General features: G+C 29.4%; 2 protein-coding genes, 1 long non-coding RNA gene and 3 pseudogenes across 3 annotated transcripts; 2 read left to right on the top strand and 4 right to left on the bottom strand.

The window, feature by feature from the left end:
• The first annotated feature begins 7,094 nt into the window (after positions 1–7,094).
• Positions 7,095–11,390, top strand: LOC114170108 (MLP-like protein 43). The gene is made up of 2 exons (XM_028055595.2): positions 7,095–7,318; positions 10,977–11,390. Exons 1-2 carry the CDS (start codon positions 7,132–7,134, stop codon positions 11,246–11,248), a joined length of 459 nt encoding a protein of 152 aa, XP_027911396.1. The 5' UTR covers positions 7,095–7,131; the 3' UTR covers positions 11,249–11,390.
• Positions 11,391–18,548: 7,158 nt separating this feature from the next.
• On the bottom strand, positions 18,549–20,300 carry LOC146880911 (uncharacterized; annotated as a pseudogene).
• Positions 20,301–21,977: 1,677 nt separating this feature from the next.
• Positions 21,978–24,253, bottom strand: LOC146880910 (uncharacterized). The gene is made up of 4 exons (XR_014986253.1): positions 24,188–24,253; positions 23,558–23,671; positions 23,226–23,276; positions 21,978–22,180 (listed from the first exon to the last, which is right to left on the bottom strand). It is a non-coding gene; the product is annotated as an uncharacterized LOC146880910 (long non-coding RNA).
• An 8,904-nt stretch (positions 24,254–33,157) lies between these two features.
• On the bottom strand, positions 33,158–41,395 carry LOC146880908 (uncharacterized; annotated as a pseudogene).
• LOC146880909 (uncharacterized) lies at positions 34,301–36,913 on the bottom strand (annotated as a pseudogene).
• Positions 41,396–50,008: 8,613 nt separating the features above from the next.
• Positions 50,009–53,769, top strand: LOC114169098 (MLP-like protein 43). Its single transcript, XM_028054121.2, has 2 exons — positions 50,009–50,240; positions 53,340–53,769. The coding sequence occupies exons 1-2, from the start codon at positions 50,054–50,056 to the stop codon at positions 53,609–53,611; spliced, it is 459 nt and encodes a 152-aa protein (XP_027909922.2). The 5' UTR covers positions 50,009–50,053; the 3' UTR covers positions 53,612–53,769.
• Positions 53,770–54,207: the final 438 nt, after the last annotated feature.

The following is a 54,207-nucleotide window of genomic DNA, read 5'->3' as shown; positions in this document are numbered from 1 at the left end:
AGAATATTTCTCAATAATATTTGAATAAGTTTGATGATTAATTAATTTGTTTGACAAGTTATATATGTTGATACTTTAATCTTTAACTATTATTTTTACAATAATATTTCGAAAATTAGGTGAACATTTTAATTCCACTATTATAAAAAATAAATTAAGTCAATTTACTCTCATTGTAATGTAATAAAATAAATTGCAAAAAAAAAAATTCGTAAGCGAGCCAACCCACCAATCCACTAACCTGTGGTGGTCGGATTAGGTTGCAAAATTTCTGGCTCACTAAAAAGTGAGTTGGGTTAAGCTGGCTCCTTTCTAACTTAACCCGTGGTGAGCCAACCCGTGTGAGTCGGGCTGTCTATCTTTGACACCGCTAATTATGACCTAAATCCAAAACTATGTTATTTTGAAAAAATAAAATTTCAAGCTATGCTATTATTGGAAAAATTCTAGGTTAAAATATCTTTTTCGTTCCAATTTTTGTTAAGTTTTGTCAAATTAATCATAATTTTGTTTTTGTACTCAAATATGTCTCAATTTTGGTCAATTTTGTTCAATTTGATCATTTTTTGCTTATACCTATTAAATTATTAACAATAATAAATAATGATTGTCATGTGTTACTTTGTGTTTTTTTTTTATTTTTTTAAAATATTTTTTAATATTTTTTATTTCTTTTTAATTTTTTTAAATGTCAACTTGTCTACCCAGCAGTGTGCTACGGAGGAGTCAATGGTAAGAGTCAATGTTTTATATTTAATTTACTCCCTATATTCGTTATTTATTTTTTCAATTTAGTCTCAATTTTGTTTAAAATTGAGAAATTTTGTTTAAAATTGAGCAATTTTGTCTCTCTAGAAATTTGGACCAAATTTAATTTTTATAAGCTTAAACTAATTGTAACCTTAAACTAAAAATATTTAATAACAAAATTGAATTTTAACAAAAACATCATTATAACTTTAATATAAAAATTAAATTTAATTCCAATTTTGAGAGGAACAAAATTGTTCAATTTTAAACAAAACTAAAACTAAATTGAAAAAAAAAATAACGAATATAGAGGCTAAATTGAATATAAAACATTGACACCTGACTCGCCGTTGGATTGAGACGTAGACATTTAAAAAAATTATAAAATTAAAAAAAAAAAAAAATATATATATATATATATATATATATATATATATATAAATCACTAAGTAACTAAGTGATATGTGGTAATCACTATCATTAATGATTCAAACGGTATTAGCAAAAAATGATAAACAAAATTGACGAAAATTAAAACCTATTAAAGCACAAAAACAAGATTATAACTGATTTGATAAAACTTCTAAAATTAGAAAAAAAGGTTTTTGTTGAAAATTTCTACTTTCTAGTCTTGATTATTTAAAGAAACTTTACCATAATTTTAAACAAACAAATTTTGTTCATATTTTTATCATTTAACGAAACCATTCTCAAAATATTTTTCTTTAATATGGTTGTAGAAATATTCTCTTATATGAAATTCCAAAAAAGGATAATTTATAAGGGAATAAAAGTCAGTTTCTTGACGGCATTACTAGTTGATGTTAACTAACTTTTTAAAATAATTTATGGCACATTTGAAATCGGAACTCATCGTGAGCACTATCATAATTAAAGAAAAGTATAAAAGTATGACAATTTGTTATTTTGTTTTCTAGTGGAAATGTAAATAAAGGAGATGGGATGACAAATATGTGATGTAAGTAATTGATTTTTTTTTTATTATAACTGATTATATATTTACATAATTATTTTTTTAATATAATCGAATAGATATACTAATTATGTATTTTTTATTATATTTTATTTTTGTTTTTTTATAAATAAATACTAAATCATATAAAACTAATAAAATATATCGTTTCTTTTTTATTTTTGTTTATAATACAATTACATTAGTACATTAGTCAATATATTATCAAAGTCAACACATGTTTGTAATTAAAAATGACTAATAAACAGGTTTGGTATGTATTTTTTGAATTTCTTTCAATTTTAATGAAATTTTTTTATATTGATTAAATATAAGTATAAATTTAGGTAATACGTAATTCTTTTAAATCGGGTATCAAAATGAGATAAGTAATACTTCATTTAAAAAAAAAAATCGTCTTCTGTCCCAATTCTCATCTCAATATTCTTCATACCGTCACTGTTTTAAATTATTAAAATATCTTTAGTTTATTAGGTAATTCAAAATCTTTGATATTATTATTTTTTATCCATAGTTTCATAATTTATCTCTAGGTCACATATTTTATGATATTCACACTTTTTTTATAAGTATTTTACTTTTATCTAAGTATTATTTAACAACTTATTTCAGATTTATATAATTATCAATTTTATTTAGGTAAGAAAATATATAATTTTTTTATATTAAATCTTTAACAATATCATTTTTTTTCGTTGTAATTTTTAATTCTTTGTAAAACATTATCTAATTAATTTGGAATAGTACAAAGTCAATACGAATATACCCATCATTTAATAAAGATGACAAAACTTCAATGCCACAAAAATTGCATGCCATTAAATATCTTTTAAGTGGCTTTTTTTTTAATTTAACTTATTTTTTCTAAAATTTAAATATTCTTTTAAACTAAAATAATTATTTACAATAAAATAATTATCCTAGAAAATAAAATTGCCAATATTAAAATTATAAAATTATTTAAATTTAATTTTCTAATTATAATAATAATATTCTTTTTATTATAAAAAAAGTAAACATATGTTTTTCTTAGAAATCAAAGTGTGAGTCTAAGTTCTACATGAGGTAGGAATGAGAAGGTCACTATATAAGAATGAAGATGCATAAACTCTTTTTTTTTTTTAAAAGATTGGGTTGAGAGTGATGTTAATACTTTATATGATTGGGTTCAGGTTTCATTAATATTGTAACCTCTTCTTATGTAAACTTATGTCCTGTAGATAAGGTAAGGTGTCTCCTTAAAAAAAGATCTATACAAACAAAAGCTTGTAAACCTACAACTTTTAATTGATAAAAACAAAAAAAAAAACTTACTTCCACGTAAGATAGTTTTCTCATTATCAAAAGAAAAAGAAAAAAAATTACCCCACTTTTCAATATAAAAAAATTTTGTTCAGATTTTATCATTTAACGAAACTGCTCTCAAAATAAATATTTTTCTTTATTTGGTATTTCTTTTAGAATATTTGTTTCCGCTTTCATTTACATGAAGTTCCAAAAGAGCATAGCCTAGGGGAAAAAGTTAATTTCTTAATGGCATTGATAACAACTCCTTGATGTTAAGTAACTTTTCAAAATAATTTATTGTATATTTGAAATTGTAACTCATCATATCAATATCATAATGTTTTGTAATTAAATAAAAGTATAACAATTTGTTCTTTTCTTTAATTAGTGCCTTCTGAATAAAGGAGTTGGAGTGGTTGATAAGAAATCTATCATCTATCATTTTATAGGGCCAAATAATTAACAATTTTTAATATAATTGATTACACATTTATATAATAAATTATTTAATAAATTAGACCTATAATAATTAATTATTTTGCATTATTTTTATTTATATTTTTGTCATAATTAAAATTATGACGGGACGGTGGACCAAAATATAAAGAGTTTAAAATTAGATATTTGAAATTGTCAACATAGTTAATGTTGAAAAATTATAAAAAATAGTAAAAATGGGTACAAGGTATGTGAAATTCAAATCTTGGATGCGCAAGATAATTACAAGATGCGGATAATATCATTAATTAAACATGTAAAATAAATATAGTTTCTTTTAAATATTTAACTTTCCTACAAATAAAAAAAGAAAATACTATCCAAATAAACAAAAATATTTTATTTTTATTTTCTTCCAATAAGGATGAACATCGTTATTATACATTTTCATTCAAAATAAAAAATCAGTGATCACTCACCTCTAAGACTTTTTTTTTGTTTAAAATATCAACTTTTTTATTTATTTAAAGCTTTATATATATATATATATATTTGAATTGTTGGGAAAAAAATGTATTAAATACTAAGATAATGTATGCAGTCACACGAGTATACTTTTAAAATATACTTTTAAAAAACGTATTTGAAAGTTTGAAAGAAGAAAGATATTAACTATTACGTAGACGGTCACATGAGTACTAATTCCTTTACAATGATTATTTTACTTATTTGAAAAAGAAATTCTTAATACTAATACGACTCAGACGATGATACGAGTAGTTATACTTAAAACACTAAAGAAGAAAAAATATTTTCCTTCTTTAAAAAATGACGTTTTTATATTTTTATTTTAATGATTATTATTTTATTATTTTTATTCTTTTCTTTAGGAAGACATTTTTATTATAAATATAAGATGTAAAAAATAATTAATGAAATGTGTGTTACAAAAATTAAACTTTAAATTACAAATTAAAATAATCAAAATATGAGTGCAGGCGTAGAATGTAGTGTGTAAAAAGGAGTAATAAAATGGCCCAACCTAAAACAGAAATTAAATGAAATGTGGGTGTGCAGAGTGCATCATTCAGAAACAAATCCAAGTAATAAAGCCCAAAACAAAAAGAAAATGATCAGGATAGTTAGGTTATTATATATTGGAGTGCAAAACAAATAAATAAACACCCTAAACAAATCAATAATAAAACAAGATTAAATATATTTTTGGATCCTAAACTTTCAATAAAAATCAAAATTAATTTTTCTTTGAAACTTTGACCCGATTTAGTCCTTTAACTAGTGTGTGGATTTAGTTCTTTTAATCAAATTTTGTTAAGTTTATTTGACATTTCAAATATATTTTATGATAACATTTGAGTTGTTTATACTGTTTGATATGTTTCCGCTCCAATGTTAGCTGAGAAACGTGTTTAAAATGTCAAATTGGTAATCTGGAATGCACTGCTAAATCTGAGAGTGTATACCAGGTTGATGAATATGAAAGTTTTAAGTTGAAAAATTCTAGAATGTCTAGTTTGGAATGTTGTATCGAACTCGAGAGTCTATTTCAGATTGATCAATCTTGTATGCATATGCAAATTATGGATTGGCTATTTCGGAATATATTCTCAAATTTGATACTACATTTCAGATTGTCCACTCTGGTACTCAATTTTTGATTACCTGATTAGCTAATCCAGAATACAGTGTTGAATTCGGATATGCATTATGGATTACCCAATCCAAAATCACAAGTGCATACCAGATCGACCAATCCAGGATGGTTTCCATGTCTGATACTACATACCGGATTGGCCCATTCAGAAAGCACAATTAGAGTATAGACTTCGATTATTTCACACCAATGCTTATACATTGTCAATAATTTCAAAAAATGTCACTGTTATTTTAAAGGTTCTGTTTTTCTTAAAATCATATTAGACAATTAAATATTCTTTTTGCATTAGTGATACATCTTGATTTGATTTTAGATTTTCAAAATTAAAAAAAAATATATCCAATTTAAATCTAAGTGAATTGAAGTTAAAATCCAAAAATATGAATTTAGATTTAGAGAAATTTATTTAAATGGACATAAAATAATATTATGGATTTGAATTATAAATCTTAATATTTTGTCCATCCTAACTTGAGAAGTGTATATATAACAAAAGTAACACTCTAAAATTTGGATAGCATGCTATTGTAGATTTACTTCACAAAGCATCACCGGCCAAAATACTACCTTTCACCAGACAAGGCAAAACATTGTCTTGAAGATAAGAAAAGAATATACGTTTTCACTATTATGAAAAGTCCGTTTTCTTTGTAATAAACAGTAATAAACTTAAATAACTTAACATCATGATGAGATATAGAAAAGCTGGCGACATCAAGAAATAGAATGCACTCTTAAATCAGATTTGTCTAATATATCCACCAAGAGGGGATTGAATGGGTTATTCAAACTTTTACTAATTTAAATGAATCTTGAAAGTTTCTTTCATCTTTATAACCCTCAAAAAACTAGTTTTGCAGTTTTATATTAATGGTATGATTAAAGCAATTAGGAAAGGTATAAAAGATGAGAGAAACAAAGAACACAACAATTTTTATACTGGTTCGATTCAAGATAAATCTACGTCCAGTTTTCTACTAAGCAACCCACTTAGGATGATTCCACTAAATCAGTACAATTACAAGAATTACAAGAGCATCTATATAATTCAAGACCCTAAAGACTAAGGAGCTTGATCTACAAATCAAAAACTCCCCCTAGAAGCAATGCATCCACACAATTGCATCTAGACCTTCATTTTATACAGTGAATCAACTGTAAACAGAAATACAATAAAAAAGGAGCAAGGAATGAATACACCTAATGATGTACAGATTTATCACTTGATCCTAGATCCAAGCTTGATCCACCAATGTTGAATCCACTATCAATCTTCTTGAATGTCCAATTGAATGATCTCCCAAGAAAGCACAAGAACTTTGTGACTCTTGATCCCAGAAAAGAAATCTCTCAATCCGTTATTCTGTAATTCAATTATTTTTTTCTTTGTTTTAAAACTGATTTCAAAACTATTTTTATACCAGAGTTCTGCTGCAGTAATTAATGGATTAGGTATTTATCTAATAGATTATTGTGAGTGTATTTTCATTGCATCAGTGCAGTGCCTTCATATAATCTATTAGTTAAGTATTTAATCCATTTACGAGTTCTGCTTTTGACATATTCAAAAATTTGATAACTGATTTAATTCAATTCAAACTTGTTTTACATGTAATTTTATATATACAACACCTAATGTAAAAGATTAAATTCAGGACTGAACCTAAATCAGTGATACACATGTTTGTATAACTTTGAACATCATCAAAATCATCAAAAATATCTTCGTTGGAGTTAAGCAAACTCCTCCTTTCAACCTATAGAGTAGACAATATAGCAGATGTTAACCCCACATTTAAAATTAATAATTAAGTTGAATTAATATTGGGACCCACAATTTAATTGATGAGTAGGTAAATTAAAGACCCCACATTTTAACTAGTGTTGAGGAATGGGTAAACTAAGTTCTATATAAGTGGAATATGGTCTCGCATTATTCTCACCATCTTTTTCATCTTCTTTCCATTTCTTTCTTAATCTCACCATGACACTTTCTGGCAAAATCATCACTGAAATTGGGGTTCATGCAACTGCTGAAAAGTGGTTCAACCTCTTCGCAACGCAACTCCATCATGTTCAAAACCTAACTGATACAATTCATGGAAGCAGGCTGCACCATGGTAAAGATTGGCATCACAATGACTCCATCAAGCACTGGACTTATGTCATAGGTACAAAAACTTCTAATAACTCTACACATCATTCTCTCCCTCACTTTTAATACACTTCTATATTATAACTAATTCCCTCAGATTTTTACTTACATCTGTAAATATATAATTTTTATCAGTAAATAAATATAAATAAATAAACAATTGGATTATTCTAATCCATATATAAAATCTATAAAAAAAATTCTATTAACACAAAACTTGTAAAATTCAAACAATGAAGGAACTTAGAAATGGACAAAAAAAATACTTTAAAAAAAATCATTAATTGAGCATGGAAATCCTCAAAACATCTTTTTTTTTTTTTTATCAACAAGAACAAATATATTAATAGGAGTAATATGATTATCCCAACCCAAATAAAAAAAACAAAGAAGGAAGAGAAAGAAAAAAACTTGAGTTTTGGGACATAAACTTGATCTACCACTCTTGATTAACTCTATTGGAATGATTTTTATCTCTTAAGCTTTAAAAGGTTAATTGTTGCTAGTGTAAGCCTTACACCCTAAATCCTACATTATAAGGTACGTAATATTTGTGCACGATGTATTATATATTATTTTAGAATATGAGTTTAAACTTATTTGAATACTAATGTATTCAACTTTTTGTTTGGGACAAATAGTTGGTTAAATACAACAAATATTAATATGGTTTTTTAGTATAATAAGAAAAAAAACATAACAATTTTAGTACATCTTTAATTTTGTTAGTTTTGTTAATAGTTAAGGTAGTTGAGTATGTGTTTGATGTTCAATAATTATCATGTGTGTTTATTTAAGAAATAGTTTATGTTATATAAAACTAACGTGAGAGGACCTACTAAGGATATTAAATATATATAAAAAAAACATGGGTTAAAAGACTAACTTCATGCTTAAATAATTTTTCCTTTCATAGATGTACTCGATCATTAACAAGTTAAAACGAAACTATCAAAACTAAAGTTTTTGTATTAAGTTTTTTTTTTCGTGATGACAAATAATTAAGGTATCAACATAGTTGAGATATAAAGTTTATAAAAATATCTAACATAACCATAACCGTATTTGAAAAAGTGTTTTTTTTATTGTAATAAAAACGAAATAGTCCATACCTGCCATATCAAATCGACTATTCACCTAATCTTTTAGAATTGTTAGAAAAAAAATCAATATAAATAATAATAATAATAATCATAATAATAAAAAAACCAGTAATAAAATAGAGATAAAAGTAGATAATGTCAAGCGATTCTTATCACAAACAATAACAATATAAGATAAAAATTGAAAATAAAGAAAGAATTGGAAGGAGTGTGGATTGAGGCACGTAGAATGTGTATATGTATTCCTAAGATACAATAACTTGTGAGATTGATTGAGTACAATAAAAGATATCTGAACCTTATTACGAGCACCAATGTGTTAAAAGAAATATAAGACAAAAGACTAAAATGAGTGTTTTATATAAGTTGTTGCTTTTGTTGTGTACTTCCTCGTGAAAATAGGTAGCATGTATACATAGAAGAGAGTAAAATATGATTAAATTGTAGTAAACATGATTGAATAAAATAGTAATTTGTAATAAAGTTATATGATTGAATAAACATGTATGCAACAATAGGATAATTTTTTTTTATTTTAAAATTATATTAATTGTTTCTAACAATCCCCACAAAATTAAAAAAAAATATATAGAATCTTTTAAAACAAAATATTGTATTTCATCATAAGGAACATTCCAAGTTTGATCCATACACCTATAAACTTCCATCTTCCACCCTAGAAAATGCAGAAACTTAACTAGGTTTTAGTAAGCAACACATACAATATTGATGTTCAGATTAGGTTCTAATCAATGGTAGCATGTTACACTCTTGTGCATGTATCTCATTTCATGAGCGTCACTTAAAGACTTGCACATATCTCACAATGACGGACCCACATCACGCTAACTAGGTAAATCTTCAAAGGATGGTTTGTGACTCATATTCCAATAATAATTATCATTTGGTTTATTAAAATGTATTTTAAAAAGTAAGCATAATAATGCACATTTGTTTCTCTAGTAGATCAAGAAACAACAATTTGTTTAGCCGGTTTCCATGATACTACAACTCCACCCAATGAAAAAACATAACTGGTAGTTGATTTTTGTGTCATTAAAATCAAAATCCAATTTGTATTATAGTATACCCTTCAACAATCTCAAGAAATTTCACATATTCAATATCATAACTAGAAGAATCACAAATAATATTATCATTATAAAGGCAAAACAATATTAGATGTATTAGAAACAGATTTAGTCAATATATCCTTTAAAGGAGACATCTCTAGATTCCATAATAGTATTGTAAGAAATTTCAATCATTAATTTTTCTTTTCTTAGTAAGAGGTATATTAACATTTGTAAGAGACCCTCACACTTTGGAATATTTTAAATGTTGTTCTCTTTTCTTCTATAACTTATAATGAGTTTTATCACAAATTTTATAAGGACCTCTTTCGAGAATATGACAATCAAAATATAAAGTTTCATCTCATAATTTTAGTCAAGACAGAACTTATAGCATAATATTTACCATATCAAATAAAATTATTGTTTTTTTCTTTTAGTTACCCATTTAATTCAAGTAAATTAGTTTTTTTTTTCATGTGTGTATAGAAAAACTTTCTTGTTTGTTTTGATTGAACACATATTTCACATGTGAGCTTTAAATCAATAGAAGATTTAGCAATACGATTAAGAGATACCATTCATCTAATAGAATTTAAATTTATGTGACCTAATCTAGCGTCCCACAATTTCATTTGTTGTTATCGACAGGAACATTTTTACACATAATTTATTTTAGACTTGGTAGTGACTTAATCATATCCATGAATACATAGTATTATCTCTGCCTTTTTCAATAAAAAGGAGTAATGAAAATAAATTTAATAGAACTTTCTTCTCTAAGAATGTTAAAAAAAATAAAATAAAAAACAACAAGACACAAATAAGGATAAAAAGAGATTGATCAAGCCAAGTAATTCTTATAACGAAAAAAATAAGAATATAAGATACAATTTATAAATAAAGAAAGGATTAGAAAGAGCGTAAATTGAGACACGCAGAATGCTACCCTTAAAGAGAAAACACCCTGGTTACACAGAACAAAATGTGTTCCTCTCTCAAAACACAACAAATCGTTAGATAAACCGAGTGTAGTGAAAGATCTCTGAACTTATGAAGATCAATATTGTAGAAGACAATATACAAGACTCAAAATAATTTTATATAAGTTATTGTTTTTGTTGTGTATTTGCCTCATGGAATGGATTGTATTTATAGGTGAAAGGAAGTAAAATAGAACTAAATTGTGATAAACCTGATAAAATAAAATAGTAATTTGTAATATGATTAAAAATTGTTAATCCATAAATATTATTTATCCATAAAATTTGTAGTCCTTAAAAACATTAGTAACCTTAGGACAATTTATTTATATTTTAAATTGTATTAAATGTTTGTAACAAGAATAAAGTGAAATTCTGAGTTTTTTAAAGACATGAACTAAAGCTAAAATATTTATAATTGAAAAAAAAAATGTTATGTATAAATGAATTATTTTTCATTGTACGATTCTTATACAATGATTCTTTACTGGTATTAATTGTTTGTGAAAGAACAGATGGTAAGGTTACAACATGTCATGAGAGTATTGAATCCGTTGACGAAGAGAAGAAAACAATCACCTACAAGGTATTCGGTGAAGACATCGAGCACAGGTTTAAGGGTTTCAAGGCCATATTTGAAGCCATTGATAAGGAGAATGGTGGTGCTATCGTAAAATGGACCATTGAATATGAAAGGCTTGGTGAAGAAGTTGATCCTCCTTATGGCTACCTCGAGTACCTGCACAAATCTACAAGAGACATCGATGGTCATCTTCTGAAGGCATAGCCGCAAGAAGGAAAGTAAGAGAATGAATAATGGAGTTACTTGCCCTTAAAATAATGGTTGTCTTGTAATGATGTTGGAGGAGAAGTGTTCTTATCATATAGGTCTTTTGTATGAAGAGAATAAATTTGGATATGCATGTTAATTAGTGTTTGTGGATTGTTCTCTCACCTTTTCTTCTAAATCCATTAAATCAATCTTATATCTTTAGATTATTAGGAACGAGATGTAAAAACAATTTGTATCGTTAGACAATCAACAGATAAAGCCCGCAACGGGTAGAAAATGAATATTATAAATGGATACCCACGGATAGGAATGGCAACAGGTCGGGTCGGGCATGGATAGTGCCTACCCGCAACTCGACCCGCAAAAAAAATCCGTCCGTTACCCGCCCGTTTACTCGCCGGGTATCCGTTTAAAAAATACCCATGGATATTTTTAAAACCCGCGGGTACCCGTGGATACCCGATACCCATAAATATTTTAAAAAATATGTATTTTATAAATTTTTTAATATAAAATTATAAAAATAAAATATAAATTAAAATAAAATAAATTATAATTATAATTATAATTAAATTTGATATAATAAAATATATTGTTAATTTTAATTTTAATTAAATTTAACTTAATAAAATATAAATTAAATTTTATTTTTATTTTTTTGCGGGTAACGGGTACCCGCGGGTACGAATAGTATGATACCCGTACCCGACCCGTTTATAAGCGGGTATTAAAATATTCGCTACCCGCTACCTGCGGGTAATAAATACCTGCGAGTAGTAACTATCCGTCGCAGATTTTATCCGCGGATATCCACGGGCGCGGGTATTTTTGCCATCCCTACCCACAGATAACGGGTACACGTATTTTTTATACCTGCATTCGCATGTTAACGGGACAGGTATGGGCATGATAATATTCATACTCATGAATACCCGTATCTGCTATACTACAATTTAAATTAAGAAAACATGATTAAAATATTAAAATATTGATTTTGAATGGATTATTTTTTATCATTTGATTCGAAGAAAAATTTCATCTCGTAAAACTGTCATTCAACACTACTTAAATGGATTATTTGGACTTTGTTTGAAATTTATGAATGTTATATACTATATTTTATTTGAATTTATGTTTAAAATATGTTGTTAAATATTTTAGTTTTTTTATAAATATCCGTAGATATTAGTGGATATTAAAAAAAAGATATGGATATCCACATAATGTATACTAGCACAGATATGGTGGAGGCGGATACGAAACAGATATTTATCCAACGACTCATACCATACCCACCTAGTTAACATCTCCGATCTTATCACTCCTAATTAGTTTATATATATATATATATATATATATAAATGAATGTTATGTTTCGTTAAATATATACCAACTTCTATGTACATATTAAATGAGTAACTTAGAAAAAAAAATTAGACCTAAATATTTATTTTTTGTCTCGTTTTTATAATTAGGTTTGCATTGTCAAATCTTCGCCAACACGTACAAACGCATTAACGAGGTGGTGATGAATTTAATATGTGCACCTACTTTCAATAGAAACAATAATATAATGGTTAAGTGGAATAAAAGAGCTGATCCATGTCAATACCTTACTACAATAAAACAATATATTTTAAATTAGTTTAAAATAGGTTAAAATACTTCGTTGGTCCTTGTTTTTGTCGCAAAATTTCAATTTGATCCTCGTATTTTTATTAGTCTTAATTAGGTCCTCATTTTTGTAAATTAGTATTAATTAGGTTCTTTCCGTTAGTAGAGAACTAACACCGTTAAGTAGGTGCCACGTGTCAGCTCCTCATTTTTTTGAATTTTTTGAATTTTTTTTAAATTTTTTATTTTTTAAAAAAATATTTATGTCACGTGTCACGTCTGTATTGTGCCACGTGTCAATCTAATATGGTGACACGTGTCAAATTATTATATGAATCTCAATTTGGTCCTCATATTTGTTAATTTGATTTGATTTGAGTCCCAAATTTTTCTAAAAATTTTCAATTTCAGGCACTCCAAATTTAGACCAAATTTTACTTTTATATAATGTTATGATTATTTTTATTAAAATTGATATTTTTATTAAACATTTTATTAGACCAAATTGAGATTCATACAATAATTTGACACGTGTCACCATATAAGCCTTTATGAAATTTAATGCAAATTGATATGATGTGAAATTGTACTAGCTCAAATGGTTGAGAAAACGTGGTTATGTGAAAGGACTTGGGTTTAAGTCCTAAATATGCTAATTATATGATATTTTAAATTGTGCATTATTTTAATGTTATGCTGAGAAAACACCTTGTTAATGACTATTGAATAGTCATTAAGCCTCCTTTATACAAATTTTCGTTTTAGAGAGTAAATAGGATTTTTACTCTAATAATTGGAGGAAAAAACAGTGGTAAGAGTGTGTAATACCAATGTGATGCCTTTGTATGATAAAAGTCTCTCTGTTACGCGTTTATGAAAAATCCCCAGAAATCGCCTGTCGGCACATTCAAAGTTGTCAGGCGACGCATGAATATTAACCCAATTCTGGGTTTTTTTTTTTGTGATGAACTGCTTGGCGACAAGGGTGGCTCCGCTAGGCGACACTAATACTATACAAAAACGCTATTTTTTCATACTTTTGGCACAGCAGGAACCGCCGGGCACAGCTTTGATACCGCTAGGTGCCAAGCTTTGATTTTCTGGACGCTAGGCGCCACATAGGGATGGCAACGGGGCGGGGCGGGGACGGGTTTCACTATCCCATACCCATCCCCGTAAAAAAAATTCATCCCCATCCTCATACCCAAACCCAACGGGTATCAAACTTTTGTCCCATCTCCATCCCCACCGGGTAACGGGTATAATCTCGTACCCATACCCGTACCCGTTTACTTACTACTTTAATATTAATTTTAACTAATTTTTATAAAATAATAAAAATTACGGTAAAGGAAACATAATATTATCAAATATTCAATATTAGGAGTATGGTTGTTTCTTTGATATCAAATACTTTGAAATAAATTATAATTGTTTACATTTTAGATTAGAATACCAAATAAAATTTAATGAGAACACAAACATTTATTAAATTTGCAAACATTAATGAAACCTAGTTGATAAACTTTAAAAATATTTTTTAAAAAAACTATAAAAGAAAAAAATATTTTTAAAAAAATATAAAAGGAAAAAAATATTTAAATTAAAATATATTTTAAATGTTTGTTTACTTCAATTTTTTAAATTATAATGAATCTATATTTTATACACTAATAAAAGTTATAATACATCACTTGATCAAAATGATGCAAAGAACAAATAATAAACATAATAATTAAATTTTAACATAGATCTTGTATCTTTTGAACCACAATATATGTTGGATGGTGGTAAAAAAATATTCATGGCAATTATATTAAATTTTTATATTATAGTAAATAAAAATTATTTATACAATTATATTGAAAAAATTAAAGTATGATTGTAATGAGTTAGAAAATAAAAAATAATTAGATAAAATTTATCAAAATAGTATTCTACATGATGAAAATAAAAAAAAATAAAAATATTAAGAAATTATCAAATGTGTATCTTATAAACAATTTGGAGACTATTGGAAGTAATCACACAAAAAGAAACAAATATATAATTAAGGGTATGATAAGATGAAAAATATCTTAGAGATCTAAGAAAACTTTTCAAATATCAACATATATACTCAATGGTTGATAAAGAAATGACGCAAAGAACAAATAATAAACATAATAAAATTTTATCATAGATCTTGTATCTTTTAAACTCCAATATATGTTGGATGGTGATAAAAAATATTCATGACAATTACATTAAATTTTTATATTGTAGTAAATAAAAATTATTTATACAATTATAGTGAAAAACTTAAAGTATGATTGTAATGAGTTAGAAAATAAAAAATAATTAGATAAAATTTATCGAAATAGTATTCTACATGATGAAAATAAATAAAAAAGAATATTAAAAAATTAACAAATGTGTGTCTTATAAACAATTTGGAGACTATTGGAAGGAATCACACAAAAGAAAACAAATATATAATTAAAGGTATGATAAGATGAAAAACATCTTAAAGATCTAAGAAAACTTTTCAAATATCAACATATATACTCAATGGTTGATAAAAAAAAATGACGCAAAGAACAAATAATAAACATAATAAAATTTTATCATAGATATTGTATCTTTTAAACTCCAATATATGTTGGATGGTGATAAAAAAATATTCATGACAATTACATTAAATTTTTATATTGTAGTAAATAAAAATTATTTATACAATTATAGTAAAAAAATTAAAGTATGATTGTAATGAGTTAGAAAATAAAAAATAATTAGATAAAAATTATCGAAATAGTATTCTACATGATGAAAATAAACAAAAATAAAAATATTAAAAAATTAACAAATGTGTGTCTTATAAACAATTTGGAGACTATTGGAAAGAATTGCACAAAGAAAAAACAAATGTATAATTAAGGGTATGATAAGACGAAAAATATCTTAGAGATCTAAGAAAACTTTTCAAATATCAACATATATACTCAATGGTTGAAAAATAACAAAAATTGTTTTAGCGAAATAAAAGAGTTATTGAAATGAAATAAAAATTAATAATAATAAGAAAAGATTTTTTTATATTACCAAGTAAATGAAATGTTTATGCTATTAAACACTTAAATTAAGAGTATTAAACATTCTCATGTGAAAGGAAAATATACAATAAATAAAAATATTAAAAAACAATAGAAATATTCAAATGTTAGACATATTTTTTTTTTAATTGACATACATCATTTTAACATAATTACATAAAGATTATGATAAGATAAAAAATATATTGGAGATGCGAATGAGTTTCATGACAAACCAAATATTTAGAAGAAATAAAAAATAAAAAGAATATATAGGGTTACTTAATTAATTGTGAATATTTTAATAATTTAAACGATGATCGAAATATGGCGGGGACGGGTATTATGGCGGGGATATATTCATCCCCATCCCCATCCCCATACCCAATTGAAAAAATCGGGAATTCCCCATACCCATACCCATACCCAGTCAATTCGGGGATTCCCCGTCAAAACGGGGACGGGTTCGGGCAATACCCACGGGGACGGGTTTATTTGTCATCTCTAGCGCCACATATTTTTCTAGTTTGCGCAGTTTTCGTAAAATTGCGTTTCCCGATTTGTTAACCGTCCGATTTAGGTGAAAATTTGATAGGAGATTCATGACATGTTGCTCTTCACTTTGAACAGTGAAGATTTGAATTATACGTCTGTAGCTAGATATATACATCACTCATGATTGGTTGTTTTAATAACCTAATAATATGATTATTAATGGATGATTAAGTGTTCTCAAGTGCTTGTATGGCCTTGATTGGTGAATGTATATATATAAATATATAGTTGTGTGATTGATGAGTATGTTTTTGGTAGTGCTTGCTAAGACATGTGGAATATATGAACTTATATATGTTAGCTCGAATGTATGATGTTATAAGTGTGTGAAAAAGGCCACTATTGATGATATCACTATGACCGAGTGTTGCATGATCATGACGGGTTTTGGGGAAGTATGGGAACATGATAATCATACCTTAAATGTAATGGAAATTGTGAGGGCATGCGAAATAAGTATATAGCTTTGATTGTGTCTTATGTGAGGTATGTGAATTGTAAGCATGCAAAGGGTTGGGAAAATGAGAAGGGGAAAATAAAGTGTGTTGGAATTGATTTAAGAGGTAAGTACATATGAATTATAAAAGAGAGGAATGTGTGCTTATAATTGAAAGATGCATATGTGTTATGATGTTGTAATTTGGAATATATGAATGTGTATGTTGATTTCTGGATGTTTGAGAATTGAATGGGTGAATGGTAGAAAATGAATTAGAGTACCTAAAACTAGTAGTATCACATTACTGGTGTGGCGCCTGACGATGTAGATTGGACCGCCAGGCGATAGTAGGAAACAAGGATGTCTTGTGAGTTGTGGCACCCGACGATTAGGTGGAATCGCCAGGCGGTCTGTACTGCCATTTCGCCTAGCGGTTCTTAGGCTGCGTTAGGCGATGGTGTAGTGGCAGGGTGCATGGTGATATGTTTTGCATGACTTGTTGTGTTGGTCCTGGTCTGGGATATGCTTGATGTTGTCATGAGCGGGTAGGTTCATGACTAGTGATGAACACGTGATGATATGAGCGGAGATGTTCATATCTTGATACTCTCATGTGGGGATACGAGCGGGGAGGTTCATATGTTCCGTGCTCACACTTGAGAGATGCTGCAAGCGGGGAGGTTCGTAGAGTTGGACCACGAGCGGGCAGGTTCGTGGAAGCATTGGAATCCCTAAGACCAACTTGAGTATGTACCTTCTGTAGCATAGTGTGCTTTTCTTGTTTCGTTATCATGATGTGATAGGAGACTTGGATCAGGAGATGCTGTGCCATGAGCGGGTAGGTTCAGGGATAGTGGTGAACACATGATGATATGAGCGGGGAGGTTCATATCCTGTTACTCTCGTGTGGGGATATGAGCGAGGTAGGTTCGTATGTTCCGTACTCACACTTGAGAGATGCTGCGTGCGGGGAGGTACGTAACTGGTGGATCACATGTGTTGGACTATGGGCGGGTAGGTCCGTAGAGCAGGACTACGAGCGGGGATGTTCGTAGAGCAGGACTACGAGCGGGGAGGTTCGTAGAGGCAGGACCACGAGCAGGAAGGTTCGTGTGAGCATCATAAACCCTGAATCTGAGACTAACTATTTTGTGTGTTGTGAAGGTTGAAAAGCCTTGGGGATTAAGGTCTTGGCCAAGAATTAACTAGAATAAAATAGATGGGTGTATCTTGATTTTCTTATTAACTTATATGTTATCTATTTATGAACTCACCCTATCTGCTTGTGTTTGGCGATGATCTTGTAATGCGTTACACGGGAGCAGATGATGTTGCAGGTGGTGCTGATGAGGCATAGCATCGGAGAGAGGTTTAGCTGGGAAAAGCTTTTACTAGAATTTTATCATTATTGTTTTTATGAACCTTGTAAACAGTTTTACTGATTTGTGAATTTGGATATTGTATTGGATTTTAATAAATTATGGATTTTTGGATAACTTCCGATTAATAAATGTTTTAAAATTTCCCACGTTTTGGGAAGCGAAGTATAATAAATGAGGTTTTCATCATATTTCTTAATTTTTATTACTTAAATTAGTAATATCCAACTGAGATGTTACATAAAGGGGAGTTTCTTATGTTTAGCCTTGTGGCAAGCATCACACACATAGTTTTTGTCAGTGCTAATATAGGAATATTTCTTTTGTAGTAAAGTCAATCTGTCATTAGATGGATGGCCTAAGCGGGAATGCCAAGAAGAGGGAATGGTGACAGAACAGAAAGAGGAATTATGGAGAAAATCTTGTGAGCGAAGAAGATATAGGTCGTCGTGAAGGTTAACTGAACCAATCCTCTCGTTGGTTGTTAGATCCTGTATATCACAACTAGAAGAGGTAAATGTGAGGGTATGATGAAGAGAAGAAAGTAGTTTGGAAACAAATATGAGATTAAAACAAAAGGAAGGAACATATAAGACATTGTAGAGTTGAAATTTTTCAGAGAAAGTAACAGTGCCACTATAATGAGCATGGACCGAACAACCATTTGGAAGGCTAATAATAACAGGTGTGATTCCTTTGAAAGAAGAGAAATAGTGCAGGGAAACACAAATGTGATCTGTGGCGCTAGAATCAACAATCCAAGTGTGATTGGAATGGAGAGGGTGAGGTTTTGAAGGAATATTACCAGTATTAGATTGGTTAGAGGTAGCAGCACCAATTTGGTTAGCGTGAACAACAGTATTGGTGTTGGAAGCATTCTTGAATAGGTCTGCTAAAATCTGGTATTGTTGTGGTGTTAAACGAATATGATCTTTATCAGACTGGTCTGTCGCAGTTGGGGCATCGTCTTGGGTGGAGACATTGTTGATGTGAGGTTGACGACCATTGGGAAACTTGTATCCAGGAGGGTAACCATGCTTCTTGAAGCAAACTTTAATAGTGTGACCAGATTTGTTGCAAAAGGTGCATAGTTTGCGTGTTAATTGAGGTTTACTGTTTTTGTTGTCTTGACTAGGAAATCCATGCTTGCGGTAACAAACAGCTTTTGTGTGTCCAGATTTGTGACAAAAGGTGCAGACTAGAGTAGATGATGCAGCAAGAGCGTGAGTGGAAGAAGAATTGGAGTTGCCCGAAGATGATGGTGCAAGGGTGTCACGATTGCTGATAGAAGGATGAGCAGCAACAAGTTGACGTTCTTGCTGTAGAACAAAAGAAAAAATTTTGGTGACATCGGGCATTGGATCCAAAAGAAGCATGTGAGACTTGATGTTGGTGAATTGATCGTTAAGATCGCGGAGGAACTGCATCGACTGATCTTCAAGCTTTCTTTGATTCAAGATGGAAGAAAGAGGGCAAGAACACTTAGGTTTGCAGGTGCATATAGGGTCAGGTTGAAAACTTTCTAATTCATCCCACAAAATTCTGAGTTTGGTGAAATAATCAGAAACACAAAGATCCCCTTGATGAAGAGTATTGGCTTGCATTTGGAGATCCGAGATTCAGGAACGGTCACCTTGGGAAAAATGATTGTGCAGATCAGACCAAATGGCAGAGGCGAGGTCCATCCAAAGAATACTCTGTCGAATGGAAGGAGAAACTGAATGGACGAGCCATGACACAACCATGCTATTACAGTGGTACCAAGATGCAAAAGAAGAATCAATTTTGTTAGGCTGAATAACAGTTCCAAGAACAAACTCTATCTTGTCTTTGGCGCTGAGGGCAGTGAGCATACTGTGGCTCCAAGAATGGTAGTTGGAAACATCAAGAACAGGAGAAACTAAGGCAGTGGCGAGATTCTCATTGGGGTACAGATATATGTAACTGTGTGGTGATTGGGCTTGCTGATCTTTGGATGCGTCAGCCATGAGGAGAGGCAAGAAGGAAAGAAGGAAAAACAAGAAAGGATCAAGAAAAAAAAGTTTAAAAGGATTTGCAGGCTAATGATACCATAACAGAGTTTGTACTAGAGAAAAGAAAAAGAAACTTTGTATTGCTATATTGATAAAAGTGATTACAAGAAGATGTAAAAGGGAAAAACAGAAGCAAGAATGAAAAGTATGTGTCTTGAGAAAGAGGGAGAGAACTTAAATATATATACACTCCAAAGCCAGGAAGCCAAGAAAGCCTAAAAAGAGAAGTGCTGACAGTTAGCAATAACTAAACGAACCGGGGTTTGTAATAGCATCAGGCAAAGGAGAGATGGAGCGTTTATTAGTAGAAAATGTTACAAGTTAGTATTTTTTTTTTATATAAAATTTCATTTTTGAACTTTGAGCTCAATAGGATGTTAGTATACAGTTATTTAGAGTATTGCATTCATTATTGAAACTAAATTATTTAGATATGAACAACACAATGAAGAATTTCATTATGAATGAAGATGTTCTTTATTATGAATGTGTTTTCAGAAAACAATAAACTAAAGTTTTAACACTAAATTAAGAGTTTAAAAGGGTAAATTTGTATATAAGACAGAAGCATGCATTGTTGAATCTGAATATCCAATTTGACATTTATGTATACAACGTTAGATAATTCAAAAGTATAAGCTCACGTATCTATCATATGCAGATATTATCAACATTGTACCAATCAAACTAATTTTCAAGTGCATAGGAAGCAAGTGTTTGAGACAATGAGTTTTAATATTATAATTCAAAGAAGTTTATCTTTTTTTTCATCACTCATTATTTTTTTTTTGTCTTAGATAGTGATGTTTAAAAGGTGAAAATCTGCGTTTTTTTTATTTCATGATCTCTTTGAATCCAAATTCTTAAAAACGGGTCTTTGTCTTTTTTTTTTTTTCATATAAGGACAAGTCGTCGGATACAAGATAATATTATAGGTGAAGTCGTCATATATCCTACTAGATTTTTTTTAAAATTAAAGTCGTCTTGTATGAGGACGGTTCAGTTCATGGAAAAAGTGAAGTTGTGAAGACACATGACGACTTCACTTTAAGTTTTTTTTTCTATTTTTTTAAACATTGTAGTTTTAATTTTTTTTATAAGTTTTGTTGCTGAGATCGTATATTTTTTTTGTAATTTGTATTTAATTAAGTAAAAAAATTGAAAAGTGAAGTCATTATATTTTCTGACGACTTCACTTTGTACATGAACTGAGATTATCTTAATATAGGACAACTTTGTTTTTCAAAAAATAAAAATAAAAATAAAAACCGATAAGATATAAAACAACTTCACTTATAATGTCGTCTTTTATTTTGACAATTCATCTCTATAGTAAAAAAGAAAAAGTAATCGAATATCTTTACAATTTCAACATTAAAGGAATCCTGAAATAAAAAAAGCCTGAAAATCTAGTATATATGATGAACAACTACTACAACTTTATATGGTAGATACCTTATGTTTTAATTAATATATTTAGTTTTCCTCGATAAGTGTGTATGACACATATTTTGCAACCGATATTCCTAATCATATTCTGAAAGTGATCTTGTTTCTTTTTTTAAGTTTTTTCAACGTACTTTTGTTCTTGATTAGGCAATCAAAATATTTCTTCTGATAGAATTTCCCAAATAGTAGTAAAAGAATATTCTATATTATACAAGATTTTGGTGTGGTTGTAAAAAGTTTTCTAAAAAAATGGAATGTAATTAGAAATTTAAAGATTAAAAGAAAAGCTCTTTACTCTGTTTTGCAAATGTCTCTTTCTTCCTTTGTTCCTTTTCTTCGAAAATCTTACAGCTTCAATCTTCGATATTTCCCGGATTGATCTTCAACTAGTTAGGAAATAAAATGGATTAAGAAAAAGTTATGTTCTACATTTCTTGCTCATAAAAGAAAAAATATGCAGAGGGATTGAAAGATGAAAGCAAAGATAAGAAAGTTAGAGATTAGAAAATGAAGAGAAGATGAAATAGGAGGTAGGAACTGCATGGTGCTTACCTTGGAATGGAGAAGAAGAAACTTGTACGTTCTTTCTTTTAATATTTTCTTCATCAATGTTAGAGAAACGAAATGAGAGTTAAGTCCAGATTTTCTATTAATTTTTTTTTGATACTATCTTTTGTTGAGTATTAAAAATATATTGTGTTAATATTTTTAATATTTTTTTAATATATTTTAAAATATTAAAATTAATGATAATAAATGTATTTTAAGATTACAATAGAGGAAAAGAAAAAAAATTCATCATAAAATCCAAATTTATTCTGTAACCTACTTCAGCATTTCAATGCTACATTAATACATACTTTGAATACGTTGTATCAGTAAATTCATTGGATATCCATATGGCACACATTTCAACGTTTTCTGATAAGATAGATTCAGTAACTGTTAAGAGTAAAGAAAGTTTTCCTTTTCTTTTTCCAACCATACATTTTACTTTTATCTTTATATTAGATAATGATGTTTGAAAGGTGAATAATGTTTACGATGCTCAAAATCTCATTATTACACATATACTCTTAAACGATAGTGAATATATTATGGTAATAGTAAAGAAAGGTTTAAAATTTCCGTCCCAGCAAAACAAAAATAGAGAGTATGAAAGGAAATATGATTATTAACATTGAACATAATAAATGTTGAGATTAAAGAAAAGACATACTGAAAATATAATAAAAGAATACATAAAAGTCATAAAATTATCTGATTACATGTTGAAATGAAACGGAAAACAAAAAGAATACATAAAAATTCATAATCACTCTATTAACATTGAATCACTCTATAAAAGTAGAGAAGTAATTAGCATTAATATTACAAACAAAGATGAATGAATGAATGCTGATATTTACAATAACAAACAAAGATACTCACCAACCATTCACCCACCAAGTTCACTGAACTTGTCGTCATATTTTCCTGCCTCTAAAAAATAATAATAACATAACAGTGTCAAATGAATGCAGAGAAACAAAAAACAATGTCAAAATATTGATTATCTTTTGTAACGACTTTGTCTGTAATATTATTGTCCTATATTATTTTAGGTATTATTGGTAGAATTTGCTGATAACTAACCAACACAAAATATTTTTTCTAATTTTATTTAACTAATTTAATTAATTATTTTTGTGACTGTACACAATGTTGCATTGCATGCTCTAAAACACAACATTTATGTGTTGCAGTAGTTTTTATATGCTAACCTGGTGGTACCGTAATGTTTTTGCTGTGAAAGAGATGGAATCGTTCATTTGATTTACAGCAGCATACCTTGATTTTTTATGCATTGAAATAACATTTCTTGGATCTCTTCTTACCTGTTTGCAAAATCAAATGGTTTAGAAGATGAAATAATAGAAAATATTAGTTGTGAATAACATCTCTCTGCCACGCAGTTTTCTTGTTGTATAAAGTCTAATAATTTAAGTATTAAATTTCTGAGATAGATAAACTATTTTACTTTTTTTTATCATATGAATAAACAAAGTGTTTTTAGTATATATATATATATATATATATATATATATATATATCAAAAGAAGTTCGTGAAAATAAACAATTATCGGGAAATGAAAAAAGAAAAATCATAAGCAGTTGTAATATGTAAAAATATATTCAGAATATACATTATAAGATGAACCATAAACCAGATTTTTCGAACATATACATATATATATATATATATATATATATATATATATATATATATATATATATATATATATATATATATATAACCACCTACAAGATGAACCATAAACCAGATTTTTCGAACAGATATATATAAATAACCACCAACTATGAAGTAATTGTGAAAACCTATGAAAACTTACTGTGTCAGAAAGCAACTTCCGGCGACAGCAATTTTGAGAATACGATGACATATAGAAAGGAAAGACTACAGGAGAAGCTGATGTGTGTGAACATTTTAGGTTAAACATATATATATATAGCCGAATACGAGGATGTGGTCGTAAAAATTTTATCATTATTTAATTATTTTTATTAAACATTATCCGTAATTCAATTTCTTGAAGTGTGAAAATATATATGAAATCTAAACTACTATTAAAATATTTTTTAGTGTTTATAATGTTTTTTTCTTTTTTAAATTAGATATGCATAAACAAATTTTCATATATTGCAAATGATAAGTTGTAAGTCTTAATTCCCTTCTAATACATCATTAAACTATAGAGTAAGTTTACAGTACCTAACAAATTATGACACTTATAATAAACCTTGTTTGCTTAAAGCAGCTAATCTGACATTTCATAAATGATCAATTGTTGAAAAATTCAGACATGAAGAATTGTAGGAAAATGTTATCTTTTTTACGATAGTACCCTGACAAGATGTTGAATATGTACTATTAAACTCTTTGAATACAATATTTTAGTAGCAAAGGCTTTTGTAAAAATACAACATTGTTCTTCAAGACATTGGAAACAGATGAAAGATGTTTAGACAAAATTAAGCACATACTATTAAGGATTATTCACATATTTAAGAAAGAAAAGAAGTGTTTGTCCAATATGTATATTGACTAGGGTTGAGTTCTTTTGATTTCCTAATCTACCCCTACCTTGTTATGTTGACTTTTTAGAAACATGCTTCACATGTCCGAATTTATATTTGCTTAATTTGATTGCCTTTTACATGAATCTTGATTTAATCCTCTCGTACTCTTCTCTTTTTTATGTTATCTAACATCTTTTGAGATGCAAATTCAATAAAAAAATATTATAATAAAAATAAGTGATTAAAAAACAAGGAATTATATTACTTACAAAGTTATTTTTATAAATTATTCTTTTTCTTTACATAATTATTTAAAAATATATAATTTTAAATATATATATATATATATATATATATATATATATATAATTATTTTTTCAAATATTTTCTTATCTATATTATTATTTTTATACACTTATTTTTCTAGATAGATATTCTTTACATAGTTATTTTTCAAACCAATTATTTGTTTGATTAATTTCTTAAAATTCTTCCTTCATTCTTTATTTTTAAATAAAAACAGAAGAAAAATATTAAAACCGATCTCAAAATTCAATTCCTCACAAATTGAAATTCGACTGGTTTTTCAATTAATCTGCGTCGATCGGTGTTCAGAATTTGGTTCTCTCTGAAATTGAAATTTTAGACGTGGAAATAATTGACACAATGTATTGTTGAAAAAGAAATATAAAATGTTATTTAAGTGAAAACGTTAATTGGCAGCATCGGTGGATTCCTTACACCGTCTCAGATGAAAACGATAATTGGTAGCATCATCGGTGGACTCCTGATACTGTCTCAGATCAAAGACATGCATTGGTAGTGACAGTCACCGAATTCCAATGCAGACTGCATTATTTGAAACGACTTGACGAAAAGTTTGGCCAATGTAATTCACTTCCTTCTGACTGAGAGATGCTTTAATTGTTAGCATTAATGCGTTCATGTTAATCTGTTTCACAATTTAAACTACTTGCATCTTCAAATGGAACTTTTCCTGAGTAAAGTAAATGCATTTTGAATACACGTTGTATCAGTAAATTCATTGGATCATGTCACACACTTCAACGTTTTTTTCTTTCGATAAGAGAAACTATCGGCGAATATTGTATACATTGAACTAAGATACACGCATGCATTCTGGAAATTCAATTTGCATAAAAATTACAAGTCTCCAAAGCATGTTGATGCCATATACCAATCGCCAAGTTGTTAGACATGGGAGTATCACTTAATAATAAATGGGAATGGAAAGTAGTGTGTGTGGAGACATGATTGGTTCAATGGAAATTGTACTGTATGGTCGGTCCATCGACATTGTATGGCCCACTGGTCCATCGAACAAGGTTGTGAGGGCTTGTCTACTGTATGGCCCATCGGTCCATCAGCATTGCATGGCCCACCGGTTCATCGAACAAGGCTGGGAGGGCTTGTATACTGAACACACCCTCGGTCGAGCGGCCACACGGATGAAACACATTTGATTGTTGCTTACCCATAAAAGGGACCATCGGTCGATCAGCCACACAGATGAAACACGTTTTAGTGTTTAAAGCTACTTGCCCATAAAAGTGACCATAGGTCGATCGGCCACACAGATGAAACACGTTTCATTGTTTAAAGCTACTAACTCATAAAAGATGACCCGCCTGGCCAAGCGACCATCGGTCGATCGGCCAAACGGAAAACCTGGACCAATCAGCCGGATTAATTAAAATTAAACAAGTCAATTAAAATTAAACAAGTCAGTAATCACAATTAAGGGATCATTGGGTCGTGATTAAGGAGCCCTAATCATAGGCCCACACCGGAAACTATAAATAGGGCCCAAAGGTAGGTTGGCGAGGATCTTAATTTCGCATTTATTACAACAGTTACGATTATCGACCGATCGGTCCCTCAACTGACTTAAGCATTAAAGCCTTTTAGACAGGTACATTGATCGTCTGTTCAACCGATCGGACAAGGAAGGAGATCGCGTGGAGTGGAAGTCTCAGCAGATTACTTGGAGAGTAAGTATCAAAGGGAAAAGAGTAAAATTTGAGTGGTATTAGTAGGTGTTTGGTCCCTACACCCGAAACAGAAATTATCTCATATCAATATCTTTATGACAAAATTATTACATAAAAGAACCTAGAGGACAAGAGTGTGTGTATAAGGGAGATGAATTTCAAAACTAAACTCTTAAATCAATTTATAAAATTTTGCAAGGTAATTATGGTGGGATCCTTTTTTCAATCTAATATGGAAAATAAAGACTATCTCAAGTGATTTACAGTTCGCTTGGAAAATAGTACATATAGTTTCTGAACAAATAACAATCTTATGTATTTTATTTTCTAATGTAAGATACCAAAGTGGATGATGAGAAATTTTTTTGATTAGCCGAATTGAAAGTATGAACATTTATAATAAATATGATATTTAGAGCAAACTTTACATATTCTAATTTGTGTATGTGTCCAATTGATTGTATTAAAGGGATACAACGACATTGATCAATTAATGAAATGAAATTTATAAGCCGGTGGACACATATTTCATTTCAACATTGGGTATATAGGTATGCTATTCAAAGTGTAGCTAAGGGTGGAAATTTATGTGTTTTATTCAATTACATTAAGAATATTTTATTTATAGACAAAGTTATGCAGAGTATTGCTTTTTTTTTATATGTTAACTTAAAGACTTATATTGTTAAGTGTATAGAAGGAAAGATTTCTCCGGATCAATGAAACTTAAGCCGCATTACATAAGGGATTGACACCATCTTCAATTTAAAATCTTAAAATAATTAATTTATTAATCCTTATTCTTATATAACGTTCTATTTGTTCATTTTTATACATTGTGGGAGTTATTTTTACACTTATATTTATAACATATATAACAATGATTTTTTAGAATAATCTTAATAGTATACATTGTTAAAGGCTAGAGATCTGTAAAAGGTAAAAATATATTAAGTAGTTCTATACAAGTGGATAGAGATATAACAATTTTTGTACACGAAAAGTTATGATATCATACTAAACTCATGTATTTATATATATATATATATATATATATATATATATATATATATATTAGGTAAAATCATGTTCCACTCCATAGTTTCTTCTTACACCTCCATTATTCAAGTGAGATGCTTTTGAAACTGTTCATTTTTATTAGTTTTTCCTTCTACTCTACTCCATCATGTTTATATATACTTTCCGGATTATAAAACACTTCTAGTTAAAAAAAATCATTGCAAACATATTTTTTTTTATGGACTAATATGAAACGAAAAATAACTTAATTTTGTATTACATTCTCGCTCAGTAACCTAAAAATTTGTGTTACATATAAGATTATATAATCCAGTATTATTTATTTCTAATGTTTAACATTTTGGATTGTGTATCCTGAAATTTAGAAATGTTTTTTTTTAATTACACAATCTAAAATAGATTATTTATAAGTATATTTGGATAACACAATTCATAATACATTATTCAAAAATATAGTTTAGACTGCAAAATTTGTATTTATTTAATAATTTTAGAAATAAATAATTAGTGTATATGATTTTTTAAAATAAATAAATAAATTGAATACAATATTATAATGTTCCGTTTCCAAGTAAGTTGATAGAATTATTGTCTTTCATTCGAGATATTATCTATTTTGGATTATGAAATTTTATCATATCTTTACAAAATACCTTAAAGATGGGATTAAAAGATATTTAAATCACCTCAAACTTTAATATCTAAAGTGATGTGAAATTTTTTGATTGTGATAAAAACGATATATAATAAAAGAGTTTATTATACTTGTCGTTAATAAAAGTTATATATTATTTACAATTGGTATAGATAAAAACAAATACTTATTAATGTTTAGGAGTTAAAATAATACATTTAGAATTTATAAAGTTATCTCATATCCAATGAAGTTTTCCTGTATCACCTTTAATATCAAATCCTTGTAATGTTTTCGACGTTAAGAAATCACTCCTCTAATATTAAATTATTAGTATGATGTTTTAGATTTTGTAAAAAAGTTGAATTTATTTTGTTTTCATCTGTATGGGTAATTTCCCTTTTATTATTAAAAAAATATATTCTTTTATTTTTCATCAATCTTTTTTCTTAATTTAAAATTCAAAAATAGTTTATCATAATCTAATTGAAAATTCAAAGATATAATTACCACAAAAAAAAAAATTATGATATAATTGTTCTTGTACGAAACCAAACTGTCTCAAGAGTCTTATATCATTTGGCTCTACTTCTTGAACTCACATCTGAGTAACTTTCGAATTGCATTCTTGGAGGTGGAGTACCTGCAGGCACTCCGACACCCAAGTTAATAACACTTAATAGAGCGTGTGTATTCAATCTGGGTTGAGTTAGTTGTCCTTACCTTCAAATACTATAACTAATTTTATATTACCTAATTTTGATCCTGACTTCATTGCTTTTACAACCATTTTCCTTCTTTCATAAATAATAATAAATCCCATGAACATTTTCTTGTAACTGTCCAAATCCATATTCCGCTTGAGATTACGTTGTATGTTCTTGCACTGGTCAAGATTTGGCCTACCCTTAACTAAGTCAAGTTGTATTCGGCCTAATGGGTCGAGAATTATTTGGCCTCCCTGGGATGAGATGTTCCCAGCCACTTCTTACACCAGCCCATCATCACACCATCCATTTTAACTTTTCCATGAAAAAATGGCCGAGTTCATCCCACTTTCCCGTTTTCGCTGGCAATGCCTATTCTGCATGTGCATTGGGTTGGGTCAAGTACATTTCGACTTCTCCTTGGGCCAAGTGTATGTTGACATCTCTATATACATAGTACATTACTTTTTTATATTAATAAAAATTAAACATAAGAGTGAGAAATTTTTATTCTTCAAGATTGAAAAAAAAACATAAAATCTGAAAGAAAATAATGAATTTGTATTTATTTTTTTTTCTAAACCAAAAAGATAAAAAAAATAGGTGAGACTCAAAGATAAGTATAATATAATATGTAAAAAAACTAAAAACAATGTGAAAGAAAGTGAATAAAAGAATATCCTATAACTATTGTTATTTTTCATAATATATAATTTTATATTTTATTATTTATTAACATTATATTTCATACAAAGAAAAAATACTTAATTTAATTTTCATTAGTTTTTTAATATATAATTTCAAAATTTTAAAAATTCAATATATAAATTTAGAAAAATTTAAAAAATTTTGGAGGATCGTCCCCGGATATTATCATTTAGTTAATTTTTATAGTTGGTTGAACATAGAGCAGACATTATATCGTGGTGCCTTGAAATATGAAAATATATTTGTATATGAAATTATTATATTAAATAATATATCATGTAAGTAAGTATAACTTTTTTAATAAAGCTATGTGATAATTATTAAAATTGAAATATGTAATCATATTTATTATTAATGAAATTTAAATAAAACGAGTGAAACTAAAATTCTTATATTCAAACTGTAATTTGATATGTATTTATGATAATAAATACAAATTATAAATTATTTTTAATAAAAATTCCAATTTTAAAAGATAATTTTTTGTTTTATTTTTTATATAAATCTTTACATATTTATTTTTTTATTCATATATATTTTCTGTCACATTTCTTTTTCATTTCCTTCGTTTAAATTAATATGTTAATGTGGATAAACTTACTCAGATTAAATTAATATACAAAAGAAATTATTTAACATATTTTTAATCTACTCAAAATTAAGAAAATTTAATAAAATGCTATTATTAATTGGCTCACCCTACTCTAAACTGTTTAACTTAAAAATAAAGTTAGAAATTATTAATGAATTATTTTAGGCTAAATTCGTACTACTGAAAGCTGATTTTCAGAGGTCAATAATATTTAGTAGATGTTAATGTTTTTTTATAATGTCCCACAGTATTTATCATTATTTTTTGTAATTACTCTACAATTTAACTAAAAGGGCTAAATTAATATATAACTGGATATGAAATATAACTGAGGTAAAATTATTACTCTGTAGTCTATTTTTATTTTTAAAGATTAGCTTACAATATTATTTCACATAAAAAGTTAATTAACAATAAATTATTTCATATATCAATAATATTAAATTTATTAAGAATCTTTATTTGACTAACGTGATAATTTTTAATTGAATAAAATTTATTTTATACTAATTTTTGACATTTATAAATTTGTAAATATATTTATGCATAATTTAAAAAGTATTATTTCATAATTCTTTTAAAGATTAACTTACAAGTATTTTTATATAAAAATAATTAAATAACAATAAATTTTCCAACCACCCGGTCCCAATATTTGTGTATATATATGTTAGACCTAAATTGCTGAAAGATCACACACTCGGTGCCTCCTTTGTCTCCTTTGTTTTGTTTTGTTTTTTTTTCACTCTCATTTAAGTAAACACTTTCATTAACACTGTTTTACCAATGTATGTGTGAAAAACTTTATTTAAAAATATATTATGTTCTTCTGTTTTCTCAATATTCTATTTGTTGTGTTGAGAGGCTGCAAAAATGTATATAATAATTTGTTCTCTCACTCACATTCTTTCATTCACCATCTTGAACGATTGTGCACACAAAGCACATAAATCTTCTGCAAATTCTTGCCTAATATTGTCCATTTGTTTCAATTTTTTTTTAGTACAACTGTTCTTTTTAATTATTTTTTTCAATGAGTAGATTTTATTACGATTCAAATTTAAACATGTAAGGTTTGATAATTAATTGAATCTGAATATCTAAGTAATGGATTGTTTTTGTAGTATTTGAAATCCGAGTGTGAAAGGATGAAAATCTATTATAATCAATATAATACTTAAAGTTTCATCCTTTCATAATATATTTTATAAAACTATGAGCATAAGCCATTAGTTATATGTTTGGATTCAAAGTGATTATAAATTTTTTACATAATTAAATTTAAAATTATCTGATTAATATATGTATTGTGTATATAATGAATATTATATCTAAAAAAATATGCTGCTAATTAAGTGGATATTCGATCTTTCACAGGAAGAACAATACATAGTGTAGAAAAACTTATCAAGGTAGCATTTAGTTTACTGCAACAAATAACTTAAGTATGAAATGTATATAAACTTGTTTCAGTAAAAGAGATTAAACAAAATTAAACAAATATCATTTAGCATAACTTATAAAAAAAAGTATTTGTCATAATAATATTAATAAATTATTTAATGAATTAAAACTTAATAAATATAAATAAACATTTCATTATTATATGTTGCAGTGACTTAATGCTAACCTAATAAACTAATGAGATTTTGTATACTATGTAATGTTTTTCCTATGAACGATCAAATGCACATTTTTAGCAGCGTATATAAGATACTTGCATTTTGATGTATCTCAATGTTCAATATTATATATTATTGGATTGCAGTAGCCATAACAATCATATCTTCTTGATAACAATTATTTTACAATTCTTCATCCAATATAAATATAAATATAAATATATATATATATATATATATATATATATATATATATATATATATATATATATTTCAACCTTCTCAACAGGACTTTGCAAAGGTAAGACATTTCGAGTAAGTAAACTTTTTTTTACATTCTAAACATTCTTTATTTGTTTCAAACTTTCAAGATTGTGTATAAATATTTTCTGCAAATTATTTTGTATATTTATTTCAATTTGTTTTCTAATAAACCACTGTTGTTTCTTATTTATTTTATATTCATATATACAGAAATATTTATGTCATGGTATACAGAAATATTATTCACCAAATATATTTTTCTAACATTGGTTCTTATATGGGAAACTCATTTTGTTAGTACTGTGAATTGATTAAGGTTATTTTGTGTAGTTAGTACATTGAGTTTCATGCATGTCTCAATTAATTTGAGAGTGTAATATGTTCTTATTTTATGTTTTATTGTTCTTGCAACTTATCTTTCCGGCTACATACATTACATTTGTTAGATTTGAAAACCATTTTAATCAATTTAATAATTTTTTATATTAATATCATTTATTTAGTTGTTAGATGTATTATTATTCATTGTTACATGTATTATTATATATAAATTGGTTAGATTTCATGATCTGTTAAATTTAATCATGTAGTAAGTGATTGATGCACATCTACTTACCTTACAAAATGTAAAAGATACTTTCATAAGCAATCACAAAAGAAAACACAATTTCACTACTGTTAAATAAACTTACAAAGATTCATTCACAACCACTCATCATCTGAGTTATCTAAATCATTATTTGAATCATCCAACTTCTCATCTAAATCATTTAACTCTATGTCTTCATCCAGAAGCTTATCATTGTCATTGAAAAATTGATCATTATGCACATTGTGTATCGGATAATGAACATCATCCATGTTTACCTCTTCCATTGGGGCATTGTCATCAAACAATTGTATTTCCTCATCATCAAGAACAATATTTGTCATTCCCATTGATCCATCATCTTGAAAATAATCATTAACAACTTTCTCATTTGAAAAATCCTCATCATTTTTAATGTCTCGACCATAAATAACTTTGGTATAACCTTGCAAGTTGTCCACCAATCAGCACTATTTTTACCCTTATTATGTGGATATCTTGTATAGTACACTTGTTGAGCTTGTCCAACTAATACAAATGGCTCATTTGACTGAAGCTTTGACTTATGGTTGATATCAACCAACCCATATTTATCAACTTTAACACCATGAAAAGGATCAAACTAATGATATCGTAGCACTACAAAAAATTGTGTAAGTTGTGACGTTTAATTTTGTATATTGCGGCGTTTTTAAATGTCGTTTTTTACGTCCCTGACGTTTTCCGAAAATGTCATAATTCCTACCGCCAAAAAGAATAATATGGCGTTTTGAAGTGAAATGCCACAACAAACGCCATTTTATACATTGTATAAAGTGGCGTTTTAAAGAGGTAATTAATGACAATTAAAAATAACATTATTTACGTACTGCAAAACAAATCTAATGAAAATAGTGACACTTAAAAACGTCGTAATTCATATTACAATATTTATAATTTATTATTTTAAATTATCATGTAATAAAATGTTTTATTATATTTAATTATTCACGAATATTTTATAATTCAATATATTTTACTATTTATTATCATCTACCTATATTTATAAGTTCATAATTAAATATTTTATTATATAAAAAAATGATAAAACTCTAAACAAAATATATCAATATATAGATAAAAATGAACAAAAGAAGAAATTTCTTTGATTGTTCAACAATTTCAAAGTGCATAGGAGTTTAAATATCTAAGCATAAAATAGACAATATTAAAATTCATTGTCAAATCATAATACAAATCTACATTTAAATATAATCCTAATCGGTTTTGCTTCCACCACTTGATCCTGCTACACCATTTGGAGACGGTGCACCACTTTGAAGATCCTGTGTATGCAATGAAAAAAGAATATAAGTATTTGAATAATTTTAAAATAGTAATAGAATAAGTTTAAGAAATTTTCTAAATTAAATTATACCTCATTAGATGACGGATGTACAAAAGCAGCAACCATTGCAGCAAGAGGTTCAGGAATATCTTCTCTAGAAGCAATATAGGCAAGCACTATTTGCATTTGGTTCATTTGGTTCTTGACAGTTGCAAGCTCACTTTCCATCTTTACAAACTTGTCCTCCGTATTTGATGAAGTTCCACTAGATGAAGCAAAGTTGATTCCACTTAATTTTGCAGTCGGACATTACTGGAAAGCAAGTGTAGGACAAGCTCCAAATGAAAGTCCTCTAACTCGTCCTGGATATTCTTTTCCAAATATCACACCAACTAGATCATTTGGAGATATATCTGATGCAGTTTCTGGATTTTTCAACATCAAATCATCAATTTTTTCCTGCATAAAAACGTGAAACATCATCATCATCTCCTAATTAATACCAAATTCAAGTGTGGTATGAAGTTAGCAATCCAAGAACTTGTGAACTGTTAGAGATACATACGTAACCAATGAACCAAATGAGAAAGAAGAAAAATTTTCTAGTGCTTCATGGAAAACTATTGTAATGTCTCTAACTATATAACTTAAATAAAACCTAAAACCTGAATCTAAATATATATATATATATATATATATATATATATATATATATATATATATATATATATAAATACCAACAGGATTTATAAACCATCCAAAAAGATAAGTTTCTAAAAATAATTATTATATAAAGTATTTCTAATATAAAGTAACATGTAATATAACACCTAAGTCCACGTTCGTGGAAGTCCCAGATTGCATCATCATCATTATATGCACACATGTTAAAACACATTCATATACAATACTCGATGCAAGTATAAACTAAAACAGTGAACATTGATTGCATCATAAATTGCCACTAAACTTGATGTGAGCATTGAGAATTTTTTGCCATAATTCCTTTAGAACAGTTGGGTGAACCATCAAAGTTAAAATATATATATATATATATATATATATATATATATATATATATATATATATATATATATATATAGAAGGACACGTAATAACGCGACCATTAGAATGTTCAAATGCAAAATCTAAGAAGATGTTTAACTCATTGGAATATTCAATGGTGTTTCGTGGTTTAGAAATTCACGATTTATCTATTGACATGACTACAAAACAAACATCAAAGAAAAAATCATGATTAGGAAAGGGGTTATACAAACACGTGTAAAGGCCTACTACTATCAAAAACACTAAATGAACCATATTAACTAAAAAAATGGTTAATATCGATTCAAAGAAATTATCAAATCAAGAATAAAAAAATTATTTAACTACTTCTTTCTCACATCTCATTTTGTAGCATCTCTCAGTATCGTCCTCATTCAAATGGGATGTAAATGATATAATTACAGCCCAACTAACCTAAGCTAAAAATAATACAATAAACTATAAATAATACAAATATTCAATAAATAATATGAATAAATAAAAATTATTTAGCCCAAAGTTAGAACTCTATCAATTTAACATGATAATTAAGTGATCTTGAAAAAAAGTGAATTGGTGTATGTAGTAAGATGTGGATGCCAAATAGTAAAAACAGGTAAAACTATAAAAAGTAACATAAAACCATAAAAAAAAAATATAAAAGTCCATTAAAAACGTAATTCACTTTTGCAGTAAAGTAATGATTATTCAATGGCTTAAAATGAAATAGGAAGCACACATGCAGTTGGAATAAAAATACCTCTTTTACGTACATATGACCTCACATTATCCACGTATGCCAAGTTTAAATCTACGACACCATGTTTAAATCTAATTAGATTTATTAGATTTATTAATTATACCATGCAATGGTAGCTATAGCCATAATATATTTCACATAAAAAAACTCATGTCTAGACCCAGGCATGTATGCATGAATACAGACCAATTATTCCTTTGCTTTCAAATAGTTTTGGACCAAATACCCTGTCCACTTCAAATCAAGTATTGACAATCATACCCCTTTTTTGTCTCATACCTTTACCAATTTTTTTATTCAAAAGACTATGAAATTACCTTGAGAAAATCACATACGAGCCATGCATGAATTTCAAATGAATATTGGATACCCATACCAACATGCTATCCTTCTCCAAAGTAGAAATAAAATTTTCAAAGAATTTCTATATAAATATGGTCAATCAAAACTCAATCCCAACAAAGTAGTGCACTCAATCAACAATCACATTCCAATGCAAACTAAAGAAAGTGATTATAAATAAATAGCCTTAAGAAGCTCTGTAATCTCTTGTTCCAAATAAAACACATTAATCATCAACACACAATCAGTAACATGAATTCTCAATCCAACTCTAATTTTTAACTCTTCATCCAATCTTGTTTCCACTTTAAGTACTGCAAATGATTCAGAAAACTCAACACGACTAGAGCATTTCTTAAAGAAATAATCTACACCAGGCATGAATATCTTCATCCTTCATTCATGTTAACCCCTTTATTCTCCAACATTAGCATGCCTCAATAGTCAACAAATGATGAGATTGAGAACACTGTTTGAGATAAGTTTAAAAACAACATATGCATATATAATAATATATATTAAAAACAATTACATAAATCACTTAAAGTTTTCTTATCAGTTACGAATTCAAGATTATTGAATTTTGTAACTCAATAGACATTCAAACTTTAATGATATTGAGCAGGAGTGGGCAAAAAATTTAATTTTCTTAATCCAATCCACTTTTGCTCCAATCCACTCCATTTATAATCCATTTTATTAAAATTCTAATCCATTTAAAATCCATTTAATGGATATGGATTCCAATCTAATTTACATTTTATATATCTTATGGATTGGATATCCATTTTATAAATCAAGATTTTTAAATATGGATAATCCAAAAAATCCAATCCAAATTTTCAATTTAAATTTTTAGTTGGGTTAAACTAAAGGTTGAGATGAACTATGCTAAATTCAGACTTGGATGGGTCTTGCTCGACGACCCATACGGATCAAACAGGCCCGACAACCATAAGAGGTTGGGCGGGCCTAAAGATATGAACGAGATAGGCGGGCCCGACAAACCGAACGAGTCGATCAGGCCCAATGACCTGATGAGCCAGGTGGGTCTGAAGACCCAAACGGGCTAAACGGGCCCGAAGACCCGAACGGGCCTAACGACCCGGACGGGCTCGACAACCCAAACGGGTCTGACGACCTACACGGGCCTTACGATCCAGATGGCACAATGACACGAACGAGCCCTACGACCCAGACGGGCCCTACGACCCAGACGTGCTCGACGTCCCGAACGAGCCCTACGACCTGGATGTGCCCGACGACTCAAACGGGCCTGATGACCTTGACGTACCTGACAACCCAAACGGGCCCCACGATTCGAACGTGCCCGACTACCCGATTGGGCCCGACTATTTGGACCGGTCCGTCCGGGTTGTCTGGCTCGTCCGGGTCGTTGGGCCCATTCGGGTTGTCCGGTCCGTTCGCGTCGTCGAGCCTGTTTGTGTTTTTGGGCCCGTTCGGGTTGTCCGGCCCGTTCGGGTTGTCGAGCCCATTCGGGTCATCGGGCCCGTCTGGGTCGTTCGGGTAGTCGGGCCCGTCTGGGTCCTCCGGGTCGTCGGGTCCGTCCGGGTCGTCGATCCCATCCGAGTCATTCGGGCCCTAATGACACAAGTTTTAAGAAATTCAATTTAAATTTCTTTATTAAAAATGGATTCTGGATTTTAAACTTGATCTAAATATTTGGATTGGATTTAAATCTTGATCCAAATATTTGGATCTGGATTTTAAAAAAATTCAAACTACTTTTGCTAAAAAAATGGATTTGGGTCAAAAATCTAATCCAATTATTTGGATCTAAAATGGATGTGCATTGGATCATTAAATATCCGATCCATGCCCACCCTTAATATTGAGTGGCATTGATATTAATTCACATCCACAAGACCCATCCCCAAAACAAATATGCCCATATTTTCTTGATATTAATTTTGTATAACTTTTCAAAGCATTCAAGATAAAAAATCAATATGAAATAGATAACAATGTATGAGAAAATTTATATTAGTGTAATAGATAACAACGTATGAAAAAATTTGTTAGCATAGATAAATGGGAGACTTTAAATATAAAAGAATGTTATCTGTATGTAAATATTTTGTGTATACGGGTTAGGAACCCATTTCTCCTATTGAATACAATAGTTTTGCAAATAAAAAGCACTGAATTCCCATACTTAATTTTGGGGAGTAATTGTTTTCATTTTCTTGGCACATACCAGCAATGATTATAGAAAAGACAATGCAATCCATTTCATTTAACTTCTCCAACAACCATCAAAGTATATGTTATCATCATTGTAGATAATCTATTCAAAGTTTGTTAGTTCAGTCATTATATTGTGTTTTTTATATAGATGTAACTGTAAAAACAACATACTGCAGTTCAAGCTTATTACCATGTTTATATTTGAATGGTCAATTTTTTCTTCACTTATGGAGTGGCTTCGCAAAGTTTTGATTTATGTTTAATTCTCTCTCGGAAACAAAATATGCCCATATTTTCTCGATATTAATTTTGTATAACTTTTCAAAGCATTCAAGATACAAAAATCAATATGAAATTACAGTGTTCAGAGAATTACCTCCAATTGTAGAAAATGTAGATTTGACAGCACCTATTGCTTCTTGAATGTGTCACAACCCTTAACTATGTCTTGTATTTCCTGCATCAAAAAGAGAATTTATTGTTATATAAGGAACCCTTTAACATTATCTGTAATTACCAACATTTTACCTCTCCTATGGGTTGTCAAAAAGACTAGTGTTAATGATTTTTTTCCATTAAAATTTCAAATGCATTTATATATAATTCGAAACATTTTAAAAAGAAAGTGCTATGGCAATGAAAAGTTCCACAGTAGCTTGATTCATTTGAACAGAGAATGATTCATTTGAACTAAAAACTCTAATACAATGTCATACGTGAGTTAAAAAACAAAGAATGATTCATTTGAACTAAAAACTCTAAAACCCTAAATCACATCCATAGTGAAAAACTAGAAAACAGAGCAAAATAGGTTCTGAACTTCAAAACCCTAAAACCCTAACATAGAACATTACGTTGAATGAACAAACGAAGAAAAGAGAAGAGGCTGTGAATGGCTTCGAACGGTTGGGAGCAGCTAGGAGTGTCATCGAACAGTTAGGAGAGGTAGGGTGCGAATGCGAATGACTGTGAATGGTGATGGCGAATGCGAATGACTGCGAACGGTGATGGCAAATGCAAACGGCGAACACGAAGTTAGAGCAGCAAATGCGAACACGAATATGTTTCGAGAATGGTAATCAGAGATCTTGTTTCCAATGCCTTGAAAGTAGACACATTGAAGGGAGATGAATGTGAATAGTGATTTTGGAAAGTGAAATCAGAAAATTAGAAATGAAAATATTGATTTTGGAAAAGGGAGGGAATCCATTTTTAACAAAAAAAACAAAGAAGCAAAAGAGAGGGACTCACATATTAAAAATCGAGAAAGGATTTCAAAGTATAAAAAAAAATTATTGAAAAGTGACGATTTTAAATGACATATTTTTCAATAATAGTACGACATTTAATAATATGATAGTTAAAAACGCCATATTTTGCATGTAAAATATGACAGCTCTAAAAATGCCGTATTATACTGTTAAAAGTGACATTTTCAAAGAACCGCCATATTAAAAACGCCGTTATATACGCGATTTTTTGTAGTGTAGGATAATTATTTTGTTTTGATATCCAGGATATGACAATTCTAATATTTCTTCAACAATTTCATAATAGTCCAAATCATTTTCACCGTATATATTTCCTCTAACACATATCCCATAGTTCATGGTAGATTTATTAGCTCTGTAGTTCTTAGTATGAAATCTATATCCATTTACTATTTGACCATTATAGGAAGTTACAATCTTAATCGGGCCGTAACTTATCTCTCGAATCAATCATCCTCGACTTGACCAGTAAGCACCTATAGAGGATTACATAAAGAAAATATATAATTATATCACTTAATAAAACGAATATCAAAGTAACATTTAAATTGTAATGGGAAACAACTCACTTGGTGCTTCAACCACCTATTGAAATCTTTATCTCGATACATCAATATTTCATCCTCAGAGATATTAGGATTTGTTTCCTTTAATGAATCCTCAAATTTCCTAATGCAAACAACAATTAATATTATAACTAAGTTAATTATGAATAGATAAATTACAAAAAGAAAAAGTTACTGCAGATATGGTCCTACTTCTTTGCAATTTACAATGACATATGTCTCAGCAATATGAAGTTCCTCCTCTGTTAATAATCTATTATAGCCTTTACCAATAGGATGACATGGGTGTCTAAAAGTAGATAGCTTCTCTGTATTTTTATCTTCACCACCATCATCGTTACGAATGCAGGGATTAAAATACATAGAAGCAAAATTAGAAATTTCTTCTAAAACATATGCTTCACAAATGGACCCTTCAACCTTTGCTTTATTTCAAACCTTTCTTTTCAAATATAACATGCATCTCTCAAATGGATACATCCATCTATATTGCACAGGTCCTCCGACCTTAACTTCATGTGGGAGATGTATAACCAAATGTTCCATTGAATCAAAGAATGTTGGTGGAAAAATCTTTTCAAGCTTACAAATTGTTTTGATGATAGAAATCTTAGTGTGCTCCATGATAGAATCATGCACTGCATTTGCACAAATCTCTTTAAAAAACAAGCTGACCTCTATTAAAACATCTCGTATAGGCTTTAGCAACATATCATGAAATGCTAAAGGAATAAGTCTTTGCATAAAAACATGACAATCATGACTTTTCATCCCATATATTTTCCCCTTATCTACATTAATGCAACGTGAAATGTTAGGCGCATAGCCATCTAGAAACTTTAGTTGTTTTATCCATTCACACACCATCTTTCTCTGGTCAGAATTCAAGACATAGTCCAAGCCTGACATTTCGTGGATCCAAAGCAAACTTAGGATGAATTGCATTAATTTTTTTCCAAGCCTCTGCATCAACTGGATGTGTCATCACTGATTCATGTTGGCATACTCCATCTGCATGCCATCGCATATATTTTGAAGTATTAACAAACATAAAGAGGCGTTGAAGTCTTGGAATAATGGGGAAATATCTTAACACTGAGTAAGGCACATCCTTATTTTTTGTTGTAGTCTTGGGTTTAAATTACAATTCTTTACACGCCAAACAAACATTTTTGTCACTGTTTTCTTTGTAATATAGCATACAATGATTAGGACATGCATCTATCTTTTCATATCCTAATCCCAATTCACTTACCATTCTCTTCGATTTGTACAAATTTTCAGGCAACCTTTCTGACTCTAGAAGCATGCTTTTGATTATAGCAATCATTCGATCATAACAACTAACACTCATGTTAAACTCTGACTTCAAGTTTAGGAGTTGTGTTACTGCTGACAATCTTGTATGCTTCTTACAACCATCCCATAAAGGTTCATCAACATTCTTTAATAAGTTAAAAAACTTCTTAGCTGATGGATTTGGATCCTCTTCCACCTCTTGTACTTCTAGATTTGATCTAGCATGAAAAGCATTCATAACCATATTATGATATGGATTTGTACTTCCTTCAACACGGTCTTGGACAACAGACGCACCATCTATCCACCTTTCTTCACCATGAAGGGTCCAATTTGTGTACCCATCCATAAATCCATGCAGATACAAGTGCTTTTCCACATTAAATGATATATCCCAATAACGATTCCTACATTTTCCACATGAGCAAGGAATGTGCTTTGTTACATCAACAAATTTTGGATCTCTTTTAGCTACTTGAATGAAGCCATCAATGCCATTTCTAAATTCCTCAATTATACTACCAAATTGATCTTTTCTTCGCAACATCCATCCTTTGTCAGGTCTCATTGTCCTTGTAGATTGTTTAAACATTGGTCAACATTTTGAAAAGAATGGATTGACACTAATTGAAGACATAATTAAAATTAAGAACAAAAATTAGTTAAAATAAAGTAAATATGAGTAAATATTAATTGAAGCAAGATATTATATCTGCCATGTGATTACAATAGTTAATGGAAGCCTTCCTTAGCCAACAATTAACGTTGAAGAGGGTGACACTCTTGTGATTCTTAAATAAAACTAATTTACAATATATAAATAAATATAAATATCAATTCAATATACTTAAAAATCATTTTTTTAAATTATTAATATTTTAATGAAATTTATTGTTTGTTGAGAATTTACTTCTAAACATAGATGATATAAAACATTAAGTTTCAAATTAGATATATTCGAATTGATACCTTGCACTTCACTTTTCTTCAATATATATTATCCTATCTTAACTAAAACATTAAGTTTCACAAAAATTGTACCTTTAATAAACAAAAAGATGAATTAAACTTTTTAATCAATTGTGTTTTTCAGTTGGAGTTTTTTTTTCTTTTTTATTATTACTTAACATAAAGTCACATCAATATTGTTTATCTCACGCATTTGTAATTTTTCTTTAAAATGCTTTTATACCATAAATTGCAAGTCAAGGTTTAGTGTACCTTCTAAACTAAGAAAAACTGTAACATCACCCTATTAATTTAATGAAAATAAATTTTTCTTTCCACCAGCCTATGGTGACATATTTTCAATCGAAAAACTAAAGCCAAAGCAAAAAGACTCAAGTTTCTTTTAAATCTAACTCTTCTATTTTCTATTTGCAATTTTTCTACGTAGAAATGTGACTAACATTTTTGTTATAATGTTTTGACTAACAAAATATATAACAAAATAATATTAATTATTATCTAGTTGGAGTCGTATTATTATTATTATTATTATATTATACGTGATGAGTAATTCTAGATATTTAGGTATCTTTTAAATTCCTTATAGATGAAGGGATTTGACCTGCTAAACTATTATGTGACAAGTTGAGAGCATAAAGTCCTGTAAAAATCCTTATCACTCCTAAGTTGGACTCAAGAAGGGTAGTGATGATTTTCAGATGATTACTGTTGTACACCTAGAATGCAACAATGAACAAAGGGTAGAAACTGATACCACGTGGGAATAGTTCTTGCACTTGAAGAAGTGCTATAGTCCATGCACATAATGTAATGTGATGAAGCAGATTTAAGAATTGAATTATGTGCTTCATCTGCAAAATCAAGATGTGTACTTCATAAAGCAATGTTTTTCCATGAAATTAGATTTTAAAAGTTTATCCTCCATTCAGTTTCATAAGTGTTTTATTCTCTTTTTGTGATCTACGACTCTTGAAAATGTAACATTATTTTTAATAAAATATGAAATATTATTTGAGAGTAAATAGATTCTTAAAAGCAATAACTTAGAAAAAAGCTGCTAAAATATGTTTATGCACATTTTTCTATTTGGGTAGAGGAAAAAAGAATCAGTGGAGCAAAAATCAGATTTGGTTGCTCCATGGAAGGAACGGGATCACATATCTTATGAAGCTCATCAATCAGGTCCTTCTATAGGTATTTGAGTATATTAGATGAACGTATATTAGTTGTCTTCACCATCTACAAGGTCAGTCTCTCCAAGCAGGTATGTGATATAAACAATGTGATGTCTTATTTATTCTATTCATAAGTAGTGTTGAAGAAGGGTTGTGTAATTTTAGAATCCTGTATTTGCGATAGGCATCTATTGGAAGGAGATCATGATCCTAGATTTAATTCACCTCAGCATGGTTTGACGCCTGTGGCTGAAGCAAATAATAAAAATAATAGCTTACTAAAGCAGGTACTTCCTTAAGTTCCAAATTTCATATTTAATAAGAGGTCAATATTTCTAGAATGGTTTCTCAAGAAACCAGGGAACTTTGTCAGGTAATAGGAATCTAACTCTAAACTATCGTGGAAGGAAGATAAAAGATCGACATTTATAAGATTTGTCTCTACGGACAAGTTGTTGTGTGAAAAGCAAGTGTAGTTGGATTTGAAAGTCTCTTAATCAAATCTAACTTTATTATGCCATTTAACTTGTTGAATGACAGTTGAAGGACTTTAAGAGACATGAGATTAAAAAAAGATGGAGGAATGGGGCCTTCTAAATTATATATTACTTCTTAAATCAAGAGTCTCTAGCATGGAAGAGAAGATATTTGAAAAGTCATCAAGCTGCCCACGAAAATGGTTGTTAGAGAGATAAATACTTTGTATCAATGGAAGTGCAAAAATAGAAGAAGGAATGTTTCCATCAAGTTGTCCTAAAAATCAATTTGGATCGGCATTCTTAGACCTTCCAAGTGAACATAAGTGATTAAACTTGTGAAATAATTGTGTGAGGTTCCTATACATATTCCTAGCATTGCTCTGTTCTTTTCCCTCGGCTGACACACTCACCCCATACATATAGCATTGTCTAATCATGGTGAAGTTTTTTACAAGCATCTGTAGATCTAAGCTTTCAAGTTTCAGCGGTTGATTATATAAAAAGGAAAGAGAAGTATTAGTTTGCATTATTGAGGCTATGAAGCTGATGAATGAAATTGAGGTATGTGTATTTGTTTTCTTGTTTGTTCTAGTATATCATTACATTTGTTTTCTCTATCACTATGTTGTTTACTTTATGTTTTCCCACAATATTGATACAAAAATCTAGCAGTTAACAAATCTAAAGGCACAAACCTAGTTGAGCTTCTCAAATCTGCTTATGTTTTACCTCCATTCATAGTTTACTCACTAATCATTTGGAAAAAAAATCCTAATTTAATGCCACTAAATTTATTTACATCATTTAAAACTCAACGCTGACACTCCAGACAAGAAACAAACCATGAATTCACACCTTCTTAACTCCAATCACCCAAATGACCTATTTCTAAGCATGCAGTGTTCTTATTTCTCTATTTCACAAAGAGGAATCATGGGAGAAAAACAAATCATACAAGCCTCAACGAAATTTCAGATTTGAAGTGGAAGATTAATTCAACGAATTTTCAAACCCTAAAAATCTAACGAAATACTTGTTTTGATTAATCGAATCAAAGGCTCGAACAAATTTCAGATTTGGAGTGGAAGATTGAAACCTTGGACATCAGCCAACACCGTGCATAGATTGAACGACGCCATGAGCTCTTAAACGAAAATTATTGACATGAGTGAGTGGAATATTAAAGATGGAAAAGCAAAGAGAAGAGTAAATTACCGATTAGGAGCAAGCAATAGATGTAACTACTCGAACGATGGTGAGAGGAAGAACCACAACGAACAACAGTGAGAGGGAGATGATCGAACGATGGTGAAAGATAGAACCCACAGTGAACAATAATGAGATGCAGATAAACGAAAGCAAATTCTACATTTTCTTCACCAGATCAGTATACGAAGGTGATGCTACGAAAAGAAGATGAACAAATTCAATCAGCAAGGAAAAACTTAAATGAAGTATTCTCGCATAACACCTATAATGCACGAATACGATACGTGTATCGGATACGTCGATACGTTTATTTTGAAAATAATAGGATATGATACGTGATAAATACGCGATATATGAATATTGAAAAATGTACAATAATTCTTAAAAGCACCATAAATATATGATTGTTATTGTGTGAATCCAAATTAAAACTATATGTACTAAATTTGTCAACATAAAAAAATAAAAATTATTGTCATTGTAATGATACTACTATAAGAAAACTTTCAAATAATGACCAATTTTAGTAACAAAAAATATGTTAGAGACCAATTTTCTAATTAGAGACCAATTATTTTAATAGTCAAAATCTTGATAGCTAATGTTAGGGACCAACTTAGAAACCAATTCATAATAAAAGCTATTTTAATTATCAATTTAGACACCAATTATATTTTTTTTGAACTATTTTAGTTGTAAATAATTTTTAGTTTTAAAATTGGTACTTAAATTGCTCACCATATAATGATTAATTATTTTTGGTCACTAAAATTTGCCATTATTCAAAGATTTTATTTTATTGTACTATGGCTTTATAAATTAGATATTTCATTACTTCACTAAGTATCGATGAAGTATCCTAAAGTATCGGACACGGACACGTGCTGGACACGGACACGTGACCCAAGTTGAAGTATCGGTGCATCATAGGTTATTATATATCGGAGTGCAAAACAAATAAATAAACACCCTAAACAAATCAATAATAAAACAAGATTAAATAATGTTTTTGGGTCCTAAACTTTCAATAAAAATCAAAATTAGTCTCTCTTTTGAAACTTTGATCCGATTTAGTCCTTTAGCTAGTGTGTGAATTTAGTTCTTTTATCCAAATTTTGTTAAGTTTATTTGACATTTTAAATGTGTTTTATGATAACATTTGAGTTATTTACGTTGTTTGACATGTTTCCGCTCCAATGTTAATTGAGAAACGTGTTTGAAACGTCAAATAAGTTTAACAAAATTTGATTAAAAGAACTAAATTCATACATTCCTTAAGTTGAGAAACTAAATTGGACCAAAATTTTGAGGAGTTATTAATTTCAATTTTCATAAAAAATTAAGTGACTAAAAATATATTTAACCCAAAAAAAAAACATGTAATGCAAAGTCTAGGCTATTTCTTCCCACACTCCCATTTTTTCTTCCTGCACCCCTAACTTTTAAAATTATGTTTTTGCCAATATAAAATGTTACATAAAGAAGAATTAAAATATATTCTTATCCTTCCTCCCACACTGCCTTCTTCCCTCATTTTTCACTGCACTTCATCTTTTTCTTCACCTCTAGTTTTTCCTCTTCATTCTTTCTAGCGTGTAGAAGAAACCCATAAACCAAGATCCAAGATCTAAGCCTTTGTTCAACTTGAGAGGAGTTATGACTTTCCTTTATGGCTTTTGTAGTCCCCTGGTAGGGGTGGGTGCTTCGTATTTGGGATTTTAATTCAATTCCGGATTTGGTAATCTGAAATGCACTGCTAGATTGTATACCAGGTCGATAAATCCGAAAGTTTTAAGTTGAAAAATTCTAGAATGTTCCAATTTAGAATGTGGTATCGGATTGATCAATATTGTATGCATATGCAAATTCTGGATTGGCTATAGGGGTGGACAAAATATCTAATTTTCTTGATTCAATCTATTTTTGCTCCAATCCAATCCATTTAAAATCCATTTAATGGATCTGGATTTCAATCTAATCTACATTTTATATATTTTATGGATTGGATATCCATTTTATAAATCAAGATTTTTAAATATGGATAATCCAAAAAATCCAATCCAAATTTTCAATTTAAATTTTTAGTTGGGTCTAAAGGTTGAGATGGACTATGCTAAATTCAAACTAGGACGGGCCTTGCTCGACGACATATACAGATCGGGCAGGCCCGACGACCATAAAATGTTGGGCGGGCCTAAAGATATGAACGGGCTAGGCGAGCCCGACAAACCGAACGAGTTGATCGGGACCAACGATCCGAAATGAGTGAGCCCGATGAACCGAACGGGGCAGGTGGGTCCGAAGATCCGAACGGGCCAAGCGGGCTCGAAGACCCAAATGACTCAAGCGAGCTCGTAGAACCGAACGGGTCAGGTAGGCCCGAAGACCCGAACGACCCAAACGGGCCTGATGACCCGGACGGGCCCGACGACCCGGACGGGCCCGGCGACCCAAACGGGCCCGAAGACCCGGATGGGGTGGACGACCTGGACGAGCCCGGCGACCCGGACGGGCATGACGACCCGAACGGGCCGGACGAGTCTAACGACCTACACGGGCCTTACGACCCAGATGGGCACGACGACATGAACGGGCCGAACGACCCATGGGTCGGACGATCCGAACGGACCTGACGACCCAGACGGGCCTGACGACCTACACGGGCCTTACGACCCAGATGGCACGACGACACGAACATGCTCGTCTACCCGAACGTGCCCTACGACTCAGATCCGCTCGACGTCTTGGACGGGCCCTACGACCTAGACGGGCCCGACAACCCAAACGGGCTTGACGACCCGGATATGATCGACGACCTGGATGGGCCCGACAACTCAGACGAGCCTGACGACGTTGACGTACCCGACAACCCAGACGAGCCCCACGACTCAAACGTGTCTGACTACCCGATTAGGCTCGACTGTTTGGACGGGTCCGTCTGGGTCGTCGGGCCCATTCGGGTCGTCCGGCCTGTTCACGTTGTCGAGCTTGTTCGTGTTGTCGGGCTCGTCCGGGTTGTTCGGCCCGTCCGGGTCGTCGAGCCCGTTCGGGTCGTCGGACCCCTCTGGGTTGTTAGGCTCGTCCGGGTCGTCGGTCTCATCCGGGTCATCCGGGCCTTAATGACACAAGTTTTAAAAAAATCAATTTAAATTTATTTTATAAAAAATGGATTCTGGATTTTGAACTTGATCTAAATATTTGGATTGGATTTAAATCTTTATCCAAATATTTGGATTTGGATTTTAAAAAGATCCAAACTACTTTTGCTAAAGAAATGGATTTGGATCAAAAATCTAATCTAATTATTTGGATATAAAATGGATGTGGATTGGATCATTAAAAATCCAATCCATGTCCACCCCTAATTGGCTATTCGAGAATATATTCTCAAATTTGATACTGCATTTCGGATTGTCCACTCCGGTACTCAATTTTTGATTACCTGATTAGCTAATCTGAAATCACAAGTGCATACCAGATTGATCAATTCAAGATAATTTCAAGATTGATCAAATAATTTCCATGTCTGGTATTACATATTGGATTGGCCAATCCAGAAAGCACAATTAGAATATAGACTTTGATTATTCAACGCCAATGTTTATACGTTGTCAATAATTTCAAAAAATGTCACCGTTTTTTGAAAGGTTCTGTTTCTCTTAAAATCATATTAGACAATTAAATATTTTTTTTCACCAGTGATACATCTTGATTTTAGATTTTTAAATTAAAAAAAATATCCAATTTAAGTGAATTGAAGTTAAAATCCGAAAATATGAATTTAGATTTAGAAAAATATATTTAAATGGACATAAAATAATATGATTTGAATTTATAAATCTAATCTTTTGTCCATCCTAACTTTATATATATATATATATATATAAAACAAAAATAACACTGTAAAATTTGGATAGCATGCTATTGTAGATTTACTTCAGAGAATATCACTAGCCAAAATACTACCTTTCACTAGACAGGCAAAACATTGTCTTGAAGATAAGAAAAGAATATCTTGAAAACAACGTTTTCAGCATTATGAAAAGTCAGTTTTCTTTGTAATAAAGTTAAATAACTTAACATGAGATATAGAAAAGCTGGCGACATCAAGAAATAGAATGAACAATATAGAGTAGACAATATATTGGATGGTAACCCCACATTTAAAATTAATAATTAACTTGGATTAATATTGGGGCCCCACAAATTTAATTGAGGAGTAGGTAAATTAAAGACCCCACATTTTAACTAGTGTTGACGAGTGGGTAAACTAAGTTCTATATAAGTGGAATATGGTCTCGCATTATTCTCACCATCTTTTTCATCTTCTTCTTTCCATTTCTTTCTTAATCTCACCATGACACTTTTTGGCAAAATCATCACTGAAATTGGGGTTCATGCAACTGCTGAAAAGTGGTTCAACCTCTTCGCAACGCAACTCCATCATGTTCAAAACCTAACTGATACAATTCATGGAACCAGGCTGCACCATGGTGAAGATTGGCATCACAATGACTCCATCAAGCACTGGACTTATGTCATAGGTACAAAAACTTCTAATAACTCTACACATCATTCTCTCCCTCACTTTTAATATACTTCTATATTATATCTAATTCCCTCAGATTTTTACTTACATCTGTAAATATATAATTTTTATCAGTAAATAAATATAAATAAATAAACAATTGGATTATTCTAATCCATATATAAAATCTATAAAAAAAATTCTATTAACACAAAACTTGTAAAATTCAAACAATGAAGGAACTTAGAAATGGACAAAAAAATACTTTAAAAAATATCATTAATTGAGCATGGAAATCCTCAAAAACATCTTCTTCTTTTTTATTAACAAAAATAAATATATTAATAGGAGCAATAGGATTGTCTCACCCAAATACAAAAAATAAAGAAATAAGAAAAAAAAATATCAAGAACAACTCTAAACCTTACAACTTTCTCTTCTATAATTGTTCTTCACCAAGTTACAAGAACATAGACTCGATGAATCACTCTTGATTAACTCTACTAGAATGATCTTTATCTCTTAAGCTTTAAAAGGTTAATTGTTGCCCGTGTAAACCTTACACCCTAAATCCTACATTATAAGGTAAGAAATATTTGTGCATGATGTATCATATATTATTTTAGAATATGAGTTTAAACTTATTTGGATTCTATCAAATTGGCTTATGTGAGTGTTGTATTTGCATACTAATGTATACAACTTTTTGTTTGATATAAATAGTTGGTTAAATACAACAAATATTAATATATTATTTTAGTATAATAAGAAGAAAAAAATAACAATTTTAGTACAACATATTTAATTTTGTTAGTTTTGTGTGAACTTTGTTAATAGTTAAGGTAATCGAGTATGTGTTTGATCCTTAATTATCATGTGTGCTTATTTAAGAAATAACTAATGTTAATATGAAACTAACGTGAGAGGACCTACTAAGGATATTAAATTTACACAAAAAAACAAAGGTTAAAAGACTAATTTCTTAAATAATTTTTCCTTTCATAGATGTACTCGATCATTAACAAGTTAAAACAACATTGCCGAAAATGTAACAACTTGTGAGATTGATTGAATGTATTGAAAGATCTCTAAATCTTATTATGAATACTAATGTTTTAAAAGAAATATAAAACAAAAGACTAAAATGAGTGTTTTTGAATAAGTTGTTGCTTCTATTGTATACTTCCCTCGTAGAAATAGGTAGTATTTATACATAGAAGAGAGTAAAATACGATTAAATTGTAATAAACTTGATTAAATAAAATATTAATTTGTAATAAAGTTAAAAATTGGCAATCCATAAACAACATTTACCCATATAATAAATAGTCCATAAAAACATTAATAACAATAGCATAATTTTTTCTTTTTTATTTTAAAATTATATTAATTGTTTCTAACAATCTTCACATAATTTAAATAAAATAAAATATAGAATATTTTAAAACAAAATATTGTATTTCAGCATAATCAACATTAATTTCAGGTTTGATCCTTACACTTATAAACTTCTACCTTTCAACCTCAAAAAATTCAGAAACTTAACTAGGTTTTAATAAGCAACACATACAATATCGGTGTTCATATTATGTATACCCTTCAATAATCTCACACCTCCACCCAAAGTAAAAACATAACCGGTAGTTGATTTTTGTGTCACTAAAATCAAAATCCAATTTGCATTAGTATACCCTTCAATAATCTCAACAAATTTCACATATTCAATTTCATGACTAGAAGAATCACAAATAATATTATCACTAGAAGGCAAAACAATATTAGATGTATAAGAAACAATTAGTCAATATATCTCTAGATTTCGTAATAGTATTGTAAAAAATTTCAATCACTAATGTTTCTTTTCTTATTAAGAGGTATATTAACCTTTGTAAGAGACTCTCACACTTTGAAATATTTTAAATGTTGTTCTCTTTTTCTTCTATAACTTATAAGGAGTTTTTTGACAACTTTTATAGGAAATTCTTTTGAGAATTTGACAACTAGAATATAAAGTTTTACCTCATATAATTTTAGTCAAAACTGAACTTATATTATAACATTTACCATATCAAACAATTTTTTTTTTCTCTTTCAATTACCCATTTCAATTCAAGTAAATTATATTTGTTTTTCATGTGTGTATAGAAAAAGACTTTATTGTTTTCTTTGATTAAACACATATTTCACGTGTATGCTTTAAATCAATAGAAGATTTAGCAATACGAATAAGAGATATAATTTATCTAATAAAATTTGAATTTATGTGACCTAATCTAGAATCCGACAATTTAATTTGTTGTTACCGGTAGGAAAGTTTTTACACATAATTTTTTTAGACTTGGTAGTGACTTAATTATATCCATGGCAAACATAGTATTATTATCTCCACCTTTTTCAATAAAAAGGAGTAATGAAAATAAATTTAATATAACTATTCTCTCTAAAAATGTTAGAAAAAAAATAAAATAAAAAAACAAGACACAAATAAGGATAAAAAGACATTGATCAAATCAAACAATTCTTATAAAAAAAAATAAGAATATAAGATAAAATTTATAAATAAAGAATTAGAAATAGCCTAGGTTGAAACACGCAAAGCACTACCTTTATAGAGAAAACACTTCTAGTGCACAAGACAAAATACGTTTCTCTGTCAAAATACAATAACTCGTCAGATCAACCGAGTGTAGTGAATGATCTCTGAACCTTATAAACACAAATGTTTTAAAAGACAATACTAAAAATAGTTTTATATTAGCTATTGTTTTTGTTGTGTATTTGCCTCATGAAATGGATTGTATTTATAGTTGAAAGGAAGTAAAATAGAACTAAATTGTGATAAACCTGATAAAATAAAAGAGTAATTTGTAATAAGATTAAAAATTGTTAATCCATAAATATTATTTATCCATAAAATTTGTAGTCCTTAAAAACATTAGTAATTTATTTATTTTTAAATTATATTAAATGTTTGTAACAAGAATAAAGTGAAATTGTGAGTTTTTTAAAGACATGAACCAAAGCTAAAATATTTATAATTGAAAAAAATGTTATGTATAAATGATTATTATACAATGATTCTTTATACTGGTATTAATTGTTTGTGAAAGAACAGATGGTAAGGTTACAACATGTCATGAGAGTATTGAATCCGTTGATGAAGAGAAGAAAACAATCACCTACAAGATATTCGGTGAAGACATCGAGCACAGGTTTAAGGGTTTCAAGGCCATATTTGAAGCCATTGATAAGGAGAATGGTGGTGCTATCGTAAAATGGACCATTGAATATGAAAGGCTTGGTGAAGAAGTTGATCCTCCTTATGGCTACCTCGAGTACCTGCACAAATCTACAAGAGACATCGATGGTCATCTTCTGAAGGCATAGCCGCAAGAAGGAAAGTAAGAGAATGAATAATGGAGTTACTTGCCCTTAAAATAATGGTTGTGTTGTAATGATGTTGGAGGAGAAGTGTTCTTATCATATAGGTCTTTTGTATGAAGAGAATAAATTTGGATATGCATGTTAATTAGTGTTTGTGGATTGTTCTCTCATCTTTTCTTCTAAATCCATCAAATCAATCTTATATCTTTAGATTGTTAGGAACGAGATGTACAAAAAATCTGTATCGTTAGACAATCAACAGATAAAGCCTGCAACGGATAAAAAATGAATATTATAAATGGATACCCACGGATAGGGATGGCAACAGGTCGGGTCGGGCACGGATAGTGCCTACCCGCAACCCGACCCGCAAAAAAAAAAATCCACTCGTTAACCGCCTGTTTACCTATCGGATATCCGTTTAAAAAATACCCGTGGATATTTTTAAAACCCGCCGGTACTCGTGGATACCCGATACCCACAAATATTTTAAAATATATGTATTTTATAAATTTTTTAATATAAAATTATAAAAATTAAATATAAATTAAATTATAATTATAATTATAATTAAATTTGATATAATAAAATATATTGTT

The sequence above is a fragment of the Vigna unguiculata genome, chromosome 11 (genome assembly GCF_037176805.1).
Source record: "Vigna unguiculata cultivar grain cowpea cultivar isolate G323 ecotype 2 chromosome 11, ASM3717680v1, whole genome shotgun sequence".
NCBI classification, from domain to species: Eukaryota; Viridiplantae; Streptophyta; class Magnoliopsida; order Fabales; family Fabaceae; genus Vigna; species Vigna unguiculata.
Note: the sequence above shows the minus strand (reverse complement) of the source record. Positions and strands in the feature narration are given on the sequence as shown.

What these genes read in the sequence shown, in the direction of transcription:
- LOC114170108 (XM_028055595.2), top strand. Translation starts at nt 7,132, where the DNA reads ATGACACTTTCTGGCAAAATCATCACTGAAATTGGGGTTCATGCAACT. An exon ending in GCACTGGACTTATGTCATAG is followed by an intron (nt 7,319 to 10,976) that starts GTACAAAAACTT and finishes GTGAAAGAACAG; the next exon opens with ATGGTAAGGTTACAACATGT.
- LOC114169098 (XM_028054121.2), top strand. Translation starts at nt 50,054, where the DNA reads ATGACACTTTTTGGCAAAATCATCACTGAAATTGGGGTTCATGCAACT. An exon ending in GCACTGGACTTATGTCATAG is followed by an intron (nt 50,241 to 53,339) that starts GTACAAAAACTT and finishes GTGAAAGAACAG; the next exon opens with ATGGTAAGGTTACAACATGT.